Raw genomic sequence first — 59,738 nt, 5'->3', positions numbered from 1 at the left:
CAGCTAACTGGCTAGCTGGCACCAGAGCCCAACTTGTTGAGTTTAAAAAGGGGAGCATCCAGAGTCCGGTTACGCTATAATAACATGGCGGGTGCTAGATTTCTACTTCCGTGGGTAAAAACTTAAACTGACCAGAAGACTTTTTGTAGCATTTGTTTACTTGTTATTCCTGTCACCCACCGCCTGACGTCATTGAAGTGATCACTGCATAAGCGAAAGCAAACGGCCGGGGGGTCCCATCTTTCAGTCTTGTTCAGACGGCTCCTGGCTCTTTTAATCGCTGCGATCCACTTTTCCCTCCTCTCCGCGTCTTTTGGAATGCGATAATAAGATACACCTTTCTTCTTCCCACGCCTATTTGTGCAACCTGGTGCACAGCAGTTATCCACCATCCTCGACAGTCTGCCAGTGCCTGCCAATGAATTTACTGACGCGATTACTGCCAAAATGGCTGCCCCCTTCGTTTCTCGTCACGTGACCAGCATATGTGACATCATCCGCAGGAGCTCTATAGATGCTCGTGATGCTTGCAAAGCCATGCCATGCTCCCCACAATGCAGTTCGGCGAAGATTAAAAATCTTCTACGTCACCCAATTCAAGTGAATGGGCGAAGCGTTGAAAGCATTTTTCGATGCCTGTAGTGTAGACGGGCTGTGCCCTAGCTGGGTTAGCCAGATAGCATCCCGGCTCTCCTCCCTTTCCTACTGGGACAATTGTCTGGTCTGATTTTTTTTGGGTCGGAATATGTTGTTGGTGGTGATCGTCTCAAGGTTTGCATTCCATTTGCTCACTGAACTTCATTCTCCAATGTGGATGAGTATGGTTTTTATCATAGGCCATATGTGCTCCAGTAAAATAGCTAAACAAAAACAACAACAGATATCCCGCAGATTTTTTGGCAGTTCCTCTGCCTTTTTAAAAAAAGGTTACTACTCTAGCAATTTAGTATGGAATCCTTACGTTTGGCCCTTATATCACATCAGACACTGTAATGTAAGATGCTTCCTCTGGATGTATGCACTAAATTACAGGTATAAAGGGCAGAATGGGATTTAATAAAATCTTGTCGATATGTGGTGAAATCTAAAGCATGTCAGGACTGCTGCGCCTTGTCACGGTTACAGAGCTACGATTGGACAATTCCTCTATGGTGGCGGTGTTTGGGGAGTAGCAAATTGTGTCAATAAGCTGAAAGGTCAGTGGATGGAGGGGCCAGGCAAAGAATATCACCACAATGATTCCCATACTGTATGCAGTCGTGTACATTCCAAGACTCTGTGTTTGGAGACCATAATCCCTCACAGTAGCTAATGAAATCTTAAACAGCCCTCAAACAAGGTACTGTTACAACTTGCACTTTTTTGTGATTAGAATTGAAATGCTGTTCACATCATGGGAATTGTTTTTATTTTAAACCTGTGAGAAAGAAGGTCAAAGAGCGAAATGACAGAAAGATGAGAGATGAGAAATCTAAATATAACTGAAACATTTATAATAATACAACATTAGATTTAGACATTTATTTTTTGTTTAAGAAGAAAGAAAAATGACAGAATTGTGATTCATTCTTGCACAAATTACAAATTACAACTTCTACCTTTATTTCAGTGTTCTTCAAGTTCTTCTTGTCAAGTTACTCTGCATAACAAGGATGTTCATTTTTGAAACCTGACCGTGAGATTCAAATTTAAAATCCAAAAGTAATAATGCAGTTTTTTTTATATATTTCAAAATAAAGGGCAAAGATGCAACACAAATCATCAGAAATCCCATCAAAAATCACATGAAGGAGCGTTCATACCGAACTTTCCCTTGGAGGTGTGTGCGTGTCTCCGTTAGTGTGTCTATGTGTGTGTCTCTGTTACTGTGTCTATGTGTGTCTCTGTGGAGCTGCTGGCAATTTGCTTTCAATTCAGCCATGCTGGCTCTTGCTGTGTTATGGTATGACGCAGTAATGTTAACATTATAAAAATATTTAGTCATGTTAAAAATAAACCTGTATTTTCATTAACGACAAGATATGTCCCGTCCCTCCCTACTGAAGGGAGCTGGATGTTATTGTGATATACAGGACATTTAAAGAAGTGTGAAACTTCATCAGTACTTGCTCCAATTCTTCATGAAAATCTAAGTAGCAAATGCTATTTGATGGTTTTATTGGCAGATGAGTTTGGCTATTGGACGAAAGATAACATCATATTGTGTCATGTCTCTCAATGAATCTCGAACACTCAAAGGTGCAGTATTGTTTTGACATTCTTGAGAGGTCACATCTGTTTGTACATTTAGCACAAGTTTTCTGTTTTGCAAACTTCACATTTTAGAAGTTTCGAGGCAAATTAGACATGTTTTTCTTTCTTTTAAGTTGATGAATATGTCAGAACATAAAGAAAACATCACTTAACCTGTCAACTGATAAAACATAGATCTCTCCAAACAGGACAAGACTTGACATTTCCCAGGACAGGATATTGTACAGGACACAACATAAACCGGTCTGATCCCAGCTGTGCACTTTCCTCAACTGCTTGCACCTGGACTTTCATCCTCTTGAGAGTTATTGTCTTGTAGAAGCAATATCACAGCCAAATCAGATAAAACTAAGCCTGTGCCACAAGCATTCTTCTTTGTGTTTCAGCGGAGTGTATTTATGTGTGTGTATTTGTGCCTGCAGAGGACACAGCTGAGTTGCTGCGCAGGATATGCACCAGAGTACACTGCTCACTGTTCCTTTTTCTGCTCCCCGCTGGGTGTTTTCTGTACTTTTTAGTAACGACTCATGTTTGAGCCCGAGTGTCAATGACAGCCCACCTACCACACTCAGCGTCTGCACAGCTGCAGCATTATACAACCTTGCCTCCAGCTGATAGCATTCTAATAATGAAAAATAAATGCTCGGGGTTTGTGCATGCCTGTCTGCTCGCCTGAGTGTGTGTGCATGTGTGCATGTACGAGTGATACCTACTCAATTAGCTTGTAGGTGTGTTGTTCACCCTGCGGCCATGTTTCTGCCATGTTAATGAGGATAAGGGCTCGCATCTCTCCAAGGTCATACACACTGTAGGAATACCGTAGGGATTAACTACACCCTGCATTCCTATTCCTTCTGCGCTTAATATGAACATGGGCTCACACAGATGTCACTGACCTCGGCACATTTGTGAGTTCTGTCAGTGCAAACATGTATACATGTACTGTATATCATAATCTATGTGCGGGCTCAAGGTATGCCAATACTTCCAAGTCATATCATCAGTACTCTTAAAGGAATATTTAAACATTTTGGAAAATGTGTTTTTTCTTGGCGAGAGTTGGATGAGCAGATCGATACCACACGCATATCCTTGCTTTGACTCTAAGGCTACAGATTGTAGCCAGTTTACTTAACTTTATTGAGTTGGAAACTGAGAAACCTGCTAACCTGGCTCTGTAACGATAACCTACAGAAAAACACAATGTATCTTATTTGTTTGATTTGTAAGTTTAAACATATTAAATACAGAAAACACCCGGACAAACCAAAAATTGTCATTTTAAATTGAAATTTAAACAAACAAGATGTGTAAATTAGGAAGATTTTTTAACAGGTTTCCAGATGGTGAGCTAAGCTATCAGAAGATGTTTGTAGCTTCTTAACTGTATATAACTGTATCATTGATCAAAGTATTTCCCAAAATACCCCCTTTTACACCAGAATACATGGCCATGCAGAAACAATCATACAACATTGTTATTGTTAATTCAGTGTTTGTGCAGAAATACCCTGGCACGGCTCTTTCTGTTGCACAGTTGTGACGCTGATCTATGGCTGCCTCTTTAAACCCTCCAGAACGCTTCCAGGGAGAGATTGCCATGCTTGAGCTAATCTCAAAACCCAGAACCAAATCTTGCTCTGTGGAAAGCTACTGGTTGTCTGTCAGGAGAGATTCTGCTCCCCCTACCTTAACAACCAAGCCAACAGAGCATGCACCTCTCCTTCAATGGACGACCCATATATGCCAACACTCTCTTCGTGACTGTCTTCGTCTTTCAGTCTATTAGAAAACTCTCTAATCCAAATTGATAGGAGGGTTGAGGGATGCAACACAAGTCATAAATGGGAGAGCTCAAAACCTATTCCAGCTTTTGAATTGTTTTTCCACTAAGCTCCCTCAGTTTCTTGTGGGTACATCTGGAGCAGAGGCTGCTCGACGGGGCAAAGCGTCCAGTGGTTTCTCTGCTGTCAAAGTTGTATTGTGGGTTTGGTACATTTTGTAAATTCTCTGACCGATTGCTGCCTCTCTACAGGTACAACAGACTGCAAGCAATGATGTAGGTATTCGTTGCATTGCTTAAGGACATTTTGGCGGAACAAGCTCCATGTAATAACTACTGAGTTTCGTGGTTGGAGGCTGTGACAACCTGATGAGTAAGTACTTAATACATTTGTTAGGGAGCTGTTCTGCTTTAGATTAGCCTGTCAAAAGGAAGTGAGAAGGATTGATGGAAGCAAGGTAACCAGTGGACAGCTAGTGGCTCTCCCATAATTGAAGCCAGTTCCTAGGCTTAAGAATCATGTTGCATGTAGATGGAACAAAAATGTAGTCCATGCATGGTCCTCATATTACTAACTCAAAAAAAGATAACCAGGACCAAGCAGATATTGAGTTTCTGGCTTTTGGTGCATTCATTCATTGGTATCCAGTCAGCAGTCTGCAGGAGGGGGAGGACTGCATGCGGAGACATTATATGGGCAGCATTATTCCTCAACACTGGATAACAGAGTCTATTTCACAGAAGCAGATCTTAGGTGGTGAGTAACAGGCCCTGCAGAGGTGCAGATTATGTGAACTGAAGGCTTTGACGCATCCCTTCCCCCCCCCCAAGTCTCTCCACATGCTCGCATGATGCACACGCTGCCCACTGCCCTTCGATACCACAGCATTTATTTTTCTGTCCGTCCCACACAGCTCACTTTTTCTCGCCTCCCCCCTTTCGCCCCATCATCAGTGTAAAATACCTCACCCCTGCAGACAGAGACAGATGGAGAAAGCAGCACCAGCCCCCTGCTCAGCTCCAATGATTTACGCCATGGTAGCAGAGACCAACACGCACACAGATACACACCACGCACACACACACATATGCAACCATGCATACAGTGTGCATGCAATCATACATCAGCGATGAGATTGCATGCATAAATACGCAAGACCTCGCCGGTGGCACAGAGCTGGATGCATGACAGCACCTGTCTTGTGTTAATGTTAAATGCCAGAGCTGCAGGGCTTTTTAAAAGGACATGTGCATCTTTAAAGCAATGGCAACAGACTCTGACATCATTTGTTCCTTTCCATGACAGTTAAAGAGGAACAGGCTGCAGGCATATTCTTCCTCCTTATTCCACCTGACTGAGGTGTCAGACCTAAAAAAACGGTGTTATACTTGGCTGCAACACTTGGCTACAAAGCAACCAGAGTGATTTAATAATGGGTTAAGCGCTTTGAGCACTAGGGAAAGCGCTTTATAAATGTAATGTATTATTATTATTATTATTAACAATGAGCATAAAGCACTGCTGCAGAGACTGAGGAACTGTCAGTAGACCTGTTAGTGTGTCCATGAGTGTGTGTGTGTGTTTGTATATGCTGCGTTGTTGTCTTGAGCTGTTAGGGTGTTTCAAGAAGGACATGCTTGATGTACACAACGCTACAATTTGCGAGTAAGGTCATTGTACACGCTGTCCTCCTAATCACCCTCCCCTCTAACCACACAGACACACACAGCCACCTTTTTAATATTAATTATGTTGTGTCGAGGAAGCGAGGATGGGGCGCGGAGATGAGGAGTGGGGGGGGGGCGCAGAAAAGGGGACAGAGGATGGGGAGAAGCAGTCAGATGGCAGACAGGTAGAAAAGAGGAGAGGAGGGCTGATGGAGGAGTGGAGGGATGGGGGGAAGAAGATGGAAAGGAAGAGAAAATAAGGGAGGTAGAGCTGTGGTGGAGGGGAAATCGTTTATCCTGCAGCCCAGGTAAGGGTGACCTGTTTGTCTCTGTCGGCCTCGGTTACTCCCCTGATGTCTCTATAATAGGCCTGTAAGGCAGAGAGACACGACAGCACAAAGCAGCGGCCCACAGTAACAGAGGCTCACAGGAGCGCTTAGGCTCCATTTCCCCCCGTGTAACTTCTGGTAATTCACAGAAATGTCCGCTAATGAATTTAATGGCACCATTTGTTATTTCCAATGACTTGATTTGAACTAATGCGGCTTAAAGAAAAAAAAAACCACGCTGTATCCAGTTCTCTTGCCTAAAGAAACAAACTCTTCAGGGAAGGGTTTGGAGCTTTAACCTACATTTCTGAGTCTGTATGTATTCAGAGAAGTATTTATTTTTCCTTAGACATGCCTGCATCATGGCTCTATGGAAGGCAATGTCTGTCTCTGGACTGTTGGTCGACCACTTATACTATTTTTTGTACAGACATTTATTGAGGATGAATTAAACAGACTTTTGTGATCCCCTGACTTTTTATTTTAATTCCCTCATAAGATTAATATTTTGACTGAAAATTCTCAACAACTAGATGCAATGTGGAAATGAATTCAGTAAAAACATTCATGTTCCCACTCCCATGAATTCTAAGAGCTCTTGTTTCTTGAATTTTATTGTGCCATCATCAGGTCCTAATATCAATATTTCTTATACTTTGATTAATCAACAATACCTGACCGACCAAGGACAATTCCATCAGTCTTAGCATTACTTTTTGCTCCATATTAATAATTCGCAAATATTAGCATGCAGACACAATTAAGATGGTGAACATGGTAAAGATACAGTTATACATCAGCATTTTAACATGATAGTAGTTAGTCCAAAGCAGAGCTGTACCTTAGAGCTGCTTCGGCGAGGCAGCCTTTTTTTTCATTTATAAGAAAGTAATAGCTTTTCCCTGATATACAATTGTGCATGACTGTTCATCACACAGTGAGATTCATTGTAGAGTAAATGTGTCGACACTCCACGACAAACACACTCCTGCAATCCACTGAACACCACAGATTGATGACTTATAATAGTGTATTCATGGGAGAATATTTCCTTAAGGAGGTAGCTATAGATCTAGCTGGAAATGAAAAAAATATGCCAGCCAGCGTCTCTTTGATTTGTCTCTCAGCTCACTTCCTCCTTCTGTTTTTCATTTCACTCATTGCCTGTCTTCATGATGCACAAATGACAGCCCCGTCTTTGCTTGTTATGGAATCACCTCAGTGAAGATCTGTTCCATTACTTTGATTTGAAAATAAAACACTGCGATGGCAAAGTTGTAAATGAGTATGGATGAGAGGGAGAGAAAGACGAGAGGAAAGCTTGGCCTAGAGCTATGGAAAGTTGTAATAGATGTTATTCGAGCAGAAGGAGGATAAAAAGCATGTAGGCGTTTATATGGAATTAAGATTTGGGTAGTCATTACCATATTGTCTATGACTTCTTAGTTTTTCAGAGGATTGCATTGGTTTTTCTCAAATTACTTTCCCAAATAATACACAGGGATACAGTAACACATTTAAAACGGGGTGCGCACCTTATCAAGAATATTAAAAAAGCTTTACTTTCACTCAAGAACAACACACAAAGAATGTTACAATAAAAGGCTTTCTGTTCCCAATTGATATACATATTTGTGAAGCCACTGCTGCCAAACTCTTGACTAGAAGTTCTTTTTTTATAATTCTTTCATTCACAAAACGATGAAGTGGGGAATCATAAAATTACATTATAGAATACATGAAAAACAAACAAGACTTAGAGAGGAAGGCTTTTACTGACAGGTTGGCCATGAGAAGTGAAGGATACTTCTGCTCCAGTGTGCAACCGGCACCTCCCTGTCATCCTGAACTGTCACTGCGGAGCCAATCGTCTGTTGACATGTTGCCACCTTAATGTCTGTCAGGAGCGACCCGTCAACACAGCCTGCGAGACGCACTCATTGGGTGTTTCTCAATGTCGAGTACGCTTGCTTGGTAGCACATGTCTTCCGAGTAACTTGCTTCAGAAGCGAGGCAAGAATACTTCCTGGCATTCGGAAAACAAAGAGTGGAACAGGCTAGCAAGTGTGCAGGTGTGCGTCATATGAGAGGCCCCGCCTTACATTTTCCGCCACAGATTTGGGGAAATTGGTCCGTGCGCAAAGCATTGTGGGGATTTTAAGACCGCAGAGTCTACACATGTGCAGGCTCGAAATTTCTCGCTACGAAGTACGGCAGGCTCGGTAGAATTCCAAGTATGCTGGAGATTGGAACAGTCCTTCGGCGGCACTCGATGACGTAGTATGCTTGAAATAGTGGCTCTGGAGCAGCTTTACTCGACATTGAGAAACACTCACTCACTCACTCACTCACTCACTCACTCACTCACTCACTCACACACTCACTCACTCACTCACTCTACTGTACACTGATGCTCAGAGAGTCAAGAGCAAAATACTGTACGGGTTCACACAAACCTCCCCCAAAAAAGGTTATTCTGTCTAAAATGAAAGCTGTCTGTCTGTCTGTCTTTTCTTAGACACATTTATTGGTAATGTGTTACCTACACACTGGATGGGTTATGCAATGTATCCAAACCAGAGGCCCAGGACCCCTTTTGAGAGTCACTAAAGCTTTGCGAGGCATTGCAAGGCCTTGATTTTAAGGGTTATAAGACAACACAGAGTTTGGCCTATATCCCCAGGACTTCATTTATTTCTGTTAAGATAGCACAATTACATTTATAGATAAAGTTTGGATTATCATTTGAGATATTTATCTCACAGACAAGGGCAGTGTGATTTGACTGTGACTACAGGCTGCTATATCCACAGAGCTTTCCCTCTCTGATAAACATATACCCCAGGATTGCTATGGGATGGAACTAACAACTGTGTCATGGCAGGTGTATTGCTCAGGACCCGAGGCAGCGCAGTGTTGAGTGTGAAGTTGTTTCAATGAGTGTTTCTTGAGCGAGATGCGAGCAGCAATGCCTGAGGCAAAGCAATCAGCCGTTCTGAATGGGGACGTTTTGAACAGGTACTTCACTTGTAAGGTAAACTGAAGAAGTCTTAAGTGTTAGAAAAGAGATAAAACTGGTTGCCAATCAAATGCAGTTTATTTTGTAACCTTTTTAATCCCCATCCTATCTGCTGTCCCTTTATGAAAGTTTAGAACAATACAAGGCATTGTTTCTGCAGCTTATAAAGCGTCTTTTGTTTCACACTAATATATTATTTCTCCTTACTGCTGAAGCATCTCTTGTTTTACAGTAATCTTATGAAGCTTCTTCACGACAACGCGGCACATTGTTCGTTCAGCTTATAAAGTGTTTCCTGCAATTTGTTCTTTGGAGCTCGTATGAAAATAAATGCTGTTGTTTGTATTGTACATCCTGGAGGGGGACGTAATTCTTCTTTGTAGATCAATAAAACAGTATTGTATAATATATTCCACTCACCCTCCTAATCCATCCTCTCCTATTAGCAAACATATTGCATGCTGGCTGCAATGGCTGTTATGTAATTAATAGTCATGGTGGGGCAATTAAAATCGGGAGGCTTTATGGGCTTGCTGATTAAGATATTTAAAGCATGAAGTACCCAAGGCTTTTTTTTTTGTTCAAGTTTCTGCGTATCTTCTTGTGTATAGTCATTTTCTTTTTGCTTCCTCGAGCAAATGTGTATTTGCGTTGAAAATGAGCGCTGCCTTTGTGTTTGTGTGAGATTTGAGAGTGCGTACAAGACGAGGAACAGTTTCAACACTTATCCTTGACTTTTCCTTTACCCGCATGCAATTAATTACTGCCCAGAATAGCAGCTCTGGGATCAGCTGCTCAGGAAATGAAAACACATCAGTGTAAATGCAAAGCCAGTCAACTCTGGGAGTGTTGTTGTGCACACGCTGAGACCCTGTACCGCCATCCATTTGCACTGACAATCATTATCGCGTGAAAGCAGTGGTCTCCAACTCTATTCCAGAGGGAATGTGTGTGTTCACAGTCCCACAGTAATCCATATTCACTCTTAATTGGTTCAATTAGTTCTTTCAGATATTGTATGAATTTTACACTCTGCCTGTCCCCAGATAAAGACCAGTTAACGTATTACTGGGCAGAGGTTACAAATTGTGTTCCCAGTGGTGAGGCTTAATACACAGAGGATTTGAAGTCATTTATGTGGTTGAGTGAGCTAAAAACGGTATTGCTGACACTGTAATGATGGAACACAAGCATCTTGGCCTCACCGTGTAGTCTTAAGCAAGACTTACACTCGTGGGTATTCACTCACACACCCACAGAAAATCACACACGGTTAGCTACCCAACGGGAGGTAAATATCCATTATTATTATCAGGTTTATGAACACTAAGTACCCCTTTTAATGCCCCACTCTCTCTCTCTTTCAATTCATTTGAATTTAAATACTTTCAAAGAGGCTTTATTGGAATTATCTTGTTAAAACACAGTATTGCCAAAGCACAGTGTCCAAATTGTTAGTACAGTTTTTAAAATGAAAACAATACCGAATAAATTAAACATGTTAACAATGTTTTGTGATTTAAATATCAAGATAAGAAAGCGGAACATAACTGGATTGATGAAAAAATAATAACAAGTATTGAGTCGGTACTTGTTCAGGGTAGATCTGTGTTTGGTGTCAGTCCTTAGGTAACCTGCAGCTCAGTGCTGTGTCTTTACGGCCAGACAGACAGCACCACATATTGGTTAGGTTGTTTGTGTCAGTTGGTGATTCAGTTTAGTTTTCTGGCGTATTTTATACATTAGTTGACTCTAATTGATTTGTTGTCAGACTGGTCCTGATGCAGAGCAGAGTTGGAAAGTGAACTCTGCGTCAGGAACAGCTGAGAGAGGGAACTCTTTTCTTTAATCAGCTCTTGATTTTTGAGGGTCACTGTTTTTTCGTTTGGATATGCCAATATTTTATTGCCTTTTTTAATTTTGATGTGTAATTATTGAGATCTGCAGGAAGGTTTTTTCCGTTTAACCGCAAGATGTTCGTGCAGGACTCTAAATGCATGGGAAGAGAGCAGACCCCACCATAAAGGAATATTGATTATATGTCAGATCAAGTAACGTTAGAACGTGGACTTTGAGTGTAAATTTTACTTTCTTTGCATATAATTCCCTGTGTGCCTTCTATATTGGTTCATTTATTGCATTTCCAAGAACTCTGAGATTTTGATTAAATTATCTCCTAACTTGTTTAATGTCTTTACATTATTTATCAAACCAATGGGCATTTCTAGGACTTTAGGGATTTTTATTTTTGACTGTTTCACTTTGCATACAGTTTACTCTGTCAAGGCATATAATAAGGTTTGTATGACGGGGGTGCTGATTGCTTTGTGGAACTCTTCTGTGCGGTTTCTGGCCCATCTGTACAATTATATGGTTCTGTGGGTTGTGGAGGTGTGCTGTTGTTTGTCACTGTCCTCGGGGGAAACACAGTAATTTGGCTGTGGGGAGGCAGCGGGGTCAATGTTTTGACTGTGAATGCACTGAAAGAGAGAGAAAGGATCCAGATCTGTTACCATGTAATCAACTGTGCTGTTGCCAAGAGGTGAGCAAAACGTGTGTGTATACTGAAGAGTCTCTAATAACCTATTGTTCATTATGTACAGACCCAGGCTTTGACAGAGCTGCAGGAGGTCTCTGCCTTTCTTGTTGACCTGGAGGTCAGAGTTAGAATGAGGAAGTTAGTTAGATTTATTTTGTCTCAATATTGATGTTACCTTGCTCTCTACTGTAGTCGGGTAAAGAGCCAGTATGTGCGCTCAGTTCTCCACAGACTAACACACTTCCCTGTGCCTGGAAGCTACAGATCTGCTCATGTAGATAGAGGGAAGATATTTTCATCAGTGTGGCGGAGCAGAGGGGGCATGTAGACGGCCCTTACATCTATCTGTTTGAGGGTTAATGAGGCCTTGTTTTATTTTAAGCCACATATTGGGGTAATGCAGTTGGATATTTCTTCTTTGTACCAGACAATAATTCCTCATTTATCCTATCCCTCTTGTGACTTCAGGGAGTTTGACTGATGAATGACTTCTTTATAATGTGGGTCACTCACACCCCGAGTGAGTGAGTGAGTGCAAAAGCCTGATCTTCACTATCTCTCCTGAAGGACCAGGATGTCTGGGATGTTGCTGCTTCAAAAAAAATTTATTCAGGGGATTCACTATTGCATCTAATATTTCACTTGGGAACCGTTAAAGGCTTCATTTTACTATTGATACATTCAAATATGAACTGTTTTTAAAAAGAGATTTGATTTCACATGCACAACAGCATCTTGGATTTTAAGCTGTGAGCAGCAGCGCTATAGCTCCATCTGTATTTAATAACTCCGTTATAGCCTGAAATCCTGCCTGGGGTTGCACAACATTCCCACTATAGAGTAGTGTGAAAAAAAACCCAGATGTGAGTGAGTCGTTAAGATCCCTGCTTCAGCCTGCAGAGGCAGCGCTGAGTATGAACTTTTAGTCACACAGCATGATTCAAAGCATGACCAAACGTGGACCTCAAAAAGGCTTGCCGTCCTCTGTTGGTGAATGTGTAACAACAGCAAGGTCCACCACACACACCACACACCACACACTATACCACACACACCACACACACCACACACACACTGAACCCTTTTTAAATCAATGTTGGCAAGAGAAATAAGCGATTGAGTTAGTGACATGCTAAACTATGTGGCTTAATGGTCACTCTCCCTTAACGACTGAGTTAAAGATACTGCCCAGCCAGGAAATGGGCACCAGCTTGAAAGAAACGGACACACACTTTTACATGCACGTGCACATGTCGTCAAACAAATGAGGCGGTTGCATTAGTGTCTGTCTAGTGAATGGAGAGCTTGTATTGATCTGCAGGGTGAAGCTCGTACATCAGTGTGGTTGGGCAAAACGCCATTGAGGTCGAGGAGAAATGTTGTACAGACTTGCATATACGTTTTTATTCTTAACTTTACAAGAATAAACTGGCTTTCCGCATTTCAAAAGTGTTTTGTTATTTAAATCTTATTTGCTTATTTTTTATTGTTTTCCCCCATTTGTCTTTCCACTGTCCTCTCTTGTGTACCCATAGGTGTACAGCTCAAGGTTTCACATAAAAGTGTCTGTACACTCCAGTACAATGCCGATAATGTTTGTGCAGCGTTTGCAGCTCTAGGGAGCGTCCTTTCTTTACTCTACGGTGCTATTTGTGGGGTCTGAAGGGGCCAACTTTGAATACCAGGATGATTCAGCGTCAAAGGGGTCAGGATGTATGATAATGTACCATGGGGAACATTTCCATATAATGAACACAGTACCTCTTCTTTAGAGGCCCTCTTGAGGAACGGCGATGAGGACACAGATAAAGATAACGAGAGAAAGGAAGACTTCAAGAATGAGAGCCAGAGAATAAAAGATGAAGACAGAGAAGAGAAAAGGAGAATAGTGGAGACAGCAGTAATGGGAGAGACAAATAAGTGAAAGAGAAAGAGGTGATGTTAATGCGGTGCAGCCGGCAGTTTGGGTCCCTCTGCACCACTTGTGAACTCCTGGCTGTGTTGAGCTCTTACTCTCTCACATCAGCCTCCTGCTGCTACTGCAAGAAGACGCATTGAGAGAAAGATTTTTGTATGCATTTATTTATGTGAATCTGAAAGCCCTTGTGTCGGGAAGCTAATAACAAATTGTCATGCTGGCTCTTGATTTGTATAGATAAAAGAAGCCATCATGAGCCCCATAATGCGAGCTATTTAGTGCACCATTTGAAGCAAGCTGCCGGGTCTGTCACTCACACAAACTTCCAAGTCTCTTCGTGACAAGCCTGGGCTTTTTGTCATGAAGTCTTGAACAATAATGTGATAAAGCGATGACAGACATGCGAACACGCCCAACACACAACCCCGCATCTGTTGAACATTCATTACTCTCTCTTCTCCATTGTTTTGCATAGAAAAAACTGGCACAAGCTGCAGAGCCAAACCAGGTTAGACCAAGTGGCTTCCTCTTTTCATGAACACTGCTGCTGGAGCCGGTTCCACATGGCACACAAGTGTGAAATTGGTGAGTAGATTACATGTGAGTGCGATGATGTGAGAGCAGCTGGTCCATCTTTACAGGTCAATACTGATCAAACATGGCTGATAATGTGTGCAGTGCAGTCCATTTTTCACTTCATCCAGGTAGATATCAGGACACTGGTGAACTCTCATTGGAAATTGTGTTTATTGATACAAATCCAAAAGACTATACAGTGTAATTTCCACAAACATCTTTCTCTTGATTTATTTTTACACTTTATTAAAAAAATACATGTTTTTACAAAAAAGGACTGCAAACTTATATTTCATTGTTGATCCCTGCTAATGAGAACCCATTCTCTTTTTAAATGTACGTACAAAATTAAGCTAAAAATCATATCAATGCTGATATCATTGGATTATAGTTTAGCCCTGGCTTGACCCATTTGCCGCGCTCAGCTAAGTGATCAAGGAACCAATACAACGCCTCACTGCCCTCGGTCAATACCCCGGTCTGACCTATTGGCTGAGGTGGAGAGAGGAGTAGATCTATAGCATTGACAGCCCCCCCGTCCTCCTCTTCTCTCTCATTAGATCCACTCTATTAAACTCCTTATGCATTTGTCTGTAGGCTGCTGGGCCGGGGCTGGGAAACAATTGGAGAGCCCCATTGGTGGTCTCTTAGCTCCATTATAGCTGAGGAACCGACACAAAAGTGCACAACGTTTCCAGGTTGTAGATAACCCTGGACTGAATTTTGATTGCAACAGTATAAATTGTAGTTCAACATTAAGTGTTTGTGGTCATGTTTGGCAGTTGTGTGTTTTTAACATGCAGTAAAGAGAACAACTACATGTTCATAGGAACAGATGCATATCTGTTTGGTGGTGGTCTGGAAGGATGTGTTTTAAAAGTACTTGTTTGCCCTCTGTGCAATAATGAGATTACGAGTAAATACGAAGCCAGTAGCCAATCAGCTTAGCTTAGCACAAAGAATGGAAACAGTGGAAAACAGCTATAATAGACTTACTCCAAAATCAATCTAGTGCATATAACCATCATGTATATCTAGCTTGTTCATCTGCACAAAAATCTAAATTGTGAAAACAACAATTCTGTCTTTTAGTTTAAAATAATAAACTGCCAGTAGCCTTACACCTGCATAAGTATAATTTGTTATACTGTATCTTAAACATTATTTGTAAGGATTAAACAAACAAAGATGTAACCTGAAAGATATGGTTTCTCCCCATTTCCAGTCTTTATGCTTAGCTAAGCTTACCAGCTGCTGGCTGTAGCCTTATACTTGAAAGACTGTATTGAAAGAGGAACTGATCTTTTCATCTTACTCACCCCAGAGTAAATAACTTTAAGCCTGTTAGTGTCACTGCGCATGTGGGTGTGTCAGTGTTTGAGAGACAACATCACATGACTCTGGTGAATGTTGACATTGGTTTGTGTTTGTTGGCGCTGTACAGTATATGCGAGAGGCATCATTCAGGGGTGGAGTGGAGGCGGCTATGTGGCAGAGGGGACTCGGACATGTCCACCGTCGTCACTCCCAGCTTCTTTAGGGAGCGCTCGTCTGTCACTGAGATGGAGCGAGAGAACGCAGGACGAGAGGCAGCCAGTGGGCCTGAGAGAGAAAGAGACATTTCTTTAATTGTTCCTTTTCCCATATCCACAATTTTCCCTCTGTAGTTGCTTTGACAACACAAATGCGTTTCATGTTATGCTAACAAAGCAAATTTAAAGTTAAAGTTGACGGATAGAAAGATGAAGAGAGAATGACATACACATGACATGAAAGACACAACGGTACAGAAATAAAAGGGGAAGAAAAGCAAAAGAGGCACTGAAATGAGAGATACAGAGGGACAACTGTGTTTGGGTTTCCAATTAATTTAAGTATACTTAAGATCTGTGTCATACACTTAGATTCCCATTAGTTAAATCCCTCATTGGTATTCAACCCACACACCCGGCTTTTCATTAGACTCTCTTGAGTAAATGACATCCATTTACTTTTATTACGGCAGATGAATGAAAACTATCATTCGGCCTGTGCAGAGACAGACGCAGTGGCATCATTTGTCCTGTAGGGGGTCATGGCGGTGCAGCGAGCTGCAGCAGGTTGAGCAATGACTGCAGATTTTTTGCAGCTTGATGTCTCTCATCATCACACACAGAGGGAGAGAGAGAGAGAGAGAGAGAGAGAGAGAGAGAGAGAGAGCACAGGCAGCAAGAAGCTACAGGCCATAGTGGGAATACTACATTTGATATCTCTCACATCAAGCTGAGGTTCACCAAACTAACCAGCAGGGGGCAGGGTGACCGCACACGCACACACACATGCACTCACACGCATGCACACAACACATATGCCCAGACACAGACCCCACTACGGCTGACATTTGCAGCTAAGTGCTGCAATGGCTTGTTATTTATGTTGAGAGGGCTGTTGATGGGGAGAGTTCAGCAGGTGGCTGCATTACACTGTTTATCAGACTGACGCTGTGGCATTATCGCTTCATGAGCCTGCCTACTCTCTTCTTCCCCTCGTACATCTGTCTTTCTGTCGCCCTTTTCTGGGCATACACTCTCCGCCTCTCCCTCCTCACTGCTCCTCGTGTAGTGAAATGCCTCCTGACTGCTCTTCCCTCTCCATTTCTTCTCCCACAGATGTGCACCAGCCATCTGGGCACTTGTAGGCCACAACTAGGCACCATCCTCTGTTCAAGCATTACACCATTTTTCATTTATACTATATTGCAGTGTTTACAGCAATTGATAACAGGGTTTGCTAAATAAATATAACATTCCTGTTCAGGTTTATTGTAAATTCGTAATGATCTAAAAATAGGTTTTGGCCTCTCTATGTACTTCCTCTGCACCTCCTGCTGTATCTGGTGCTGGTTAGGCTTAAATTAGATGCAAGAATCATTACGTCTGAGCTCAAATACACATTTCAAACTTTCTACTCTATTCATACTCGCCTCTCACTGCCCTCACTGGTCTCACATCCAGCTGTATTCTCTCTCCTCTACTTCAGTCCCCCCTGCTGTCTCCCCTCCCATGCTCTGCTGTATTTCTGTACAGTATAATCAGGAGCTGTAACCTCACCTGTGTTGCACGGGTTGGATTTGACTTTGCTGTTGGTCTTCTCTTGCATCGTCTGCTCGTACTCTCTCACCTCATCCAAACTCAGCCCTGTGGGACACAAACACACAAGCCCGCACCAACACACAAAGCATCAGCACAGCCAATGGAATATATATTAACTTTTTAAAAGGCTTCATATTTAAAAAAATAAACACAACTGCATAGTTCTGTTGTGTTTCTGAATGTGACCCACCGTGCCATTCGTCTATCCACGTGACGGCTTGTCTGTGTCCAACCAGAAGAATGTCCTGGATGCTCTAAAATAATACCAGAAAAAAAAAACACTGTCATTAAAAATGCTAAAAAGTGCTTTAAACTTAGAAGTATGCTGGTTTATTTGAAATGCGTCATCAAGCAGAACGTGACGGGACGTCATTGTACAAGTAATAACAATGCTATCTTGTTATTATGTCAACTGAATGAGATTATGGTTGAGATAAGGAGTAACTTAGATAAGTGGAAACTTATCTTGGGTATGTTTGTTTGGTCTCCTTTTGACAAAACTAAACCAAATTCCTTTAAATGCTCTTTCACTCCAGTAACAATGTTGGAGAAAGGGCGTTGCTAGTTATAGTACTTTTGGTTCTTCTTTTGTGATTATTTGCTCTGCCTCATGGTTATCAGCTCTTTTATGTGTTCCACTGTGAGAAACTCTAAACCTTTTCTTTGTTTGGGCCAGAAGAACAGACGCTCCTTATGGTTTTGTAGTGTAGGAATCTTTCCACTAAATCTGACCTGAGGTTGGGTTACTGAATGGTAGAGGATGTCATTTGAGTCTGAGAGCCTTCTTGGCAGTGGTCTTGGTAATCATACTAATGTCTATAAATTAATGTCTATATGATAAAATGCAGCACATTGCTCATTCGAATAACAAATGACAGATCAGGATTATTCAGGATCATCATTTTACTGTAAAGACTCAAAAATGCAGAAATCAATGCTTGAATGAAGCTAAGCATTTAATTAAATCCAATTAGTTATACATTTTGATTTCTCAACCTTGTATTACACCTATATGGGCTTGTAACATTAATGAATCGGTAGAGGAATAAAAAGCTCGGTCTCACTTTGTGTATGAAATCTTCGGTCTTTGTCTGGAAGCCGTACACCTCGAAGCTGCACTGCACCCTCTTATAGGAGCACATGATGGGCTTGTGGTCGTCCCTCCATCCTTTCTCCAGAGGCCCTCGGCCAGTTTTACTTGACATCCAGCGACTCGGGTCCTGCACGGGGTAAACAGTGGGTCTATAAGTTACTCGCTGAGTCTGCAGAAACTTTGGCCCTGTGAAGCATCTTGGGGGGAAAGCTATGGGTCTGTAGATGTGCAGTGCGAGTGTGTGTTTGTTTGAGCGTGATGTTTTGTGTGTGGAGGTGCAAGCAGATTGTTTCCTCAGCTCAGCCCGTGGGATTGAAAGTGAGATAGCACCCATTATGAGAGCGGTTGTGATTTTACTTCCTCACTGTCTCTTATTTGATGAGAATGGGGTGTTTGCTTACTGTATTTGTTTGCATGCATGTGTGCTGGTCTGTATGCTTCTATGTGCCCAGGCCTGTGAATTGGCCTTTGATCCTAGAGACTTGATGGGAGTAAAGAAATGTGAAGCCTTTGTGGAGCGACAATTTAAATTTAAGAGGTTCAATAGTGAGAATTACGCTCTTTTAGTAGCAAAGCCACATTAGAAAGTAAAGCAAAGTTATTGAAGTGGAAAGATCACAGGTGAAAATCCACGCCTGTGTCATCCAATACAAATATATCAAATCAAATCAAGTTTTATTTATAGAACACATTTAAAAAACGATTTTTGGTCGAGCCAAAGTGCTGTACATGTAATAAAAACACTTTACTACAATAAGAAGAAAAGACAATAATTTACAACAGAAATATAAAAACAAAACACAGGGAAACGTCAGGTGTCGTACTCAGCTCTGACTAGAAGGCCAGAGAGAAGAAGTGTGTCTTCAGTGAGAATCTAAAAACGCCTAGGGTCTGGGCCGACCTCACATGGAGGGGCAGAGTGTTCCAGAGCCTAGGGCCAGCTGCTGCGAAGGCTCGGTGCCCTCGGGTTTTGAGCCTGGTCTTGGGCACTATCAGCAGCAGCTGGTCAGCCGACCTTAAAGCTCTGGCAGGGGTGTGGCGATGGAGTAGTTCGGCTATAAGCCGGAGCCAGCCCATTTAGGGCTTTGAAAACAAATAAAAGGAGTTTAAATCAATTCGGAACCGAATTGGAAGCCAGTGAGTGCAATGAGGCCAGAATTGGGGTGATGTGGTCACGTTTTTGTGTTCAGACAGAAGACGCGCAGCTGCGTTCTGGACTAACTGCAGGCGTTTAATTGCAGCCTGGTCCATACCCACGTACAGAGCGTTGCAGTAATCCAGTCTCTAGGTAACAAAGGCATTAATAACTCTTTCTAGGTCTTTAAAAGATAAAAACGACTTGGTCTTGGCTAGGGATGCTCCGATCGCCAATTTTGGGGCCGATCGCCGGAATCAGTATCCGATTGAGTGGGTGGGGGCTATGGGGATCTTCCATTTAAAGTGATGTTTAAAACTCAGTTAATGGGGCTCATTCACTGGCGCTTCCACAAACAACAACCAACATAATTATTACATTCAAATGAAGTACATTATTCAACAGAATTATTACATTCAAATGAAGTACATTATTCAAGTTTACTTTAACTTTGGATAATAAAACGGGAGAAATGAGCGGAAGCGCTCTCTTTTCCTCTCTCCCCCTCTCTCTCTCTCCTGACAGCCTGTCAGTATCTCATGCAGCTCACTGACCCAGTAATGAGTGACCCGACAGTGAAGAATACAAATATTTATAACTAGTTTAGCTAGTTCCAGAGGTAGATAAAATAGCTAAGTGTGTAAGGTCTAACTCTTAGTGTGTGTTTTGCTCCGCTCACCGGCCCGTCACAGCAGGCGGAGCTGCAGGATTTCTGCTTCACACGTTGCATACCGCTACTTTACTGTCTTTTTCGGACACCTTCAAATACTGCCAGACTGGTGAAGCCATTTTGGCGAGCTTGTTTTGCCGCCCACAGAGAAAAGTGTCATGTATTTTACGTCATGTGATCGGCTCTCCCGATCGGCATTTATAGAGAGCACCAATCGATCGGCAGAGAATGCATATCGGCCGATATCGATCGGCGGCCAATTGATCGGAGCATCCCTAGTCTTGGCCAATATTCTTATTTAAATAAAAGCTGGTTTTGACTATGGAGCTGACCTGCTTATCACATTTTTAAAAGCGCTATTGAAGGTCACTCCAAGGTTCATAACCAGGGCTGCCAAAATTTGAGTTCAGTTTGGAGTGAGATTTTTTTTTGGTGAACCGAAAAAAGAAACGTTCATGTGTACAGTGTTACAAAATAGGGTTTCCCATTAATGTACTGGGGCTACAGTGGAATACGCACATACACAGTGTATCCGCGACTCTTACAATGAAGGCTCGATAATCAACTCACAGCATATAAAATGGCATATAGGTATAAGCAGAGGTAAAGTGCTATTTTACAAGTGGGGGGTCCTCACCTCCATGCCCGGGAAGATTTTTTTTTTTTAATATTGAAGTTAAATGCATCAATCTGGTTCACTTTGAGAGCAAAAGGAATTTATGGATACATCTCTCAACACGCATGTGAAACAGAACTGTAAACAGATTTTCTTTTTCTTTATGGATATTTTACAAATCACTCACCTTTTAAACTGTATTCTTGTTTTACTGTCATAGTATTTCATAACTGTTTTTCATTTATTCTCATAAATGGTGACCAAAACGTTTGAGACCCACTGAGATAACTAGACTAAAGTTAACTATCTAAACAGAGTCCCTTACCTCACTGAGCTGTAGTTTCTCAGTCTGACAGGACAGAGCTCTCCCTCTCCTTGTTTTAGAAACAGCTTTTAATATCGCAGTTAAGCTAACCAGATGCTAACAACAACAATGCAAATAGTGAGTTTGGTAGAAATATACTGTATAATAGTAAAGTTATTTAAGATGATGCCATATTTATTGAATATTTTACATTATAAATATTCCCCAAAATTATTCAAAAGCATATTCTTCCAAACTCCTTGCTGTAGTATGACCAACAGGAGACTATTGATGTGTGTCGTGAGTGAAGTAATAGTAATAGTGATTGAATGTTATTGTTTTCTCTTTTTTCAGAGTTGCACTTTGCAGACGGTCCCTGAGCACTCGTTTCTTCTCCGGCTGCAGATAGAGACCAATGTAATGTGTCCAGCTCGGAGGACGGCGCGTATTGGCTTTTTTTGATCAAATTGTGATTGTAGTTCGTTGTCAACCTTACCACGGTACTTAGGAGACGTCATTTGTGTCTGAATAACGTTTTGTTCATGAGTTATTGATCCGTGAAATCAGAATCTCCCAATATCGTTCCAACTTTACTGAACTAAGCCAGAAGACCGTCTCATTTCGTAGACCGCTCGGTTTGCTTTTCTTTCACTTTATTTTTATATACATTTATTTTGGACGAAAACTTAGTGTGAGGAAAGGCATGTGTGGCGTGAGTGCGTGAGATATGGGTTAATTGCGTGACTCTCACGCTCAATGCGTGAGTGTTGGCAGCCCTCTTCATAACAGAGGGGAGGAGGTTTTTATTGAGAGCCCAGAATATCAACCGGAGATGCTGGGGGTTGGGGTCCAAAAAAGATTACCTCTGTCTTGCTCTCGTTGAGGTTAAGGATGTTTTTGCTCAGCCAGGATTTGATCTCTGTCAAGCAGTCCATCAACGGCTATAATGAGTTATTGATATTTGAATTGAGAGGCAGATAGATCTGTACATCGTCGGCGTAACAGTGGAAGGGAGACCACTGTGTTTAGTGAGAATTGAACCTAGGGGCAGTATGTACAGTAGAAAGAGGATGGGGCCCAGGATAGAGCCTTGGGGAACCCCACAGGTAAGAGGGGCTTTAGCAGAGGAGAAGGCACCTAGCTGCACTGAGAAGCTAAGGTCTGTCAGGTAGGACCTGAACCATAAAAGGGCAGAGCCTATGATGCCTGCGGACTGTTCAAGTCGCGACAACAGGATGCTATGGTCCACAGTGTTGAAGGCAGCTGTCAGGTCTAACAGCACCAGGACAGCTTGGCTACCTGAGTCGGCGGCTAGGAGCAGATCATAAAACTCTTAAAAGGGCTGTTTCAGTACTGTGCATAGGTTTGAAGCCAGACTGAAACCTTTCGTGAATGCCATGCGTGGTTAAGAACGACTGCAGCTGGACATAGACTACTCGCTCCAGGACTTTAGATAAAAAAGGTAGCTGGGAGATGGGCCTAAAATGTGCGGGGTTTGAGATTTGAAAATATATGAAATATGTGATATTGATCTTTCCGTGTAACTCCAAGCGTACTTAAAATGCTGAACTATTCCTTTAGTGAATTCATAGCTTTTTTGTTTGCAAAAACACACAAAACAAACATGTTAATGCGTCAGAACAGTGCGTACCTCTGACTCTTTGTAGTGCCTTTCAGGAATGGGGTCACTCAGGATATCCAGGAAACTCACATTCTCTGGTGGAGTTGGTGTGTCCCCAAACACCTACACCCAAACAGATGGGGGAGGTCATACAGTATAATGAGAGCAGACACACACACACACACACACACACACACACACACACACACACACACACACACACACCCCCCCCATACTCTCACACGCATACAGTCACTCACTCAGAGGAGAGGGGGGTGAGAGTAGATGAGTAACAGTGTAGAAAACTGAGTTCACACACCATAACACCCCTCACTTTATCCCACCCCGAGGCCCTTTGAGCAAATCACACTGGAGCAAACAGAGAAGAGAACAGAAGGAGGGGGAGATGGGAGGGAAAATAAAAAACAAGGACGAAGAGATATTAGAAGAGATGGGGGGGGGGAAAGAAGAAGAGTTATGAGAGCAGAATACATTTTTCAATGAGAGAGAGAATGGATTGAAGCTAGGGAGAGAGAGGGGGCCGCACTTTAATCTGACCTTGTTTAAAATGTGTTCTAATGCCCCGCTGAAGTTGTTCATTTCACAGTTGAAAACTAACAAATAAGGAAAACCTGCCATTAGATAATAGCCCGCCACGCTCCTGTGGTGCTGTTGGTCTGTGTCAATCCAAGGTGTTTCTCCCTTTTAGGGAATGAGGTGCATTTTCTGGATCTATTGTTTTGCTTTTTACTTTCTGCTCAGAGCATGACGCCGTCTCTGTGTTTGACATTTGAACAGGATGTAAACGATTATCAAAATAGACTAATTGTTTTGGCTCTGAAACTAAACTGTTGGGTAGTTCAATATATTTAAATAATTGCCATATTTTATAACTTGATATATGTTTTGTGTGTAGTACGTAATTTGATAACAGCTGTAAAAAATAAACAATATAATTGATTTATATTTTCCTCTAAAATATAATGGAGATATAAAAAGAAAACACTTTAATACCTCATGTGTTCTTAAGGACAGTCCTCAAGTGAATCCGTGACTTTATGAATTTGTGTTTGTTTGAACTTTAGTGCCCTGTAACAACATGACATGAAACAAGACGCACCACATTTTTGTCTAAAGCTGAACGCAAGACAGACAGAGTTGCTTTTGTTACTGAATATCTGTTTGTGTGTGTTCCCCTTGATCAAAATGTAGCATGGTGTCCGTGCGCACCGCCGCTGCATGTCTGGTTAATAGATCTTCCAACACTGCATTGTGTGTTTTGCTTGTCCTCCTTGTAATTTGCACATCAATGTGATGAACATTTTCTTTGCGCTGCAGAGAAAATTGCAATTTATCTCCTTGCGCCTTGTCTTTCTCCTCCCCCTCTTCCATAATCACTCCATCTTTCTCACCCCTCGCTCCCTCTCATACTCACATTGTCGTTATCGCCGTTGTTGTTCTCGAATCTCGTCTCAATGCGTATGCTGAACTTGGGGAGGAATGATACCTACGGGGTGACAAGAGGTAAAAAAAAAAAGGAGGAAAAAGGGACAGAGATAGAGGGTGGATGCAGGCTGCAGATTAGATCCACTGATACTAGAAAGAGATGAGCTCTGTTGCATTCATGTACAGTAAATGATGTGTGAGAATACTTACTGAGTACTCTGCAGCACCAGGGACGTTCAATATGGAAAGGGAGAAACTGCATTAGTTACTCATACATGCATGAGCACGCAATTGGTCTCACACACATACACATGACCACGGGGGAATACATGCAAAGTTAAAAGTAAATAAGTTTTGTATAATTCATCGAGGTGAAAGTTAATTTACGTTTAACACAAAGTCGCTCAAACCTGTGATGGTGTACGGGTAGAAGTTCCAGGCCTTTTCCGTCACGTAGAAGAATCGCGGGGCAAATGCTCTCGCCCAGGCTGGCAGTTTACTGAATGCAAAATGGAAAGAAATAAGGGTTGCTTTTAGAGAGTGGGAAAGAGGAATAGTAGGAGAGAGAGATTATAGAGGGAGACGGAGAGAGCCTAAGTGGTTTTTGTGCCATTTATAGCCGGATTACCTGTAGGCTACTCTCACCACAGCATTCATTTTTATGACTCATTCCCAATTACACCTGTGGTGATGAATTGTTACTGTAGCTTCCAAGGCACATGTCAAGAAAATGATTGAAGTAAAATGCACTCACTATACTCTGCGTGTGAGTGTGTCTGTGTGTGTGTGGGTTCCAGCATATCTTTACTAATGAGGACCAAATGTCCCACAAGCACAGAAAGATTAGGAAAATCCTCCACAGTGAGAACATTCCTTTACTTCTGTAAGAGTTTATTTTAGGATTACGCATTGGGTTTAGAGTGGTGATTAGTAAAAGAGTCGAGGTTACATTAGGGTAATGAGTGAGGTTAGCTTAGGGTTAAGGAATGAATTCAGAGATAAAAGAGAATGGTGGTTGTTATTTTTTATGACTGAGCTTTCTCTATAATAAAAATGTATTGATTAATAACCTGTCACGCTGAAAACAAAGCAACGAAAGCACTTATATCAGCACAAGAGCATGGACAGGGCCATCAAGCATTCCTGCAGGTAACAAAGCATAATGTTACCGTATGTAACCTTTTATACAAATACTAGCAATACTATCTGGTAATGGCTTTTAATAATTGAGATAAGGGATAACTTATCTTGGTTGAATGTATATGTATCTGAGGGATACTATTTGAGTTTGCCTTTGTCAAAACCACACAAACATTCTTTCATTAAACAATGTTGAGGTTACATTTGGGTGAGGAGTTAGTAAGGTTAGTTTAGGCTTAGGGAATGAATTTGGAATTAAAACATAATTCTGGTTGTTGTTGTTTTTAGACTGAGCTTTCTCTATTATCAAAATGTATTGATTAATGGTCTGTAACGCTGAACATAAAGCAAATAAACCACTTATTTCAGCTAAAACAACATGGACAAGGCCGTCATGCATAGCTTCAAATTCCTGCAGTAGACTCATTTGGAACATTTAAGTGTTGACATGTCTCACATACTTCCTTGTTTACGTTGAGGACTGCGGCTTGAAGCAAAAGAACATGTCTTTGGGTGTTGCTTTATTTTAATGCCTCGCTATTTAGTGTTTATAAGCATTTCTTAAAACTTAATTCATAATTTATAATCTGATAGTTTTAAATACATATGAGGAAATTTGTAAATCTGAATGTGTGTATTATCAGAAAAAACTGCACTCTTTGTCTTAGGAACTAGTTTTAAAAAAAACTTTGATTAAAGATCTTCTTAATAGATTTCTTGTAGAGCTTCAGCTTTCAGAGATATTTTACATAAGTCATACATAATAAACTCCTGGTTAATACATCATTAGAGGAGTCATATTTGTGCACAAACACATTAAAGAAATAGTTTGACATTTTGGGAAATGTTCCAGTTTGTTTCCTGGCAGAGAGATGTGAGAAAAGATTAATACCGCTCTCATGTGAAGCTACAGCCAGCTGGCTAGCTTAGCTTAGCATAGAAACAGCTAGCCTGACTCTTTGTGAAGACAACACAATCTGCTGTATCAGGTGTTTAATCTGCCCAAAACTGCAGTGTTAAAGTGAAATGTTGCTTTTTTATCGAGGGCTCTGTGGACATATTAAGTGTCCACTGCATGGTTACCTGGCAACTGCTCACAGCCAATAGTCCAGGAAATAAACGACCACAAATCAGCAAATCGTTATTTCTTCACTTTTTTTAAACATTTTTAAACAAGCAATATAGGCTAATTAGTGAGCTTTAGATGAGCTGGTATGCAGACTTTGTTACCTTATGACAGAGCTGGGCTAGATGTTCTCCATTTCCATATTAAACGTACAGATGTAAAAGCATTATTGTGCCAATCTTCTCATCTAACTTGCGCCATCTCCCAAAGTCATCTTTTTCTTTATTAAACACTGCTTAAAACTTCATTATAGTTTGTGATGAGATTGAGTAAGTCTTTCTAATTTTTGTTACCAATGCTTGTTAAATCCATGATAATTAACATGTCACCATCATTTTAATATATGAACTTCTACTTCTTTTTCATGAGCACACATTGTTAAAGTGTGTCCAGCCTCCAATGGCTCAGAAAATGTTTTTCCCATGATGACGTGTTGCTCTAAGCTGAGTCTGTACTTGTACAAACCTCAACTCTTGAAGGTTTGCTGTGATGAGCTCATGGTACAATAACATGTCTACTGTAACTCAGACTAGAATGGGCCTCAACATGTTTCAGTAACTGGGTTCCTGAACTCGATATGTGGGAACATCACACTGCGGTATGAGAGTTTCTGTGTTGAAACAAAGTGTTATTGCTTGTTTGTCCTAATACCTGCAATACACAGTGAAGTAAGAGATCAAAGTTCGAACACAATCTGTTATCGTAATGACAGAGTAGACAATAAGGCCCAGGTTGCAAATCACCAGGACTCTTAGTTTTAGTGCCTCATTAGTACATAAATCCAATCAATGTGCCCTCTACCTGCTCAGGTAGATCCGCTTCTCGGTCAGCTGACCCTGGCCGTGCTGCGGGTGCATGTCGGCCTCATTCCTCATCACCTCCACCCCTTCTCCACCACCACTCTGCTCACAGCTGTGCTTACTGATCATGTACAGCTGCCCAATCCTGTACTGGAGCCCGGGGAGAGGTTTTCAACGAGGTGTATGAAGGTGAGGATGGGGAGGGGGAAGAGAGGGAGAAACAGTGATGAGAAAACATGAACCACGAAGCAAAATCATCATAAGCCATCCAAGGTGACGAAATATAATTGAAGTGATTTTTGATTGTATTATCTCTGATATCCTAAAATAATACTACTTTACTTTTGAAACAACCCTCACTTTATAAAATCAATAAAAAGCACACTTGCTGGATTAATGTCCCAAAGAGGTTTTTCAGTTACAGCCTCTCTTGATTTGGTTGGGCCATCAGCATGTTGAGGTATAAATACTGTGCCCCCGAAAACAGACAAGGTGGGGTAATGCTAAAAATGTAGTTTAACAGAAGTAGGCGTACACATGGAGAAAGTGCAATGTCAGTGAAATGCAATATGTTTTCAAAGTTGGCTCCGTTTACATTTTTTTATTTGACTGTTATTTCCCCTTGCTCTGTACATACAACATTGACTGCTTGGTTTCTTGCCCTGTTAGACTGACCCCTCCTCTGTTGCTGTTACAACGTTTTTGCCTTTTCCTTCCTCTTTTTGGTGTGACATTTTAAAGTCCTTTGAGGCCAGTTTGTGATTTTAAGCTGTCTAAATAAAATGTAAGTGACTTCACATTTAAGAAGCATTTAAACCGAATATGTCGGAGAACATTTTTCAACGCCACAAGGTGATATTACATTTTAAGGACTTCAATGACCAATCAATAATACCACCACAACTAGTCAATAAACCGCTTACTCCATCGAGGAAATTATAATAACCATCAACGACTTAGAGGAAGAGGTTGTGAGTGATGACAGAAAAATGTCCTGGCAGCAGGTTCAGCCATAGTTGCTGAGTGTGATTTTATCTCGACAGGCACTTACTCAGTGCTGCTTAGAAGCCCGCTTTGTATTTGCTCTTCATTTTGTAAACAGTTACTTGCTGTGTATAAAGATTTCCCTCAAGTGACCATATCTGACATCAACATTTAATTTGGCCGGTGAGGGTGAACGACTGGAGTCTAAATTAAAGAGGGGGATGGCACTTTGTTCTCTGCTGCAGACCCAGTATGTGCTCGATGCTGATGAGGCGGGAGTGTTTCTCTTAGCGAGTCTAAAGAGGACGAGGCCTTTGGGCATCTGGAGCGGCCTGACTGATTCAGTTTCCTTTTGAACCATTTACACAATAATACTTCAGTTTCTGCACTGATGCTGCTTTCTGTCTTTTCCTCCTCAACATTGTTTCGCTGTACATCATTGTGTTCCCTCTAATTGCAAACTGAGTTTTTAAAGACAATATGAAAAAAAAACACTGCAAACCACTAACTACTCTGCTGTGGCCACCATACGGTAACTCATGTGTTGTTGTGCCACTAAAGCATTTTTTTAATTAAAAGTGGAAGATGAGGAGGCAGAGGGAAAGAGGAGGGCAGATCTCAGTTTGCTATCCTTCACTGTGCAATGTTGACATCATTGTGGCTCTCCTCCTCCTTATTCCAATTACAGTGTAATGTCAACATTCAATATTTACTTATTGGGTATTCATGGGATTTAATTAATCACAGCGATGGATGCTTTTACACCGTCTCAAGGCTAACAGACTACAGAGCAGCGAGCTCCTCCCACACAGGTTATGAATCTCTTTGACTGTCTAGAAAACTTACTCCAATCACTATTATTATGCAATGTGCATGCCTTTTGATGAATGATGTGTGGATAGAACCGTTCATCGAAAGCTTTTGGCATGCTTTCTCCTCCAACAAAAATAAAGACAAGTTAACAAGCTGTGAATTTGTCATGACTTCCTGAGTGTAAATATAGCTCATCATTGTGGGGTGGAGACTCTGCAGATAGTGTCAGTCTGATAGCAACTGGAAATAAAAGATTATATGATTAAAGTCAAGCTTGTGGCAACTTTCATATTATCCAGTGATCAAACGCTAAGAGAAAAAAGTAGAATTCGTTATGTAACCCTGGATCTGTCCGCTGACAAAGACAATGAGCCTTTTTTTGCAAGACAAACACCTTTGTAAATATTTGTAATTAATTGTGTACTCAACTCAAAGGAAAGGGTATGGGAAGAGAATGACACATCTGTACAGCTGCCTAGTCTTTTTCTTTTGAGCAGTGTCAAGAAAGCCACATTTCATCTTCCTTCTATGCTGCTTCAACTCATCATGAAGTTGCTTCTGTGCAAAGTGACAACCACAGGGCGGCTCAAGGACTCATTCAGCACGTGCACAAGAAGTTTGAAAAAAAAAAAAGGTGACTCCTTCACCATTGCCAGTAAGCAGAGCATTTCGGATGACTTTTTTATAGGTGTGTCATGTAAGACATCAGACACGGGCTGTCTAGCAACACAAGCATTGCCGGTAAACACTAACATTTGAACTGTGCATACTGTTTTTTTTACATCTGCTATTTATTCAGTTTCTCTTTCAAAGTTGGTGAGTTGGCAACCTGGTGATTTTTCTTTTGTGTCTGTCAATCTTGTTTTACGATGATCACCAAGTTGTTACAGATGAAAACCCTAAATAAAGATTAGCATTATTATTTTGTGGTTTCTTTGGAGTGGTAAAGGGGCTTTACCCAATATTATACAACCTGAGCTGCAGCCGCCCCTGGTCAGATTTTCCCACAGCAGAACACAATATTGAACATTCCCTAAGACACACTAAGCTGTATTGTGTTACCACTGAACTACTTCTTGGATATTTCACACGTGAAAGTCTACACCATTCCCTTTATAAATTAAGGGGAGGCAAGGGTAAGGCCTTTGTTAATGTCTTGGACTGAGGTAACTGTCACGATTTGATACTGCCTCAAATAATCTGCACTTAAACTTACATTACATTCAGGCGAAAGAGGATTTGCTGGCAGCTCAAGTTTCTCTGTGCCCTGAGCTGATACTGTAAATCCTATTTTGGACTGCTATTTGTCACTGTCATTGTTGTGGTAACGGGTAGACTTGTAGAGGGGGAAGGGAAAGCACTGGGATGTGATGAGGACGTTCCTTTTGAAGGGCACTTTGGCGCATAACTCAGTCTCCCGTCCCTCTTTTTTCCCAAGCGGGATCACCTTTGTTTGAGTTTAGGTCTTGCAAAGCCGAAACCAGTCTGACTAGTTTTTTGCGCTGCGAGGCGTGCTAACGCATGTGAGGGAAGTAGTGAAGCCGACAGATGGGAAGATAATTTAGACACAACCGCAGCGATATGATGCTACCGGCCAGGTGTTGTGCTTTGGCTCCATCAGATTGGCCGAGACTGTTGATGCTGAACACACCGCGCTTACCCCAGTGTGCCAAAGCTCCCACAGAGCCGCCGCAGGAGGTCTCTGTGCTCTGTTGGCACTTTTCTTATCAGCACATTAACACTTTCCAGATAACAAGTCAACAACACTTTAACACTAGAAATAAAAGCCCCCTCTTTCAATTTAAACTTGTAGGAGGGTTGTGTGTACGAGCGTGGGAAAGACAAACACACTTACCTCATCCACAGTCAGTGGCATACATATGCGGTATTCTTTCATCAACATGGTGCAGCTACAGAGAGGACTGTCTGGGGAGGCGTGTGGCGCAGTGGATAGTGCGTTGGTGTTCGGATCAGGGGAGCACAGGTTCAAACCCCGCTGCAGTCAGCATGTGGTTGTGTCCCCGGGCAAGAAACTTCACCCCAAATTGCTCCTGTGGGGATTGTCCACAGTATTGAGTATGGAAGTCGATTTGGATAAAAGCGTCTAACAAGTAACATGTAATGTCTGTGTGAACTGTGTCTATCTCAGCTGTCTCAGTTGCATAGCAGGCAGGCTCAGGCAAGCTGCACTGCTGCTCCACCACAGTGACCTCTTTTCTGACGCTCTTCTTCCTTTGTTTTGCTGATGTCAGTAATCCAATGAGTTAAGTCCAGTCTCTCTCTGTCAATGAGTATCTGCTGTTTTCCTACTTTTTCCCTCGCTCACTCACAGTTAATCTCCTGCACCCGACTTTCTAGCTGCCGCCTCGCTTGCTTTTCTTGTTACTTCTGCTTTCACTTCTCTTGCTTTTGCCTGCCCTTTTCTGTTTGCTGTTTTTCTCACTTAGTTTCTGTTTGCTTTCTTTCACCACAGTGAGAAAGTGGTAATTAGCTGTGAGCTAAGATTGAAAGGCAACCAACTCCACCTGCTCTTTCCCTTCTCTGCCTCCTTGCGCTTTGTTTAAATCCTCCTAAGACTCCTCATGTGTAACCTTGGTGTCCGCTCGGCGCTTCTCCCTTTCCCCTCAGCAGCCCTCCGCTTCTCTAGGCAAAGGAATTTTTGAGGAACTGTCTTAACTGTTTTGCTCTCCCTCATGGTATCCACTCCCCGCCCACTGTACTTTACAACCAACTCACCTGTGTCACCTCCCCCCTGTCTCTCTCCCTCTCTCTGAACTTTATCTGTCCTTTCCTCTCTGTTGCCAACACTGTTTTCCACACTCTATCATCTTTCTATATCTGGCAACGCTAAGTAAAACAGTTTGTTGACACCAGTCTTTGGAATTTGAATAACATTCCTCAGACCAGACCTCAGACAAGCATGTTATGACATAGAAATGGCCGACAAACAGGGGTAGTTAGGGTGGGGCATTGGATTAAATATTACCAGAGCCATGGGAACTTTCATTAAGCACAGTGCCAGGCTCCCTTACATTGTATTGCCTCCTGACCTTCAGCCAGGTTTAATTGAATCTGTGTTTAGTCAATGAGTAGAGGAATCGAAGCAGTCATAATTTCTCGCCTGTGTCCGTCCTTGAGTCACGGCACCGCTCTCCTTTTGTGTGAGCGAGAGCTAACAGTGTCTTCCAAGCACATATTGTTGCCTCCTCATCAAATAAGAGAAGCAGATGTTCGGCTTCTCCGGGTCACTCTGACCGGGGCCCAAAACCAATAACCCGCCCTGGATTCTGACACTGGTGGAATTCACTGGCTTTACTTTGTGCAGCCGTGAGACGAGAGCCAATGTGTCTCTCCTCTCCACGTGCCCTCGCTATCATCCGCTCTGCAGTGAAAGTGCGGGGAAAACAAATTCCCGGTGGGGATTGCTCCTATCTTATCAGATCAGTGTTTAGAGAAGGGAAGCCACTTCAGAGGGCTGAGGTGTGCTTTGCTTGTCTCTGCCATTTTCCCTAGCTCGACACACACAGAGCTCTGTCAGTGCCACAGTTTAAAGGATGATTGGTGAGACTTTAGATGCGTGTTCAGCAGTGTGATGGAGTCATTGGTTGCTTTGATTGATTATTTAATTGTGGTTTGAGGGTTGGTTAATGGTAACCGTTGTGAGGAACGGCAGTGCTTTAGCTCACTGATCCTGCAAATCACGAAGCTGTTCTAAAGACTGGTTTCTTGATTGATCAACGTATGGAAGAGACGTTTACTGTAGATGTATCGGGTGCTTTCTTTCAAAGGACGCAAGTCAGAGGTGTGGCTTAGAGAAGTACTAGAGAAGAGTATTTTCTAAATGTTTTTTAAATTTATTTATTCAATTTTTTTATTATCTTTACATCCCAACAGCAAATGTGGCAAGAAAAAATAGAAAAACTATATTGTCTGTTGCAAGACCGCATAAGCCCATAATCATATGGACTGGATAAAATGTTGCTGACATGCCTACCTAAACAAAGTCTGCCAGACGGTCACTGCACTCACTATCAGGTTGCGAGTCCTAGCAATAGCCGTGTTTGTTGTTTATGTTAATTAGTATTATGTTCATAGTCATTATTTTTGGGCGTTGGCTTTGGGAGAAGGCTGAAGAGACAGCTAGTCAGTGATGCCAACGTTGGAGCTAGTCATGCTAGTTACTTTCACCAGTGAAGGTTTGATTGGATCATTTAATATTTTAGCTTTCTCTTGCTAACTTCTCAAGATACGAACCCTAGCTGTAATTATAGATCTGACCGTAGAGATGAAAAGAAATGAGGGGAGAGAGATGAAACAAAGGCCTCATTTACAACGTGTATCAACATGTGATCTTTATCTGGATACATTATCTGGATAATCACATCTGATCAATTGGACCTGGTATTAATAAGCTTTCTCCTTATCTTGAATCTGCCAGCACTGTGATCAGGTCTCAAAATGCAAATGAGTTATACGGGGCTGGCAGATTTGCTAGATACTGATACTTGTAGCTTTTTCCCGAGAGAGGCTGATTTTGGTGCATTCAGATCACAATGAGTCCTGTTTGCATTTAAACATTGCATAAAAATCTTTTTCCTCATATAGATAAGAAAGCAAGAAAACTGGTGTTAATAGTGTCAACATTTACCAGTCGGGCTCAAACTAACAGCACCAGGCCCTCATGCCACCACAATGTGTCATTCTATGCAAATGAAGATTCTGCAGTGTTTGTGTTGGATACTTCTGCTGAAGACCAGGTTCGTTTTTATTTTTTTTATTTAACATTATCATTTAATAGTTAAGCTGGCAATGTATAGAGTTACTTAATTTCAAAAATATTATTGGGAAGAAACTATGATGCTTTGGTTGTGAAACTCTAATTCATCTTTCCTCACCTTCAGCTTTTCAATAACCTTAAAATTCAGCTGAGGAAGCAGTGCAATACTTCCACCTGAGTGAAACCTTTTGAAACTCGAAATAAGGACGGGCAGCTTCGACCAGAAGTCGTGTCCTGCAGGACGGAGGAGCAGCGGTGATGGAATTGGAGGGGACTTCATCACGGTGCTTACACCTATCACATCCCCTCACATCATCAAATGAAAAATGAATAGGTGCACTTAAAAAACTGGTGAGGCGTTCTTTGACCTCTGCGTTTCCTGCTTTGATTGTGTTCCAGCCTGTGTGTGTTTGACACAAAAGACAAAGTGTGTGTGTGACAAAGTGTCAGTGCTGTGATGGTGGTGAGCACTACCTATCTGGAACAAGGAAGAAGAAGCAGATCATTAACTGGTGGGCTGCCTGCCATTGCTGCATTACTGCCTCTCCAATCTCAAGGTGTGGTCACAAGCCAAGGGCAAAGGTTCTCTTGTGTCCCTTCGGGGCGTGTGAATGATGGACCCCTCCCTCCAGGGCCAGGATTAGCGGGGGCTTGGTGGAGGGCACAGAGTTGATAGCCTAAGGCTTTTTCATCTCACGGCAAGGCTAAAGGTAAGGCTTTAAGTGAGATTCAAGATGATGAATTCAGCTATTTGTGTGGATACGTTTTGACTGGTTTATGAGCTCATTGTTGTACAGTGTGGTAAGTAGCAGCATCTCTTTGGGAGTGCATTCAGATCCTCAGCCTCCCTCCCTCCACTATCACGACAAGCCCGCTGGACGCCTCTGATCTCTGTTTTGGTCCAATCATCAAAAACCCAAAGTATTTAGGTCAGAGGGAGAGACAAGAGTAGAGAAAGTAACAGTGAGAGAAGGAGAAAGTACACATTCCATTATTGTCCTCTGTTCATGGAGCGTCTCAAAGCACAAACGCTGCCAGATGCAACGACGGAGCAGACGAAGAGGAGGCTGGATGTTGTGCTAACATCTCTCTGTTGTGATGTGTAATGTTTCGTAAGTGGGGGGTCTTTGCATGATGTTTGTGTGGTTTTCTCCTCTGTGTTAAAATGTAAGCTTAGCCCTAATCTCCTTGTAGTGGAGTATCAGGCTTGTGCTAAGACATTGATTGGACCGGCTCTTTAATTGATACCACTGGAGGGCCACCTGCCAGGGGCATTGGGGCTTCTATGTGTGTCTGTGTGCTTTTTGTTGTGTTAGAAGTTGGAAGTGAATCCCCTGGTGACCTGGATGAAACAGAGCGCTCACTTATCCTTATCGAATCCCAATCTCGTGTTGTCAAGCTGTGTCCCATTGGGAAACACACGCGCACACCAGTGAGGAAGATGAGGTCTTATCTGACATCGTTAGGGGCTCCACAAAGCATTCCAGGCCAGGCCAATCAGTGCAGCACCCCAAGATAACTTGCGCAAGAGAAACTGCAACCCAATATATTCATTCCAACACACAGACACATATACAGAAGAAGACTCGCATGTGCACCATATATTAACACATATCACACACACACACACACACACACACACACACACACACACACACACACACACACACACACGCACACGCACGCGCACGCACACGCACACGCGCACACACACACACGCGCGCGCGCTTCTAGCTCTGGTAATCAAATCCTGAGACTCCCAATTATACAAAAAGAATAATTAATTTGCAGCTTTTATCCATATGCATGAGCCCACAGTATAGACTGGTTTTCATACATTGTTGTACATATATTCCCACATGAATTATGGATGTTATTTGAAATTGTTCTTAAATGTCATCATTAATGTGAACAAGAAACAATAGTGACAGCTCACATCCAGAGAGAAGAGTCAAAGTGGGGTTTTGTCTCTGCTGAGTTTGTGTGTGCAAAGGGAAAGATAAAGGGTCCAGATCTATTCTATAGTTTACATTATTCCTTTGTGTATTTGTGAGTCTGAGAGAGAGAGAGAGAGAGGGCGAGGGAGAAAGACAGAGAAGGGGAGGGTAAGGGAAGGAAAAAAAGGGTCCTTATGTGCATTGGAGGCAGCCAGAAGCCAGTGTGTATCTAAAGGCGTTCAGAGCAGGGATGATCAGAGGCTGTGAGCCCAACACATTCATCAGGGCTCTCCACAGGGACAGAAGTTGAGGCGCACCACAGAGACGAATAAAAATGCTGCGGACTGAGTGGAAGGGATTTTGAGACAAGCATGTGTGAAAGGGGAAGGACAGTGGGATGGATTTAGGCTGCGTTCAGTGTCCGCGTGAGATAGAGGCAAGCACTGTGGCCCTCAACTTTTTACTATTCTGCACATTGCTCCTGAAAGGAAATTCAATTGCCTCACTCTACCCTGTGTGTGAGAGCGGGAGGAAAAGGGAAAAAAAGATGGACTCGGTGACTGAATGCAAAGTAAATGCACACATATAGTGAAGTATGCCAGGTGGAGGAATTTAAAGAAGGTCTTAGTGCAGTTCTTAAAGGTGCTTCCTCTCTTCTTAACCAAACCCCTTAAACACTTTGGATTCAATCTCATCCAACATTCCAATCAGGGCCGTCGCAGGGGCGGGGGGATGCCTCTGGTTGGGACTTTTGTTGATGGCATGTTCATACAAGAGTTGTTTGTATCTTTGAGTGAAAGTAAATGTGGACTTTCTGGCTTGGTTTGACAGTTAAATGTTGTTGAGGAGACACTTTGGAAACTAATTTCCCTCGAACGGAATTTGGTTTTTTACATAAAATAAAATTTCTCCTTGAAATGCCCATCCCTAATTTCCTCTGGTGAAAAGTATTTGCATAAAATCTATTGGGACAACTTTCTGAGCCTAAGTTAAAGCTATCTTTATATTGTGATGAATAGTAATACACATATAATTATTGTCTGCGATACATGTGTAACAGCACTGTTGTGGCGAACTGTGCATGTAGGTGCAACGCTGTCCTTACTTCTCAAACACAGAAGATCAATAAACAGAGAAAAGTCACTGAGTTTGGTTTCTTAGCCAGCTCACTTTTTGTGGTTGTATCGAAACTCTCAGCCCTACATCCATTTTGCTGCATTGAAGAACTATACAGAAAAGAAAAGGTGACGGTTAGAGGGAACTTGCTGCAAGCCAAAAACAACTGTTTCTTCACACGTCACCCGACTGATTTTGGCCAGGCACAAGGTCCTAGGGGCGAAAGACCCATCTTTGAAAAGAGTTTCCAAATACCATATCAACGACATTGAACCGTCTTACCAAGCCTGACAATCCACATTCAATTTCAGTTAAAAGTAAAATCAACTTGTATGAACATGCACATAATGTGTCTGTTTTGAGCAGCATTTATTTCGTATATTGTGTCCGCTGCTTCAGTTGCAGGCCAATTTATGAGTTGGATTTTTCAATAAAACAAAACAAGTGGAAACAAAGCTTTTAAGCTTTCAACTTGGAAGTTCCAGATGGCAAACTCTCTCGGTATAGCACAGAAACGGAGAACAGGGTAAAATGTGTTTTTAATTCAGTAAAGTAGCAAAGCCCAAATGTAAAATACTAGAATAGAAGTAAAAATCCTGTATTGAAAATATTTCAAAGGTAAAATTATGTAAGGATAGGCTGAATGTACACAAAGTATCCAACATAAAACTAAGAGTGTAAGCAGCATTTTCCTTTTGTTGATCAAAGTGGAGCGACTTCCTTACTGTTGGGATTTACTTCCACTATGATGCATCATATTTTACAAAATCTATTCAATTCCAAAAGTAACTAGTTAGATTACTGACATTCATTCATTTAGTTAGCCTAAGTAAAAAGTACAGGGTTGAGTTTTATTGAAGCAGAAGTATTTGGTGTTTTCATTTAGGTGAAAATGCTCAAGTTGTACTTCAATACAGTGGATGAGTAAATGAACCCAATTGAGCAGCATTACACCAGCAATAGATGGTTAAACAGAAAGGCGGTTACAAACATCACAACCACACTCTGGATCATCAACAGGTGGGCATCCTATTTAGTGGTGAATACAGAGCAGTGCTTCTAGCTTCTCCAATGAGATAATGTACTGATTTGTTATCTTCTATATCAATGTGAACTGATCTCTTTGGTTTGGTATTTGAAGACGTCACCACTCAAACCCGAGTATGTTTTTAGAGAAAGTTATTAGCATATTTATCATTATTAACAATAATCCTTTCTTGTGCTGCCTAAATTGGTTTTATGCAGCCCAAGAGAACGCCATAAGAGAATCTTTCACAAAATAATGAAGTCATTAACAATATTTTTTTTGTCAGTGTCTAGATAGTTGTATGCACTGTTGGAATGTCTTGTACATTTACTGAAGCACTGTCATTAAGTACATATTTGAGGTACTTGAGTATTTGACAGCTTACTATAAACTACGATGCTTTGTTTTAGATTAACAATTTATACAAATAGGGCTGAAACAATTAATTGATTGACAGAAAAATTCATTTGCAACTGCTTTTCCTTATGATAGTTGAATATTTAACTAAATTAACATTTTCAATGGATTTGTACTTGTCTGTGTGGTATAAGTACTTTTTTTCTTCCTTCACTGGCTGTTTTTTAAACTACATTTAAATGTAATGCATATTCATACCAAATGTACATTTGCTATTAAAAGTATGTTATTTCAACAACATAAACAGCTTCTGTGTGCAGAGTGTATTTGTGTGTGTGTGTGTGGTGGAGAGAGAGGAAACCTTATTGTTTGATTGTTAGCTCGGAGCTAAACAGATGCGTAAATAGAGATAGGGGAGCCCAGTCACATCAGATTAAACCAAACAACAAAAATCAAACTGTCTGTCCCACTCACTCTCCCGCACACAAACACACACATGCTCTCACAGACAGAAGGTGTAACTGGGAAAACAAACAGACAGCAGCAGAACAGTGTGCCTTAATAAAACCTCCAACTTGTATTAAATACAACAGGAAGAGAACTCCTGGACACTATAACTCATGTAAATGCACTCAGACATCGTAGGTCTTTGTGTGCTACAGAAACATACTGACACACTGTGGAGTAAATACAGTGATGACGCATACCATCACATGCCTCATAAACCCTAATGTTACCACTCCAATATCTCCATAGGCCCGAGGCAAAACAGAGAGACCGCCATGAGACAGGAAAAAATAGGGAGATAGGGAGAGAGGGGAGGAGCATACGGGCGAGCTATGATGATGAATTGATTGATGAATGCAAATGAAGATGAATGCATCTGGCAAATACAGATAACAAGAGGAATATGAAGAGTACAGCGGCTGGTTCACCTTTTCCTGTAGCAGAAAATATGCTGATATGTATCTAGCCTATTAATACTACAGCAGCGACAGTGAACGCAACCACTGAACCAGATATAGATCCCTTATCAGCAATCGTGTGGCCCAGAAACAGCGGACACCAGTCTTTCTATACCATCTGGAGCCTAATCGCTGGGCCGGGGCGCGCTGATTGGCCTAATCGTCCCACATCCTAGCCTTTATTGCCATATGGACTGAGTCCTAAAACTTGCCATAGATCAGTGTACATGAGGTAACAGCAGTTTATCTTCTTAATTGCTTGTTGTTTGTAAGTGCAGCTTCATGTCATCACAAAACATCCAGGGTGGAATCTTGCCTTGTTTATGTGTGTGGTAAAATAAGCTGTTTTTTTGTGCGCATTTTTAATAATTAATTAATAGTTTGAGTCAGTTTTCAGGCAAAAATTCCAAACACTCTCGTTCTAGCTTTTCAAATATTTTCTCCGTATTACATCATTTGACTAAACTGAATCTCTGGGTTTTTAACTGTTGGTTGGATAAGACTAGCAAAATGTATTCTTGGGATTTAGGGAACTGTGACTATCTCCACAGTTAATTGAGAAACTGATCAGTAGGTAAATACGCCTTAATCTGTGTACCTGTATGTGCAATGTGAGCGTACATTTAATAACTTTGGGTCCATGTGTTTGTGCATTTCCAGACAGATAGTTTTTTTTGGTGCTTTTTTTTAAGATATCCATTTCTTCCTTGCAGTTTCATTGGAAATACTTTATCCCATGAAATATGAACACTATGACAACTGCTGACAGCTTGTTCTGTGGATTATCAGAGTAATGAGCAGGAATTAAAAAAGACATGCTGCATTTAAAAAAAATCTGATTTTATGTATTTACCTTTATTGTAAAGTGGAGCCAGATTATACTTTTTCTCACACACACACACACACATACCGACACACACTACAGTGATACATCGAGAAGTAAAGCCCAATAAGGTTTTTTGGGGAGAATGATGCGGTTATGTTCCTCAGGACAGATCACTTGCCTGGTAAGGGGATATCAGCCTCCATAGCCATTGATCCGATTACACACACACACACACACACACACACACACACACACACACACACACACACACACACACACACACACACACACACACACGCTGCAGCTCTCCATGCACCGGGCAGGGTGACACTCACATGTGGGTCCACAGACGCTGGTGTGGCGCCTCCGTTTTGCTTGGAGAAGCAGAAAGAGGAGATAGGGAGGCAGGAGAAAAAGGCAGGACGGCAGGGAGGGAGCCATGGATGGATGAAGGGGAGGGAGGGGAAATGCGGAGGGACGCAAGGGAGGAGGAGGGGAGGTGGGGGGGCAATGAGAGGGCTGAGTGGTTCTAGTAAATATTTATATTGCAGTATGATACGCGCAAGAGTGAAAGAGAGAGAGAGAGAGGGAGAGAGAGAGGGGGGATAGCAGAGAAAAGGGGGAGATATAGAGCGTCCATCCCTTTATTAATTTTATTCCGGACCGCTAAGTTTAGCATTCAACACGTGTCGCCAGTGATGGAGAGAGGGAGGGAGGGGGGGAGGAAACGAGAGAGAGAGGGAGAGAGAGAGGTTGACGGTTGCTAGGTGACGGGGCGCATATACTGAATTTTAACAAAAGAACAGGGAAAGAGGGAGAGAGAGAGAGAGTGTGTGTGTGAGAGAGGAGAGGAGAGAGGGAGGGAGAGAGGTAAAGAGAGAGACCGGAGAAATTGAATACATGTAGAACATATATATATATATATTTAGATATATATATTTTCCCGGCGTGTGTGTCTGTGTGTGTGCGTGTGTGGTGGCGGTGGTGGGGGGGACACCCGCAAAACGGATACCTCAAAAAGGAAGGATGTGAAAAAGGATGGAGGGACGCAGGAAAAGAGGGGGGAAAGGCTGGTGAAAAACAGTAAGTACATTTCTTTTTTCAATGATATTTGCAGTGCGGAGGCATTTTCTTCCCCCCGCACGCACACGCACACAGACTCTGTAGATTAATTGCGGCTCGAGTAGTGAGAGGGGGCTCCGCGTCATTGAGACGGGGAAAGGGGGCTCGGGTGTCGGCATCTGTACGGCCGCTGGTGATGGAGAGATGGATGGCCGGGGATGGAGAGGTGGAAACGGCCGGCGCACCGGGGCTTTGACCCCTCTGTCATTGCTGCGCCTGGAAACTCACAGCTCTTAGCCCCGTAATGTTCAGCCGGCTACATATCCCGATGATACACACGCACACTCATAGATTACCGGCAGTTCAATTAATCACATAGACTAAACCTGTAGGCTATGATTTTGTCTGCCAGGAATTTTCCATGCATTATTAATAAAGACAGAGTTTGGGTTCCGTTTAAGTCTTTAAACACCGGCGCTGGCTGCAGTTTCCCCCGCACTCTGCTGCGGATGTATTAATTGAGGTGATCATATCTGTTGATGCTCATTTTCTCAGGCTGCGTGGTCAATGTTAGTGTGTGCGTGAGTGCGTCTGCTTGCTCGTCTTATGTAGCCACTGCTAAGCCCGCAAGATTGCCGATCAGTTTTTCCTCTTGATCTATTTTTATCCCGATACGCTGAATATTTGGGCGTATGGCAGCACACTGTTATCCCTCTGTTGCCACCGAGGAATCTTCCCCAACGTGCTGACTTGCCTCAAACACCCTCAGACAGCTGGAACAGGCTTTTTCTTGCTGGGTGAAGAAGTGTGTGAGAGATTTCACTTTGTAGTTCGATTTAAATGTGCACCCCCTGTGGGTGACCATATAACTTTTGTTTTTGCCTTGCAGTGGTTTATTATAGAGGAGAAGTGAATTACAGGTGCAAACACAAACCGCCGCCATCACTCCTTTTTCTCTGAAAAAAATAAATGAAGGCCTTGGACCATAGCGACCACCAAGGGAAATCATGCTGTTGACCTGGACTATGGAGAGAGACACAGTGTTGCTTCTCTTACAGATTTGCTGCAGTAATTTGGATTGCAAGATCACAGTTATTGGCCTGCACTGTGTGGACACTGAATGCATTTATCCGGATGGAAATTGGAATTAATGTGTTGTTTGTTTTTCCATTTTTGTGGGCTGTTTGTGTCCCTCTCCTCTCTCAGCTGAATTCTCCAGCTGATATCCATTTCAATCAACTCGTTCACCCACAGGTGACGTGCTCGGACCAGTTCATCATTTCCCCTCGCAAGTCCTGTGAAACACACAGGCGTACTGCAGCAGCGTACTGCATGCACTGCTGCCTGTAAAGTGTTGCCTTCAGTGTCAGCTGAGCCCCTTCTCTGCCGATCTGTCGTACAGTTGCCCAGAGAGATCTGTACTGTACCAGCTGTGAGTAGGGGTAGGCAGAAGGGGAGGGAAGATGAGAGGTGATGAGCGACACAGAAGGTGTAGAGGGAGAGATAAATGAGAGAAGGTGTGAGGAGGAGGTGCAGGGGAGAAGGCATGTGGGGAGAGCCGGGTGAGATATTGGAAAAAGCAGAATGAAGGGGAGAGAAAGAGAGGGGTGCTTGGAATTAAATATCAGAGGGGGACATGGTTGGAAGGCGCAGGAGAAGAGATGAGAGGGATAGTCAACATTTGTGTGCTTGTTTTCTCCAACCCCTTGCTCTTCATCAATTTCACCTCATTGATTCATTGACTTTTGCACAGCAAAACCTTCAAGCTTAGCTCAATCCCCCCCTTGCTTGTGTCTCTTTTCTTCTGCAAATCCCCCTGTTTCTTTTTGCCTCAATCCTTTCCGTCTCTTCTCTCACCCCTTGCAACCTGTGACTTCCTCTGCACAATTTCCTTTTCCCTTTTCCTCTCTCTTTCTCCCGCCTCCCCTTTCATCATTTGTTTGATGCAACATTAGTGGATAGTTTCCTCAATTCTGCAGCCCACCCAAAACCCCTCTCCCACCCTTTCCACACGTTGCACCCAGTGTTCTTCTTAATACCACTAATTAAGGTAAAGCTCGTTAACATAGAACATCAATTAGTGTATAACGAGATCAGAGGCTGGTGTTTTGGAGCGATTACAGTACTCCCCTCTCCTGGTGTTCCTCTCTGGCCTCTACTCGGGGTTGTGCTGATGAACGTGTTGCATATTCACTTTGGCCTGCAGCGGTGCGAGAGACACATTTTATACACGTGGTGGCAAGGGGGTGTCATGTGACTTGGGATGCTTTGATCAATTATTAGAATGTAATACTATGTTATTTATGTTATTTATTTTCCCTAATAACATCCCTGACTGGTGCTCGTTAAATGAATCGGTCTGATTTTCGAGGAATATTGCCCTATATTTAAATCAGGAGAGACACTTTATAAGACTGACTCCTTTAAAAGTAAGTACTAGTCGAAATGTCACACCATTGTCTTATTCAATGCATTAACAGATTTGATAAGAGTGATTCAGGCTCTAAACAATAAATGAACACATTGATAAAAGCGACAGGGATATACTTGTGGGCATTTAAATAGATTGCAACCAATGCAGTGTATATCAGTATTCTAGCTGTAGCTAAAGCATTTAAAGACATTAATCACAGAGACAGTTCGGCCTATTTTAAACTTATAAAACTTAATACAACAAAGTTTTGACACAGCTTTAAATAAACATATACTGTATAGCTGCCTGTTTTTAAAGACTGTAGAAATAACAATTCAGTTCTCTAAAAGTGCAAACATTCAGAAGGGTGAGAGTTGCTTGAGTGGAAACGGTAGACATTTTTTATTGCTGCTTTTCAAAGTGGGGCAGATTTGTTGATTATTGGATTGCTGGATTGTCAGATAAAAAGAATAATCTACGTTAATATTTGTTTTTGACATATGTCAAGCAAAAACCATGAAGAAAATGCCAAATATACTCTGGATGCAGCTTTAAAAAATGTTTTCTTGTTAAACTGAATATCTTTTTAGATTTTAAGACTCTTGGTTGGAGACAACAAGACATTGAAAGACATCACCTTGGTGTGATGGCATGTCTTTTGACATGTCAATGACTAAACAGTTAATCACCTGCAGATAGATCGATAATGAAAAGGTCAATCACAGCCCTGCATTAGTAGTAGATAGGTAATATAGACTCAAACTCCTTTATTTACTGCAACTATTTGAATGTCAAGTTAAAATCATGCACAATTAAGGAAGTAATGTTGCATTGAGCAACAGTTTGGTTTTAATGCTCTAATGCATTCTGATTTGAAAATTGCCTGCTACTCAACATGAGCAAACAACTCTAATGGTAACATTAGTGAAGGTACAGCAAGTCTCTTTCTGTCAAATCTGCAAAGTCATCAGCAGTGACTACTCAAAGTTTCCACCACTAATTGGATGTAATGGTGACATTATGATATATTTCACGACGAAGTTGTAGTAAAAACAAAAATGATTTACTTCCATGATGGGACGCCAGGCATCATTTGTGAAGCTCGGTTCCACACAAGTTTTTTAGAGAGTGGTCTGTCTCTCGGAGAAACAGGAGCTATACTCTCAGACTCTGAATTACATTACTAACGAGTTTCTGTGCAGTGATGCGTTAGATGTGATTAAACTGCAGTTTTTTTCAGAATGAAGTAAGGCATTTATCAATATGAAAATCAAAAAAAGAAATGGTGCTGTAAATCTGTAATATCACCTAAACTCCATATCAGAGGGTTACCTTTCAGTTAGGTGGCAGCTGCTGTGGTGTAGCACCCCGAGGTGCCGCCCTCGGCCCAGTTACAGTCTTACTGTGGACCGGGACTAGCAAACAGTCAAACACCAACTGTAGATGGAATGACAGGAAGTCATTTAACAACCAGGTGGAGATCGAAACAGACAGACAGAGGGACATTCTGGCAGAGAGACACATTCATAAACAACATCACACAGACCGGTACCAGCAGACACAGCAGTGAGGGAGACTTTAGCGTGCACTGCTTGCTCACAGTCACTATCAAACAGTTGCGGCTTGTTTTGGGAACAAGTCTGGAGGCAGCTAGCAGGCACACAGCTTCACATGGCTGCATGCAATACACAGTCACACACACTCTCAAAACGTACATTCAGGCAGATACCCCTGGGTATGCAGTCAGAAACCAAGAGCATACACAAAAATACACACACAATGAATAGCATAATGCACACAAACACACACACCATTTTTAGTTTTGGATGAGAGAGCACCTTGGGACCTTGCCCATGATGGGACCCATTCACATAAACTGCACTGTATATATAGTACATTTTAGTGCACACCACATAGACACACACATAAAACGGAGAAAGAAAAATGTGCAGGAATGTTTTGCGGCGCGCAGCGTTTTGCAGCAGTGTGGTGCGGTCCTTCATAATGATGGATGGGGCAGGAAATGACAGCATAAGTGGTTATTAAAAAGAGGAAATGGGGGCATTTATAAAAACCACGTTAGCCTGTGTCTGCAGCCCATGTTGCATGTCACCCTTTGACTGCTGTGTCATGCCTCCTGATCTGTGAGACTTCCCTTGCACTGCACGAGGAACAGCTTTGTTAAAACCCTTTGTCATTCTCTTCTTAAGGAACATTGGCACTGGCTTTTATAGGAGGCTTTGTACTGGAGTGACTGTGTCGGATTTACTATGTGCAGGTACCAGGTGCAAAGTTGAACCTGTTTTACTGCCTTATCACTGAATGTAAAAATAGCTTCACTCTATTTCTTTCAAGTTTGAACGTGGAATTCCTTCATAAACAGGTGCCGACTATACAGCTGTTACAAATGCAAATATGTGCGTTTGCACCTGAATGGAATTTGCACAGCGTGTTATCTACAATACTGCAAGGAGGGGAAGACAAGGAAGGCAGAGGAACGTCAGCACGGCGATAGAAAAAAGCCTGCGATGAAGATAGTTTTGATGTTTAAATGTGCTTCATCTCAGCGTGTAAATAACTCCAGCTTCGAAACTGGCCTTTGATTAGAGTCCGTCCTGAAGATCTTCAACTGGTTTTTGACACTGAAATTAACAAAATACTTTGGATGCAGGTATTCTGACTCAGGGTCGGGATTAAATTGTTCTCAATTCAGGTTGTAATGTTTTAATGTTTTAATTTTTTTTACTACATTAAAGCCTTCTTTATTCTATCTTCTGAAAGCTGATTGGGAGTGAATGCTTTCCTTTCAATTATGTAAGAACAATTTCAACCACATATTTTTTTTAACAAGTCCATAAGTGACCCCAGCCTCGGTCTGGTGCTCACGGGCTCATCAAGTTTATTGTTATGTGATCTCTTCAGTGTTAACATGGGGCATATTCTCTATCATAAGCTGCAGCTTTGGGAAAGAAAAGACACTCGTTTACACACAGAGCAGTGATGGGAGGAGCATGGAAATTAATTGTTGGCACTGGTTGCTCTGTCACCTTTATATTCAAGATTCATTCAAGATTCAAAGGCGTTGATGTCAGATGCATACAACAGTGTAGAAATGGCAATGAAAATCTTAAGTCCTGAACTCCTCCAACAATTCAACATATATTTATATACAGTTGCAAGAAAAAGTATGTGAACCCTTTGGAACTACCTGGATTTCTGCATAAATTGGTCATAAAATGTGTTCTGATCTTCATCTAAGTCACAACAATAGACAAACACAGTCTGCTTAAGCTAAAACCACACAAACAATTATATGTTTTTATGTTTTTATTGAACGCACCATGTAAACATTCACAGTGCAGGGTGGAAAAAGTGTGTGAACCCTTGGATTTAATAACTGGTTGACCCTCCTTTGGCAGCAATAACCTCAACCAAACGTTTCCTATAGTTGCATATCAGACCTGCACAACGGTCAGGAGGAATTTTGGACCATTCCTCTTTACAAAACTGTTTCAGTTCAGCAATATTCTTGGGATGTCTGGTGTGAATCGCTCTCTTGAGGTCATGCTACATCTCAATTGGGTTGAGGTCAGGAGTCTGACTGGGCCACTCCAGAAGGCCTATTTTCTTCTGTTGAAGCCATTCTGTTGTTGATTTACTTCTGTGCTTTGGGTCGTTGTCCTGTTGCATCACCCATCTTCTGTTGAGCTTCAATTGGTGGACAGATGGCCTTAAGTTCTCCAGCAAAATGTCTTGATAAACTTGAGAATTCATTTTTCCGTCGATGATGGCAATCTGTCCAGGCCCTGAGGCAGCAAAGCAGCCCCAAACCATGATGCTCCCTCCACCATACTTCACAGTTGGGATGAGGTTTTGATGTTGGTGTTCTGTGCCTTTAATTCTCCACACATAGAGTTGTGTGTTCCTTCCAAACAACTCAACTTTGGTTTCATCTGTCCACAGAATATTTTGCCAGTAGTGCTGTGGAACATCCAGGTGCTCTTTTGCAAACTTCAAACGTGCAGCAATGTTTTTTCTGGACAGCAGTGGCTTCCTCCATTTTATGACCAACTTATGCAGAAATCCAGGTAATTCCAAAGGGTTCACATACTTTTTCTTGCAACTGTAAGACATAAAACAATAAAACAAATTAGAAAATAAAAATAGTGCAAGTAGAACTAGAGTAGAATAGAAGCAGATTATGTTGCGGACCCACATATTAAGACAGCTAATTCCCATCACACAGTTGATGGTGTTGCTTTGTGTTCTTACTGTATGGATCGTTAACTTGGGGGTACCTACCTGTCAAGCCCTTTTAAGAAATGTAATGTACAAATTCATGTGTCGCCTAGAAGAATCTGACAATCATATTATCTCAATTTTAATTAACCCTGTGAAGAGTTCTACTCGGTTCTCTTCCATGACTTGGAGACATTGGCCAATAGCCTCCAGACAGTGAGCATATATGTGTGGAGCTGTAATTGGACTGATTTTATGTTTTTTTTAATCTGTTTTTGTTTTGTTATTTTTGTTTAGCTTTTTAATTTTATTTATTGTTGTGTATCTTGTCATTTTGTATGTGATATGGACCTTGAGTCTGAAATAAAGATTGATTGATATTGTGCTCTCATGTATCCTTGAGCCTTATGTGTTACAGTACATACATTTCTTTATTTTGACTCAGGAATACTGAGAACTTATTCCTACATATTAGGTTGCACCAGATAAACAAAATTAAGCCTAAATTAGCTATAGTTTTGAAATGCTACATATATTAAACGGATCATTAACAAGTAAACCAGAGGCGAACAAACATTGTCGTTTATTCTAAACAAGCTCAACCTTTTGTGTTTACATAGGATTTTGTTTAGACGCAACTGCGGACAATGATGGCCTGCTTTATTTATTTTGTGTTACTGTACGCTTGTTTAGTTCTTTCCACCAAGCAGAAAATAATAGCTTTCTGAAATCTCATGACATGAACAGTTCTCCCCTCTCGTCTGCACGTAATTACGCTCTGTACAATATAATGTGAATCATGTCATAAACATGTCATAAAGGGCTCTGGCCATCTCAGACTCTCATCTCTCTCATGACATACTGTTGCTTCAAGTGTCAGAAAAAGAGCTCAGATGATTGGATTAATGGGCTTCTAGAATTGCCGGTGTGAAGACAACACAGTGTGAATCTGACATTTTTCTTCCCTTACCTCTCACCACCTTTTACTCTTGAGATTCATCTGAGCCTGCGCACAAAAAAGAAACACCTTCACTGGTCTCAATCCTCAAATTCCTCTCGCAGTAGGGCTTCTGCGTGCATGGGAGTGCATTTCCTGAGCCAAACTGATCCACTAACGTTTAAAGGATAGGCTGACAGAAGTGTTTCTAACACCTTTGCTTATGAGCGGGGGCAGAGCCAGATGTGCTGTGAACGCAGCTGAAACCTGTACACAACATTGTGACATTGCAGCGCTTGATTTTAAGCAGACAGAATCTCGCTTGATTTCGGCAACATGTGGCACCTGCTATCGAAGCAGACCAGCTTACGTTTCTCTGTCTAATTCTAGATGTTGTTAAAGTTGTGTGTGTATGTGTAAATATATGTAAATAAGCATCTGTACACATTCCACCATATGTGTTAAGTCTGCACACGCACGTCTGGCTGTGGGATGTGAGAGTGCACCTGCCTGCGCGTGACCTTGTACAAAGGCGCGATAGTTATCAGTGAATGTTTGCCCCACTGGTTTAATCTGTTTATCCTCAGAATAAGGTTGTGAATCATTACTATGCAGAGCTAGGTGGTTTTATTTTCTGCTGAGAGTCTCTAGTAGCTTCCTTGTTTGTAGTTGTTACAGAACGTTTCACCTTACCGGTCGTGAAGGGCTGCAGTGTTGGTTGCTTTTCGTCTTGCTCTTTTAATTAGTGACTGATTTAGATCTGGCTAGGTGATCCCAGTGTCTGGCCAATCAATGAGGGAATTAATGGAAGCGCTGGTGCAAGCAGAGTAAAGCAATACCGTGGCGTTGCGACTACTAGCTTGGAATGGTATGAAAAAATAATTAATTTAACGTCATTGTTAAGAAAGGCAGTATATGTTCCGTGCCTTAACATGATTCCACTGAATATTCCCCTAGTTATTTCTACTGTCTCATCCCATCTGCTGAAAATCTTTCATCTAATTTGTTCCTCATTTCAATCCCAATGCGCTTTTAAAAAAAACAACAATCAGCCAAGCATTTCATTCATGAATGTACAGTACATTATGTAAATGCACGCCGTGGATGCATGTTTATTCTTAGATGATTGCACTGTGTTGATAGCGCTGTGATATTAAAGCTCTTTTTCCCCCCAAACACAAAACCCTCAGAGTTTCTGGATGCCTGTAAAAGGTTGAGCGGTGAAAAATGATTCCTTTTAAAACAAACATAATAAGATAATCCCCCAGGTCGTGCGTTGTAAGGACATCTTCAGAGGATTGGGGAAGAAATGCAACTACAGAAAACAATTTATATGTACATTAAATCCAGTAAATGATGTGGTAATCATCAACCTGGGAGCAGCGCCGCAGCCTTCTGCTCCCGGCTGTATGAGATGTCAGGTGTTGAGGTTGGAGTGGAAATATTCTTGCACTTTGTCCGGCCTTATAGTAAGCAGTTATTTTATAAAAGCAGTATAAGCATCTTTATTCATTAAAGCCAAGTAAGTAAGGGCTAGTTAGGCATATTGAAATAATACCCTGCACTTTGTCATATGTAGGCTATTCCTCACGCAAGATCCCCGGACTCTGGCCTTTCCACATGGAAGCATATGACCTTACTGATATTTATGTCTGAACACTCATGAGGGTAGTAAACCATTTGTAGCTGATCTTTTCTGAATGTGTGTATGAGTGTGTGTAAGGAGACAGAAGATATACTAGAGACTGTCTTGAAATGTTTCCGTGCATCATTCCCACACCAATTGACATTGTTTATCCAGACGGTATCACGGAAAATATAGTTTGCGTAGGTGTGTGAGTTTGCAACGTACTGAGGATTAAATGAATGACAGGGGTAGAGAGATCACACACACACACACACACACACACACACACACACACACACACACACACACACACACACACACACACACACACACACACACACACACACACACACACACACAGTACATAATTCAAGGTGTCAAGACTGTATTGAAAAGACTGCAAATTGAAAAAACTGACAGGCCTTTATTTTTATCAGCTGATTTATTTTATTTCTTGGGTTACACAAGTTCGTCTTCGAGCATTACTGCAATTAGACATGAACAATTCCATATTAAAGCAAAATTAAACAAATGTTCTAGAAAATGATCTTCAATGCTATACGTTAGAGATATGAGATGTGGTCATGTTAAATATTTCGGAAAAATCATCCTGGGTATGGATGTGATAGTGTGTTTGGTGTTTTAAAAACCACATTGGTTATTTTTTATATACAAAAAAATTAGGTCAGATAATTGCTACACTGTGGCAGCATCAAGCTTCATCTCATTTTCATCATCCATTGAGTGAAGAGAAACAAGGACTGTTCTCCCATTCAATGAAATGTATCCCCTGAATGTACAAATGGAAGCGAAGTCCAATTAATTGACACTGTCTCTTGGCAGTTCTGTTTAATCCGAACCCATGAACAAAATATTGGAATTAAAAGGCAAGGCACTTTGAACTCTGGAGTGAGATTAGTTTTTGTACAACCACATGAACATCTTGAAGACTTGAAATGTCAAAATAAAATTCAGATTTTTGCACTTGAGAAACAAAGTTAGATGTCAAGTTGACTGTTTCGTTTTGTACTTAAAGGTTGCAAAACTGAAAGAAGACACATATGGAATACAGTGGTATTAGTATTTCCCTTCTGCTTCTCCTGTTACATTACCCTTTCTAAAATATTTATGTTCTTTGCATTGATATTGTCAAATATGTGTTGTTACAATACAGTGTAGTTTGATGATGCACCTTTTCACGGTATTTATGTTTGTAAAACAGAATAATATAAATAGTATAACAGTCATTGCAATCTTTTTCTTAGAGGAAAATCCCAACATCTGGTATTTGTGTGCGTGTTTTCTATTTATTTGAAATTTGTAAACCACAATTTATTTTTCACATTCCATATCAGCTAGCCCCTCAAATTGAACTGTATCACATAAATAATGGTGTCAGGTTTATGAAAGGGACCAGCTCTAATCTGGTTATCGGCCTGTGGCATGTGTTATTTACAAATATAATGTGTTGCGTTCCCCTGTGAGGACCTGGTGTCACTAGGGTTTGATAGATGGCTTTGTCGTTGTGTCACTTGAATGGCTTATGATAGCCGTGGCTATCAAGTCTGAATGAGGTAGAGATGGCAGCTGGCTTTACTACTGCTGTTTACAGCCATGCAGTAAAAACAGCACAGCACTGTACGCCCTGCTGCTGCGCTACACACGGATCACTCTGCTCACTATGCTCACTATGCACAATGGGAACAAGAGGCACTCGCCTGCCTGGTGGCTCTTCTACTCGACAGGGATCAAAGAGAGAGAAGGAGGAAGATATGAGGGAGAGGAAGTAAGGGAGGGGAGGAAGTAGAGAGTGAAAGAGGTACAGAACATAGACATGTGTGGAAGGAAAGAATGGGGAGGGCTAGTGCAAAACAGGAGGGGAGTTGTTGGAGAAAGAGAGAGGAAAGTGGGGATAGTGGAAGTGAGATGGTGCAGAAGAGTGAGGTGAATGAATGAAAAGATGAATGATTGAATGAAACAGACCAAACCAAGTGATACACACCGAGTGAAAGAGTGTGTCCATGTGTGTGTGTGTCAAGTGAGAGTGGGTGAACAAGTGCAGCAGGACAGAGGGAGAGGGGGAGACAGAGAGAAAGAGAGATTGGGGATGAGAGAAAGTGAGGGAGAGAGGATATGTTCCGTCAGAGAGGACACACTCCAGTGGCTGTGATTGAAGTATGGGCCAATTAACACGAGGAGCATTGAGCTCCAGCTGCACTCTTCTCTTCATTCCTCCGCTCCCCCACACTGCCATATTACCCCGCACGACACACACACACACACACACACACACACACACACACACACACACACACACACACACACACACACACACACACACACACACACACACACACACACACACACACACAGAGACATTGATACACTCATATATATGCACACTGTGGGCACCACACTGTGATGGCACTTTATCTTATCTGTTACTATAGAACTGCTTTGGACCCAAGGAAAGTATAGAGCCTACATGCAGCAGGGTTCTTGAGCACACTGCGGTCTTAAATGTGGTCGAATGGACAGAAAAGTCTTAGAGGGAGGGATCTTATTCACAGAGACGCTGCAAATCCTTCTAACGGTGTACAGTACACTGTATATTAGCATGCATACATCTGGGGTGTGTTGTGTTAGCTGTGGAAAGCTGCCCGGGTTGATTCAGTGTGTGCGCCATAGGCAGCAGGGAGCAGGTCCATTACTCTGCATGACAGGATGGAATGAAGCAGCAGAGCCCCGATGTGGGGTAAACACCACGCTGAACACTGCACTTCCACAACTGCACACTCCAGACTCCACAGACTCCTTCCCCATTCACGTTTCCCAGCAGATCCGATGCAGCACAAGGTCTGGCATGCTGCCTTCATTGGAGTTCAGTGGGAAAGGAACTCAGAGAGGCGTGGATGCCAGAAACCGACTTCTACCCACGCGGCTCCTTGCCTCCTCTCTCGCGGCTCACTCTCCCAGAGTCACCGCAGGCGCCCGCTGCAGCTGCAGCATGCAGTTAAGGGGAAGGAGGGTTTCTGATACGCTCAAACATTTTGATTGTTCTCCCACCATCACACTGAAAAATCTATTTTTAATTTTGTGTTTAGAGGCAATGCAACTTTTTTAGTATGTCTCTTTTGAGTTTGCAGGAATAATATAGGCTTCAGTGTAATCCTCTACAGAGGCATCTACCTTCAAAGTAGATGTTTCACCTGCAGCTACACAAACCTGCTAACCTTGTTTGACATTTTTTAAAGCAGCGTAGTCGGTACAAAAGCTGCACATGCAGAAGCCTTTAATTACCTCCAGCCATGAGGTTATGTTTTCTGTTTGTTTGGCAACAGGATTATGGGAAGAAATGCTCGCCTGATTTTCATGAAACTTTGTGAAAGGGAGTAGCATCAGCCAAGGGGGTGAAATGTCATTTTGGAGTGGATGCGGGCAGATACACATATTGTGTTCACTTTCTGTAGCAATATGAGATTTGGCAATTTGGCTTTGGAAGGAGTTCTGTCCTCTGCAGTGCTCTTTTTGTTCCTATGTGTTACCACAGAGAGCACATCATGCAGTGTAAATGACATATTTAAGAGGAGATTTGATAATATGTGCTTTGATTGTGAAGTACTGGCTGGCAATTTTGGAAGAGGAAGTTTACTGCTTGCCTGCGTGAATGTTTTCTCTCATCTTGTTGATTAGCTGTCTCTGTCAGCCTGCGAATATTTCTGCTCTTAAGTACTCTGTAAATATTCCTCAAGGTGTTTTTAGTTTGCTTGTAACAGTCTCTGGCATGTACTCCAGCTTCTGTGCTGCTGTAAATGCCACTTTCTTTGTTTTAAAAAGACAACTAAACAGGATCCGCAGAAGACATAATTATGCTATACAGAAAGATGCTTATTAGATTGATTGACAAATTGAGGGATCAATACAAATACTTTAGTGTACGCACTGAGTGCTGATTTAAACAGCTTATGATGATTGAGGGTGCCTGCACCACGATGAATTCAAACTTTTAAAGTCTCTACAAATCATCAAAGAAACTACTTATCTTTTTGGTTTTCATTTCCATCTTTATTCTTTTGTAGTGCAGTCACATTCAAGAAAATAATACATTACAATATTTATCGTACTACACAATTTTGATACGTCCAAAATAACAAGATGAACACATTATCATCCAAATAAAACAATAACAAAGATGGACAGATCCTGTCATACTGAAAAAAGCACACACCTTTTAGAAATTACTATTCATGTTTCATTACCTAAAGTATTCCTCAGCTTAAATCCTATTATATACACATTATATCTAATTGATACATCATTTACATATTCTCTAGGTCGTTGGCAGTCTCTTACCAAGTACATATACACTCTTCTGAATTAGAAGCAGCTCCGAAGACTGAAGAGGATAGTTTTTTAAAGCTAGAAAAATAGACTTAAATGTGAACATTTGCATTTTAACAAAAGCTTCATTTATGGTCGCAAATCAAATGGAACAGTAATCTCTCTCCCGTTCTCTCTCCCACACTCCCTTCCCCTTCTCTCTCTGTGTGTGTGTGTGTGTGTGTTCGCGCCCCTTCACTGCACGCTTTTTATGATTCAGTTTGAAGAATTTCACAGATTGGAACACATAATGAACTATATAGTACGATATATTTAGATGAGGATTTGATTATAATGTACTTGTATTTGCTTTATTGTGGTGCTCTGCAGGGAGAGTGGATACTGCATGTAAGAATCCACTGTGTTCACACTTCCAGCCAGGCTCTCTGTGATGAAATGGCCCACGCTGGTACGGCAGAGCAACGTAAACACCTCATGAGAGTGAAATACAGTGACAGGCCTAACGGTTAATGGCTCAGAGCTCAGCACAGTAACACAGCTCCACCAGATGATATGATGCACCATGCTTCTGCAGCCTCGTCTTTAACTCTCTCATTTTCTCTCTATCCTCGTCTCTGTCCTTCCATATTCTTTGCTGCCACATCTTCCTCGCCTTAAAAGAAACCAAAAAGAGACACACATCCTTGTTTATTCCCCTCTCCCCTTCATTATTACCTTCTCCTTTTCCTAACAGGTCTGTCTCTCCTTATCTCTTCGCACCTCCATCTCTTTTTCTTACCCGAAACTATCCGCCTCCCTGATTCGCCCTCTCATTCCACCTTTCTCTCCTTTTTTTCTCTGTAGCCCCCCCACCACCTCCACCAACACACAAACCAACAGCCCTGTCACTCAAACCAGGAGGTTTGGCAGTGTATTTGTTTAGGTGAAACACGTATACATATCCCAGTAATCAATATTTATTTTCCTGCTACTTTCCTAACACATTTTCCGCCACATCCCATTATACTTTGTCCTCCCTTTCTCCTTGTCTCCTCTTCTTCCAACTGGCCTTCTCCCTCCAATTAATCACTTAAGAAATGTGCCCTGTATTTACAATATATTTCTATTCTATTCATTTCACAGCGTCCTTTATCTTTGCCCTCTTGCTCTCATCCTCTAGTGACTTTTTCTTCTTAACTCGCTCTCTTCTTCCCTTCTCTATGCCAAAGAGTAATCAGAGCCTGAGAATCGGCAGACTGTGACAAAGAGACGAAAGTCGGATGAAGACGTTGCGAAAAATACATAGAGAGGAGGAAAGGGGAAATGGAGAAAGAGAGAGTGACTTTAGAGGGAATATTATGTCAGCAGGACCCTGTTAATCAATGCAATTGTGTCTGGTACCTGAAGCCATGAAAATAGGGAGAAGTGATGGAGAATATGAAAAGACAGAGCATGGGAGGGAGCGGGGAGAAGGAAATGGAGAAAGGGAGGGAGGGAAGTTGGCAACAGAAGTGAATTGAAAATGATGTGCTGTGTTTTTGTGTATGTGTGCGGCTCACATATTAACCCTGCTATCTCCCAGGTAGTCATTATCTTTCTGTGTGGTTGTTTGTGTGAGTGTGTGTGCACTGCTTTAACCCTCATATCTCTCTATCATTAAGCTGCTCTATGGGCATAGTGAAGCCATGCATCTATCGTGTGTGTGTGTTTGTGTGTGTGTGTGTGTGTGTGTGTGTGTGTGTGTGTGTGTGTGTGTGTTCAAACGCTGGCATGCATGTGTCTGTGCGTGGATGTAACTCTGTGAGGGCGAGTGTGTTTACAGTGATCTTAATTGTTGTTATCATTCATGCAGCACAATAACCACCTCCGCCCCATCTTTGTCTCTGTCTGCTATTAACTCTCTCCCTCTCACCCGCCTTCCCTCTAACGGCCAGTCTTATTTTTCCTCATATTGTTCCTTCTCTGCCTGCAGCCTAAATAGCACCCATTTCATCTTCTCTCCGTCTTGCTTTCTTTTCCTTCCCTCTATTGTTTTTCCCCTCTGCATTCCCTATTTCTCGTCCAGCATGTTCTCCATCCAATGCTAACTTTTATTACCCCATGATTGGATTCAGAATTCATTACTCCATCTTGCCCGTATGCAATCTCTGATCAGTTTCTGTCTTTCTCTCCTCCTCCTCCTCCCTCTCTCTCTACCTACACCTCCTTCTGTGCTTCATGTTTCTCTCTTGATTTGATGTCCTCTGTACTGGACATCAGAAAACGAAAACACCTGAGTCTAACTTAATCTTCTTCACTTTCTTCTTCTACTCTTTGCTGTCTCTTTTTTTCTTTCAGGCATCCTCTCTTAGTGCAATATATATCTGCCTCCCCCCTCGGCAGGTTGCCATGGTCGCCATACCTACTCTCTCTCTCCTATTGGTCCTGGCAGAGTGGGCAGGTCTGGTGGAAGCCTCCCCCCACCTCCTGCTCCGGCCTAGCCCCCGGGAGCGGGATGCTGGCGCCATGATGAACTTCAACATCGCCGTGATCCACGCCGGCTCTACGGTGCAGGCGGAGGCGGCCGTGGCGGGGCCTGGGGGAAGGGTCCTCTACCCTGGCTTCGGCCGGGTGTACGGCTCCCTGGGGGAGAGCGTGGTCACCCAGTGGGGCTCTGCTAACGTCATCTGGCTACAGGTTGGATACTGTCTCCTCTACCTACTGCTCATCCAGCCTTACTTGAAGGAAGGGAATAACAATGACCATCCGTTATTCATTCTCACTCCCATTATTTGAGCTGAATGAAGCAGGCAGAGGAGCAGCTGGACCCCGTGGAGCAGGATGGTGTTTCGGGCATTTCTCATCGAGGCTCGACTCACACCTGAAACCCCCCGAGCTGCGAGGAGCACGTTCAGATAGGTGAGGACCACCATGAGGAAGACGAAGGAGAACAGGAGTACCTGAGGAGGAAGAGGGGACTACTTATTAACAGAGATGGCAAAAGTACACACATCCTTTACTCAAGTAGAAGTACAGATACTCGTGTTAAAAAATACTCTGGTGAAAGTAGAAATACTGACTAAACTTCTTTACTCAAGTAAAAGTAAAGAGGCTTTGAAATGTACTTCAGTAAAAAGTACCCATAACTAGCAGCTGTTTTAAAGAGTACCTGACCTCCCTTTATATTAATAGAACAATAATGTCATTGTTAGCTAATGAATGTTTCCGGAAATGATGGATACACGGATCGTGTTCCAAATCAATAGGCACGCAATGACTCTAAATAATAAATGATCACGCCACCAAACACACATTCAGACTAAAGGAACCAGCCTGTTTGGAAAATGTGAGAAGTAGAAAAGTACAGGTATTTGAGTTCAACATGTAAGTAAACAGTAGAGAAGTACAGGTATTTGTGTTCAACATGTAAGAAGTAGAAAGTACAGGTATTTGTGTTCACATGTAAGAAGTAAAAGTAAAAAGACAACAAATCTAAAACTATTCAATAAATGTAATGGAGGTAAAGCACAACAATTACCTCCTAACTGTAGTCGAGTAGAAGTACAAAGTAGAACAAATACTCAAGTGAAGTACCTCAAAGTGTACCTAAATACTTGACTGAATGTACTTAGTTTACTTTACACCACTGCCTGAGGGAAAGGCGTGACAAACACAAATATCACTGGAGAAATTCAACAAGATAACAAATACCTCCACCACTAGACTGATGAGGGTCACGTGGTACGGTGTGTTGTAGACCAAGGTGGCGTGACAGAAGACCTTCTTTGAGAAGACAGACAGAGGCTGAGTGATGAGGATGATGATGATGCCAGTGAAAGGCAGGGATGAAGGACACGAGCCAGATGAGAGCGCGATGAGGAGGTGGCTCTCTGCACCGTGCAGATCTGGACGTGATGAAGAGGAAGACCACGGCGATGTAACGCTCCAACGCCCATGCCAGCCAGAATTCAGAGGGCTGTTCTGGAGACACACACACACACACACACACACACACACACACACACACACACAACACACACACACACACACACACACACACACACACACACACACACCACACAGCCACACACACACACACACACACACACCACACACTTCCACACACACACACCACCCACACACACACACACACACTGGTTGATCGTTAAATCCAAACTAAGAATCTGCAGAGTAATAACCCCCAGCGTGAATCAAACAAGAGCACTCCACTACAATTTTTGTGATACCTTTAATACCTACAGAGATTTGGATAACATTTTGAATGCTGCTGTTATACTGTAACAGAGTAATTTCTAAAGCTTTGGTACTTTCCTACTTTATAGAACTCAGTGCAATACTTTAACTACTTCTACTCAAGTACAAATCTAAGTACTACGTACTTTACACTAGTTTCAAGATCTGACTCCCTCCCATGTTGATTATTCCCAGGAATGAAACCTACCTGTTGGTGGTTCATTAAAGATGACCAGCAAATGATCCAGCAGGGGGATGAATCCTTGGGTTGCCGGTGTAGGTGGCGATCACTAGCCCCAGAGAAAGTGGTCCAGCAAGATCATTGTCGTTAATCACCAGGTGGATGTACAGCACATACCTGCAGGGGAGGAAGAGGACGAGGACAAGAGGAAGAGGAAGACAAGAACGAGACAAGAAACATATGAAACAGGAAAGAGATTGGGAGCGTCATGTTGAAGATGTCCTCCAAAAAACCTGGTTAACGTCACTGATTGGGGTCATAATAATAATAAAACATGAAACCATGTTTTTGGAAACAATAACAACCATATCTTTTTTTTTTTCCTTCAGATTTGGCTTTTGTACTTCCTTGGCATACCTAACTGGAAGTTATGGATATTTGGAACACCTCCCTATGGACCTCCCAAATTCCTCAAATAGTCCTTTATATCGAATACAAAACCAACACATTAGAAAGGGTCAAGGTCTAATCTATTATCCGTCATTGGGTGATGAATAGCAAGGTTAAAACAGGATGAACCAATCATTGCAAAAAAGAAGTTAAAACAACAGCTTTTGACTAAAGTCTGTCCTAAAGACTAAGTCCTCTGTCAATTAGGTGTTATTTTATACAACAAGGTTAAGTATTTGGACATGGAGCCAAAGATGGATGTGCATGCCCCTTGCTGGACACTGTAGAGGGCAGAAAGTCCACAGTT

The 59,738-nt window shown here is 42.0% G+C and overlaps 1 protein-coding gene across 3 annotated transcripts; it reads right to left on the bottom strand.

Moving 5' to 3' along the window:
- Nucleotides 1-14,237: 14,237 nt before the first annotated feature.
- On the bottom strand, nucleotides 14,238-31,648 carry pitpnc1b (phosphatidylinositol transfer protein cytoplasmic 1b). Of its 3 annotated transcripts, none has more exons than XM_010788483.1 (11): nucleotides 31,556-31,648; nucleotides 30,820-31,015; nucleotides 27,169-27,317; nucleotides 24,512-24,600; nucleotides 24,312-24,319; nucleotides 24,091-24,162; nucleotides 22,686-22,778; nucleotides 18,281-18,436; nucleotides 17,407-17,470; nucleotides 17,175-17,261; nucleotides 14,238-15,687 (listed from the first exon to the last, which is right to left on the bottom strand). In XM_010788483.1, exons 2-11 carry the CDS (start codon nucleotides 30,865-30,867, stop codon nucleotides 15,545-15,547), a joined length of 909 nt encoding a protein of 302 aa, XP_010786785.1. In that variant the 5' UTR covers nucleotides 30,868-31,015; nucleotides 31,556-31,648; the 3' UTR covers nucleotides 14,238-15,544. The 3 variants fall into 3 exon arrangements, with proteins under 3 accessions (XP_010786785.1, XP_010786784.1, XP_010786783.1); XM_010788482.1 differs by having other exon boundaries at nucleotides 31,490-31,628; XM_010788481.1 differs by having other exon boundaries at nucleotides 30,820-31,628.
- Between the last annotated feature and the right edge of the window lie 28,090 nt (nucleotides 31,649-59,738).

Source organism: Notothenia coriiceps, unplaced genomic scaffold, assembly GCF_000735185.1.
Source record: "Notothenia coriiceps isolate Sejong01 unplaced genomic scaffold, NC01 NC01_scaffold00031853, whole genome shotgun sequence".
In the NCBI taxonomy this organism is placed as follows: domain Eukaryota; kingdom Metazoa; phylum Chordata; class Actinopteri; order Perciformes; family Nototheniidae; genus Notothenia; species Notothenia coriiceps.
This window is presented reverse-complemented; position numbering and strand designations above follow the sequence as displayed.

Coding starts and splice junctions, on each gene's coding strand:
- pitpnc1b (XM_010788483.1), bottom strand. CDS start 30,867: ATGTTGATGAAAGAATACCGCATATGTATGCCACTGACTGTGGATGAG. Junction 24,601..27,168: donor AAGCGGATCTACCTGAGCAG/GTAGAGGGCACA, acceptor TTTTGCATTCAG/TAAACTGCCAGCCTGGGCGA. Junction 22,779..24,090: donor ACAACGGCGATAACGACAAT/GTGAGTATGAGA, acceptor GTTTGGGTGTAG/GTGTTTGGGGACACACCAAC.